A 72,089-nucleotide genomic window follows, 5' to 3' on the forward strand; every position below is an offset into this window, starting at 1 on the left:
ATTAGCCAACCTCAAAAATACAGATTCCCTGCCTATGCATTAAATTCAAGAATAAGACATGGGGAGCCTAACAGACCTGAGTTCTAAACTCACCTGTGTCATTTAATAGCTACCTTACTCGGGGGACTAATAATTTAATGCCTCTGAATGTCAGTTTTGGCCCCCATCAAAGGCACTAATCATACCCAACTCACAAGAATACTACAAGGACTAAAAGAATCGATGTACATGAAGTCCCTCCTCTGCAGACGGGGAGTACCTGTTCACTTCTCTCCTTTTTTCTTTGAATCCTGTGTCTCCAATCATCTGTACTACCTTCCCCAACATCTCCCAGAGCTGCACGCTTTCATGTTGTTTGCCTTAAGTCTTTGTCCAACTAGGTACTACATATAGGGTTCCGTTAAGCTTTCTTTTCTTATAAATCAATCACAGTGATTTGCTTTATTTCTTCCCCTATTGGAGGTAAAGCAGGATGTGAAACCACTACAGTCATGGGAGTGTGGGAGAAGAAAGACGGAGCTCATCTCACAGGCAGATGCAGGCAGCTTAACTGTCCCATCAGAGATGGGAAGGGCTTTGGGAGAGACCTCCCATGACTCCCAAGGATATTTCCTTATACTCCCAGCACCAGGAAGAATTCCAGCAGGCCAGTTTCTAGATCCACACTGGATATCGTGGTATAGGCAAAGGCAACTAATCTTTCACTCCCCTTCTGACATGCTGCCTTCAAATAAAGGAGTATTTTCCCTCCTTACACACTGCCAAATATGGTTTTAACCAGTTGCAACTACAAAAGCAAAAAACAACAAAAAAAACTATAGGATTGTTTTTTTTTTCAGTTTCCATGCCTGAATAACTTCACAGGGACCTACCTACAGGAGACCAATCAGACACTCTAAGGTGCAAACAATGGAAAACAGGTGGTTGTGACCCAAACACTGGCCCACAAGCATCAGTTCTCACACAGGCCGTGTGCCCACTGATGCCCAAAGAGACGGAGTGTGCACTGCTGCCCAGCTCCTAATGGGAGTCTCAGCCCTTTGCTCGCTGTCAACCCATGGCCCACAGTGCTGCCAGACTGAGCTTCCAAAGGTGAGCTTTGAGCTTTCCCCAAATAAACTCCTCTAGTGGCTTCCTGTTGCTTAATGTAAATTCACTACACTACTTGGAAGGTCCCTAACTACACCAAATTCTTCATTCCTTATGCCTCGATCACTCCATTCTTGTTTTGTGTGAACAACTTACTCTTCTTCATCCTTCAAAACCCCACTCAGAATCACCCCCACCAGGAAAACTTCTCTGATTCCCAGACTGGGGTAACTGCCCTTCCTCAATATTTTCAAAGCCTCTCCAAGTTGGCCTTAGGACATTATTCATATGCTACTATACTGTTATTATTTACTTATTGATCCATCCTATTAGTCTGTGAGCAATTTGAGGATAGAAAAATGATTTATCTCTGATTCCCCATAATTAACGCAGGGCCAGACTCAGATGTAAGGACTACATACTACATAGCAATTCAAACACACAGGTTTGGAGTTGGAGTGACTTGGATTTGAGTCCACCCCCTGCCATTTACCCTCTAGGTCAGTGGGGGAAGGTTACTTAACTTTCCTAAGTCTCAGTTTGCTCATCTATAAAACAGGGATGATGATATCCTCACAGCATTGCTTTGAGGACTAAATAAGATAATGTCTGCAAACTGCTTAGCAAAGTTCTTGGCATATGGGGAACATGATTGTACTCACTATTAATATTAATTTTGTGCTCGCTTCGGCAGCACATATAATACTAATTTTAGTGCTCTGGAAATGCTTCGTGGGTGAGTGGTTGACATGAACCATGACGGTAAATGGCTGTACCAAAATGGACAGATCCCAGAATTTTGCCTTAAACTCCATTGACCTAGGAATAACTCTGAGGCTTTGAGCTGTTCATTAAGACTTTATTAAAATTATTTTAACCTTTGGTGGTTGCCAGAGCCAGACATGCCGGGGAGCTGAGGTTCGCCACAATGAGCTGTGTCCTCCCACACATCCCCACCTCTGGCACAGCCATAGAGGGGCCTGGGCTGAGGGCCAAGGGAACATACTCCTCACTCAAACCTGCACGCTGACGTGTGCCTTTGGAAAACTGGAAGAAAGGCTCAGGTGTTTTAGGCTCTTTTGGTGACAGTGAGTCTTGCAGCTTAAAAATATCTACACATGCCCATCTGACTCCAAAAACCTGGTCTGAACTCAGGTGCAGGCCAGTGTGCCCTTGTGCTGCCCTCCAGAGAAGGCATTTCTGACTGTCATTACCTGTGTAGGTGGGGGTATCGTCAGAGCCACCAATGATCCTGTTCCCCGGTCAAAGAGGTTTTCTTCTGTAATTGCAAACCTGGTCGGCATCACTAAGTGTTCTATCTCGAAGGGAGAGTAGAGGTCTCCTGGCCACACAGGGATGCTCTCGGGACCTTCCTGAGGGGTGCTGAGTTATTTACTTTTCCATTAAAGGAATCTGATCTTTCCACTTTCATAGTGGTTTCCTCCTCTCTTCCCTTGTCCCTGCCTGCCTCCAAGAAATGCCCCACCCCCCAATTCCTCACCTACGGTTCTGGTTGTCTTCTCTTAATTCATTGTGGGCCACAAAGTCAGCTTTCCATGTGCATTAGGGTTGTGTTTCAGTAAGGTTCCTGGGACTTGGCAAGAGCTCTGTGTGAAAACCCAAGGCATTAATATGTGCATGGGCTTCTGACATTGTTTTGTGTACCCCAAAGTTAGCATTCTCCTAGCATTCCAGATTAGTAACTGTGGTCAAGCCTGATCTCAAGGTCCAAGTTCAAGATGGCAGCCAAGATTTACAGCCTATAGACACAGGCTACACTGTCAGAAGAGAGAAGAGAGAAGCTGGCTGTGGGCGGGAGTAGCAACAGTACAGCGACACAAATCAGGATGGTTTCCCAGCTCACTACAATCATCCCAGAGTCTGTGTCTATACTACCCTCCTTTATGTGGCTATCTGACATTCCTCCTTTCTCCCAGCTCCCACCTTTCCTCCCCACAATTCCATATGCTCTAGAGGAAACACCCCTCAACACAATGACATGGCTTATGCTGAGCCAGTCAGGGTTCTTGACTCTCTCTCTCTCTCTCTTTATATATATATATATATATATATATATTTTTTTTTTTTTCAACTGAAACCAGGAGGGAAAAAAACCCTCCCTTTCTCTTCTTGGGAAGATTTGATCCTGAAAGCTGCCAGTGGCTTCATGGAGAAACCATTCTTCTAGTTTTTCCAGTTCAACTTCTGTCCTTCTCAGTTACATCAGACAAAAACAAACAAGCACCTCTCTCCTTTTGCATAAGCTAATTCAAGTTGGTTTTCTGTCCCTGGGAACAAAGAGTGTCCTCATTAATGGTGTAGGAGGACTGAACTGGGGATTGAGTAAGGAGAGTCTGTCATTGTAAAGAGAGTTCTACATGAAGAAAGACAGAGGATGGTGGGGGACAACTAACAAGGACAATATATTTAGATGTTTCAGAAATCTAAGAACTGGACCAGATAGAGGAAGTTGTCAGATAGTCTCCAATGGCCAAGTGAAGTCATGAAAAATCCATCCCCTCTGTCTCCCATTTCCTACTTATGACTGTGTCTTCTTGTTAAAGCCACCTGCTTGAATGCTGCCCTAAGTCACCACACTCCTTCAAGCTTCAGGGGTCCCCTCTACTGGGAAGCTTTCTTGGACTTCTCCTGCCCCTTCATGTCACTCCTTGGTGCCATGTGTATGCCTTTGGGTTGAAATCTTCTCTTCTGTGCCTATCTTCCCTACTAGACTCTGAGCTCCTTCTAGACAGTGATGGTGTGCCATTCCTCCCCATGGCTTGGTAGTCCAGCAGAGGACTATGCATGGGGAGGGAACTGAGACAGGTCCCAAAAGCCACTACAAAACTGAAAATCTGATTCCAGCAGGGCTGTTTCACATGCAGCCTTCTACCCTTTATCTTGTTATATTCCAGTGCCTGGCTTAATGAAGATCTGGGTGGAGTGGAAAGTGTGGATGGAAGAAAAAGGAAAGAAAGGCAAGAGGCCTCAGATACTGTTTCATTTTCTTAGTAAGAATTTAGATTTTAACTTATTTTGGACTTTTTGTATGCTCTTCCTGGGGACAAAAAAAAAAAAAAAACACCTTAATTTATCTTTTTGACTTTGTGCTATTATTTAAAGTGTTCTTAAAGAATATTGAGTCCAACCATCTCATCTTACTGAAAAGGAAATTAAGGCCCCCCCTTCCCCCCAAAGAGAAAGTGACTTATTCCAAGTGACTTTCCCATCAAAATCTGGCCAACTTATCACCACCGAGCCACACTGTGCTCTGTCACCCTAGACTACTCGTGATTTCCTACCAAGATTCTTCCTGTTAAGACTTTGCAATGCTCTTCCCCATCCAGAATGCTTATTGTATTAGTCTCCTACAGCTGCTGTAATGTTATCATAAAATTGTATTGCTTAAAACAACAGAAATGTATTCTTCTCATAGTTTAGTCTTATATCCAGAAGTCTAAACTCAAACTATTGGCAGGGTTGGTTCCTTCTGGAGGCTTTTAGGGAGTATCCTTTCCTGCCTCTCTCGTAGCCTCTGGTCACTGCCAGCAATTCTTGGCATTCCTTGGCTTGTAGACAAATCACTCCAATCTCCCTGCACTGACTTCACATGGCCTTTCCTTCTGTTGTCTCTATCTTCCCCTTTTCTGTCTCTTACAAGGATACTTGTCATTGGTTTTAAAGCCCACCCTAATTGAGGATAATCTCATCTTGAGATGCTTACCTTAATTATATCTACAAAGACTCTTCTAAATAAGGTCAAGTTCTGAGGTGCCAGTGGACCTATCTTTTTTTGGGGGGCGTCACTATTCAGTTCACTATACATACCCCTTTCTACCCTTGCCTTCCTACCTGTTACTTGCCTTTCAGATCTCTTTAGGAATTACTCTCTTTTGAAATGCTTACCTCACTGTGAGTCCATGTTGGCTGCCCTTCCATGCTCCAACAGAGTATCAAGTTTCTTTTTGTTATAGGAGAGAAAATCCTGTATCTTGCTTATCTGTGGACTTGTCTGCTTCCTCTAATAGACTGGGTACTCCCTGAAAGTAGTGCTCTGCCTGTCTTATTCATTCTCTTGGACACTTAATCAGGACAATGTCAGGCATAAAGCAGGTGATCAGCAGCATTTTTTAAAAAAAGAAGCAACAGGTGGCTCCATTTTCAAAAGGAGATCGTCCCAGGATACTTCGGATGATAGGCACAAGAACCATGGGTGCTAATGCTTTTAGAAAGTTTTTCAAAATGATCAGACATTAACATGTAAGGTGTATTGGTGATAGACCAGGACTATTAAAGAGTTCTTAAAAAGTATTTCAGGGCGCCTGGGTGGCTCAGATGGTTAAGCGTCTGCCTTCAGCTCAGGTCATGATCCCAGGGTCCTGGGATCGGGTCCCGCATCAGGCTCCCTGCTCCTTGGGAACCTGCTTCTCCCTTGCCTCTCTCTCTCTCTCTCTCTGTCTCTCATGAATAAATAAATAAAATCTTTAAAAAAAAAGTATTTCAAATCACCACCTATAATGGATTGAATTGTGCCTCCCCTTCATGTATAAAAGCCTTAACTTACTGTGTGTCAGAATATCACTGAATTTGGAGATATGGTCTTTAAAGAGGTGATTAAGATAAAATGGGGTCATTAGGGTGGGATCTAATCCATTATGACTGGTGTCCTTGGACACAGACAGTTAGAGAGAAAAGACCCTTCTGAAGATACAGGGAGAAGATGACCATCTACGAACCAGAGAGAGGTCTCTGGAAAAAGTCAACCTGTTGACACATTGGTCTTGGACTCGTGGCCTCCAGAATGTTGAGAAAATATTTTTGTTGTTGTTGTTTTTGAGGAGGCTTAGTCTGTGGTTCTTCGTTATGGCAGCCCTAGCAGACTAACACACTACCCAAGAGGAAAACTACTCATGATGTGTTGAAAGAGAAGAGACAGAATGTGGAGTTATGGTAGTTTCCTAACCGAGCAAGTTACTCATCCTCTTTGAGTCTTATCTGGAAAATAGAAATAAGAACCTTGTTCCTTCAGATTTTCTTAGTGCCCTGAAAATTCAAGTCTATATATTCCTGTACCTGTTTGTATATCCATAATGGCAAACTAGGTGCCAACTCTGTGACCATGGCTGCTTTGGGAACTGAGGGTGTGTCACTGAATATGATCCACAGGGTTGCCACTCATGTGGTGGCCACATTATAATGCAGGGAAACAGACACGGCAAAAGAATAAATAGCAAACATCAAAGAGTGAAAAATGTGAGAAGGGAAACCAAGGAGTGGAGCGATAGGGCATGACTGGAGAGGGGTAGGGGGCTTCTTGAGCTTGGTAACTTATTTAATTTGCTACCAAAAATCTGTCATGAGCATAATGTTAATGAGCAACAGCCATTACCAGCACCTTCGAGCCAAGCTAATCTTTCTTTTCAACAAAGCAAACAGTTTAGTTTCAGCATGGTGTTGTGGTAACATTTCACAGATTACAGAACAGTCTTACAGACAGCATCTCATTAAATCCTAGATGAACTTGAGCAGCATGGGTCAGATAACAATGCCCCTTTCCATACCTGCCATAAGTGACCCAGCAAGGACAGAACTGATATCAAATCACTCAGTTAACATTTATTGAGTAAAAGCATGATTATCTTAGAAGAAAATATGGGGAAACAACTTCTGATCTAGGCAATGATTTATTGCAGATGATACCCAAAGTGTAAGAACAGCAAAAAACAAACAAGTGGGCCTACATCAAACTAAAAAGCTTCTGCATAGCCAGGAAACAATCAACATAAGAAAAAGGTAACCTTGTAAATATGGACCACATCTTCTTTATCCATTCATCTGTTGAAGGACATCTCGGCTCTTTCCACAGTTTGGCTATTGCAGATTTTGCTACTATGAACATTGGGGTGCATATGGCCCTTCTTTTCACTATGTCTGTGTCTTTGGGGTAAATACCCAGTAGCGCAATTGCTGGGTCATAGGGTAGCTCTATTTTTAATTTTTTGAGGCACCTCCACACTGCTTTCCAAAGTGGCTGTACCAACTTGCATTCCCACCAACGGTGTAAGGGGGTTCCCCTTTCTCCACAACCTCTCCAACATTTGTTGTTTCTTGCCCTGTCAATTTTTGCCATTCTAACTGGTATAAGGTTGTATCTCAATGTGGTTTTGATTTGAATTTCCCTGGTGGCTAATGATGATGAACATTTTTTCATGTGTCTGTTAGCCATTTGTATGTCTTCTTTGGAGAAGTGTCTGTTCATGTCTTCTGCACATTTTTTGACTTGATTATTTGTCTTTTGGGTGTTGAGTTTGAGGCGTTCTTTATAGATCTTGGATACCAGCCCTTTATCTGTAGTGTCATTTGCAAATATCTTCTCCCATTCTGTGGGTTGCCTCTTTGTTTTGTTGACTGTTTCCTTTGCTGTGCAGAAGCTTTTTATCTTGATGAAGTCCCAAAAGTTCATTTTTGCTTTTGTTTCACTAGCTTTTGGAGATGTATCTTGAAAGAAGTTGCTGTGGCCAATGTCAAAGAGGTTATTGCCTATGTTCTCCTCTAGGATTTTGATGGATTCCTGTCTCACATTGAGGTCTTTCATCCATTTTGAGTTTATCTTTGTGTATGGTGTTAGAGAATGGTCGAGTTTCATTCTTCTGCATGTGGCTGTCCAATTTTCCCAGCACCATTTATTGAAGAGACTGTCTTTTTTCCATTGCATATATTTTTCCTGCTTTGTTGAAGATTATTTGACCATAGAGTTGAGGGTCCATATCTGGGCTCTCTATTCTGTTCCATTGGTCTATATGTCTGTTTTTGTGTCCATATATACAATGGAATATTACTCAGCCATCAGAAAGGATGAATACCCAACTTTTACATCAACATGGATGGGACTGGAGGAGATTATGAGATTATGCTAAGTCAAATAAGTCAAGCAGAGATAGTCAATTATCATATGGTTTCACTTATTTGTGGCACATAAGGAATAGCAGGGAGGACATTAGGAGAAGGAAGGGAAAAATGAAGGGGGGGAATTCGGAGGGAGAGACGAACCATGAGAGACTATGGACTCTGAGGAAGAAACTGAGGGTTTTAGGGAGAGGGGCGGGGGGATGGGTTAGCCCAGTGATGGGTATTAAGAAGGGCACATACTGCATGGAGCACTGGGCATTATACAAAAACAATGAATCATGGATCACCACATCAAAAACTAATGATGTATTGTATGGTGATTAACATAACATAATAAAATAAAACTAAATCCAAAAAAAAAAAGAATGAAAAGAAAAAGGTAACCTATGGAATAGGAGAAAGTATTTAGAAATCATGTACCTGATAACGGGTTAAGATCCAAAATATATAACAAACTCTAATAACTCAATAGCAAAAGAAACAAATAACCCAACTTTAAAAATGGGCAAAGGAGCTGAATAGACATTTCTCTAGAGAAGACATACAGATGGCCAACAGGTGTATGAAAGGATGCTCAACATCACTCGTCATCAGGGAAATGCAAATCAAAACCACAATGAGATAGCACCTCACACATGTTAGGACAGCTATTATAGAAATAAAAACCAAAAATAACAAGTGCTGGTGGGAATATGGAGAAATCGGAACACTTGTGCACTACTGGTAATCATGTAAAATGGTGCAGCTTCTATGGAAAACAGTATAGCAATTCATCAAAATTTTTAAAATAGAACAACCATATGATCCAGCAATCCCACTTCTGGGTATGTATCCAAAAACAACTGAAATCAGGATTTCAAAGAAATATATTCTCTCTTCTATTCATTGCAGCACTATTCACAATAGACATCGAACAACTTACATGTTTATTGACAGAGGGATGAATTAGAAAAAATGTAAAATAAAATATTATTCAAAAAATATATTATTCAGGGCTAAAAAAGAAAGATATCCTGCCACATGCAACATCACAGATGAATCTGGAGGACATTATGCTGGATGAAATAAACCAGGCACAGGACAAATGCTGCATGACACCACTTATGTGAACTATGTAAAAGAGTCAAACTCAAAGACACAGAGAGTAGAATGGTGGTTCCCAGGGCTGGAGGAAGTTTTAAGAGTGTATCAGAAACAAGGACAAGAGGTTTTTGATCACTGCTTCATTCTCGTTACTGGTTATTCGCCTATTCAGGTTGTCAATTTCTTCCTGTTTCAGTCTTAGGAGTTTATAGGTTTCCAGGAAGGCATCCATTTCATCCAGGTTGCTCAGTTTATTGGCATATAGTTGTTGATAATAATTTCTAATAATTGCTAGAGTCCAGGGCCTGATGGATTCCCTGGGGAATTCTACCAAACATTCAAAGAAGAAATAGTACCTATTCTTCTGAAGCTGTTTCAAAAAACAGAAACAGAAGGAAAGCTTCCAGACTCATTCTATGAGGCCAGCATTACCTTAACCCCCAAACCAGGCAAAGACCCCATCAAAAAGGAGAATTTCATACCAATATCCCTGATGATTATGGATTCCAAAATCCTCAACAAAATCCTAGTTAATAGGATCCAACAATACATTAAAAGGATCATCCACCACGACCAAGTGGGATTTATCCCCGGGATGCAAGGGTGGTTTAACATTCGCAAATCAATCAATGTGATAGAACACATTCATAAGAGGAGAGAGAAGAACCATATGGTCCTCTCAATTGATGCAGAAAAAGCATTTGACAAAATACAGCAGCCTTTCCTGATTAAAACTCTTCAGAGTATAGGGACAGAAGGAACATTCCTCAAGTTCATAAAATCCGTCTATGAAAAACCCACAGCAAATACCATTGTCAATGGGGAAAAGCTGAGAGCTTTTCCCTTAAGATCAGGAACACATCAAGGATGCCCACTCTAGCCACTATTGTTCAACATAGTACTAGAAGTCCTAGCAACAGCAATCAGACAACAAAAAGAAATAAAAGGTATTCAAATTGGCAAAGAAGAAGTCAAACTCTCTCTTTTCACAGACGACATGATACTTTATGTGGAAAACCCAAAAGACTCCACCCTCAAATTACTAGAACTCATAGAGCAATTCAGTAATGTGGCAGGATACAAAATCAATGCACAGAAATCAGTTGCTTTCTTATACACTAACAATGCAACTGTAGAAAGAGAAATTAGAGAAACAATTCCATTTACAATAGCACCAAAAACCATAAAATACCTCGGAATAAACCTAACCAAAGAGGTAAAGATCTATAATCTAGGAACTACAGAACACTCATGAAAGAAATTGAAGAAGACACAAAAACATGGAAAAACATTCCATGCTCATGGATCAGAAGAATAAACACTGTTAAAATGTCTATGCTACCCAGAGGAAGCTATACCTTCAATGCCATCCCGATCAAAATTCCAATGACATTTTTAAAGTGCTGGAACAAGCAATCCTAAAATTTATATGTAATCAGAAAAGATCGTGAATCGCCAAGGAAATGTTGAAAAAGAAAAACAAAGCTGGGGACATCACGTTGCCCGATGTCAAACTGTATTACAAAGCAGTGATCACCAAGACAGCATGGTACTGGCACAAAAACAGACATATAGACCAATGGAACAGAATAGAGAGCCCAGATATGGACCCTCAACTCTATGGTCAAATAATCTTCAACAAAGCAGGAAAAATATATGCAATGGAAAAAAGACAGTCTCTTCAATAAATGGTGCTGGGAAAATTGGACAGCCACATGCAGAAGAATGAAACTCGACCATTCTCTAACACCATACACAAAGATAAACTCAAAATGGATGAAAGACCTCAATGTGAGACAGGAATCCATCAAAATCCTAGAGGAGAACATAGGCAATAACCTCTTTGACATTGGCCACAGCAACTTCTTTCAAGATACATCTCCAAAAGCTAGTGAAACAAAAGCAAAAATGAACTTTTGGGACTTCATCAAGATAAAAAGCTTCTGCACAGCAAAGGAAACAGTCAACAAAACAAAGAGGCAACCCACAGAATGGGAGAAGATATTTGCAAATGACACTACAGATAAAGGGCTGGTATCCAAGATCTATAAAGAACGCCTCAAACTCAACACCCAAAAGACAAATAATCAAGTCAAAAAATGTGCAGAAGACATGAACAGACACTTCTCCAAAGAAGACATACAAATGGCTAACAGACACATGAAAAAATGTTCATCATCATTAGCCACCAGGGAAATTCAAATCAAAACCACATTGAGATACAACCTTATACCAGTTAGAATGGCAAAAATTGACAGGGCAAGAAACAACAAATGTTGGAGAGGTTGTGGAGAAAGGGGAACCCCCTTACACCGTTGGTGGGAATGCAAGTTGGTACAGCCACTTTGGAAAGCAGTGTGGAGGTGCCTCAAAAAATTAAAAATAGAGCTACCCTATGACCCAGCAATTGCACTACTGGGTATTTACCCCAAAGACACAGACATAGTGAAAAGAAGGGCCATATGCACCCCAATGTTCATAGTAGCAAAATCTGCAATAGCCAAACTGTGGAAAGAGCCGAGATGTCCTTCAACAGATGAATGGATAAAGATGTGGTCCATATATACAATGGAATATTACTCAGCCATCAGAAAGGATGAACACCCAACTTTTACATCAACATGGATGGGACTGGAGGAGATTATGCTAAGTGAAATAAGTCAAGCAGAGAAAGTCAATGATCATATGGTTTCACTTAATTGTGGCACATAAGGAATAGCGTGGAGGACATTAGGAGAAGGAGGTGAAAAATGAAGGGGGGGAATCAGAGGGGGAGATGAACCATGAGAGACTATGGACTCTGAGAAACACACTGAGGGTTTCAGAGGGGAGGGGGGTGGGGGATGGGTTAGCCTGGTGATGCGTATTAAAGAGGGCACGTACTGCATGGAGCACTGGGTGTTATACGCAAACAATGAATCATGTATCACTACATCAAAAACGAATGATGTATTGTATGGTGACTAACATAACATAATAAAATAAAATTAAAAAAAAAAGAAACAAGGATGAGGATATATTTGTGCCTATATTCCCCCCAAACCCCAGCATTCAATGTGAAATTGACTTTTTTCTGAGTATCACTAATAATAAAGGTCACATTTCATTTCTGCCACCAGAAAATAATTTTGTACCTAAATTAATTTTTTCTGTACCTTCTGATGATGAAAACACACATTTAAGATACTTTTCATAGTACATAATTATTTTTTCCTGTCAAAGAATAGCTAGTTTTCCCTTTTTTCTTCCCTTAGAACCAATGTGGGTTTTATGCTAACACCATTCAAAAGAATGGGGTGGTTTGAGGTGTGGAGAGAGAAAGAATTTATGACTTTTTAAATTTTGGACAGGGTAATTGAAGGTCATTTTCCAAGACATTTCTCATGTGTTCAGAGTTTTCCAAAGAGAACTGTACTAAATATACACAACTGATTACTAATAGCTAAATATTTAGAAGCTTTTGAGGTCATCCTGCCCAAGCAGGGTAGTCTAACAAGGTATATGTCAATAAAATGTTTTGGAGGAAATTGGTGTGGGAGAGTGCAAATTCCAAAAATCGTATTTGCAACAGATTAAAAAGACAACACTCTCCTTCTGATGGAAAACCCTTCTCTAATCAATATCATGTAAAAAGATTTATTTATTTTAAAAGTTTTTTTATAAAATATAAATCTTATACATAAATAATCAAAGGCAAAGAAATAAAACTATCCACATCCCACCATCTCAAAACAAAAAAATGTGGTATATCATTCTATAAATACGTTTCCTCAACCAAAACTGTTTTTAGCATTCTCTCATGTCCATGAATCTACCTCTCTCCTCGTGTTAAAGGCTGAAAACTATTTTATAGGTAAACTACGAGCTTCTGTTTTGGGCATTCTAATTTTTATTTCACTTTTTAAATGTTTCTGTTTACTACAAGATGCTGTGACAAAAAGCCTCATACGTACATCTTGAACACTTGCCCTTCCCTCCATCCCCTCTAAAACATGCTTACAATGAAGACTGCTTTGTTAAAGTAGTCACTTGGCATAAGAATGACAGCCAATTGCACAAGAATTATTTTATTAAAGAATTCCCAAGCAGCTACTCTAGGCAAAGTACCGTTCAGGTTGCTGGCAAGAGTACACTGAAGAACGTACAGACCATTCTCATCTTTACAAAGCTAACATTCTACCAAGGGTAAGATATATGACAGACAATAAAAATACTTCAATATTTTTTTTCTCTTATCTCTGTGAATGTGTCCAGAGGCTAGGAAGAAATATATTTTATAAAAAAGTCAAATAGAAAAACAAAAAAACACTTCCTGAGTTGTTGAATGCAAAATTTGGCAGGGTGTTTTAACATTTATTCTTTCAAGAGGGAGAGAGGTGAAGGCTTTCTTCTCTCTCCCTGAAGAATAAGGTTAAATGAACAATTTACAAGTTTGCAAAAACTCATTTTATTTACCCCAGAGCTTCCTATGTAACCCATCAACTGAGTACTGTTGTAAAACATCCTGGCAGCTGAATGATCATAGCAACAACATTTGCCGTATTTTATTTTACATGCCAAAATCACTCAATTATGCATGTCCCGGGAGGTGTTAGTTAGATTTAATAAGTAAGATGGCAAACTTTATAGCTACTAGCCACATAGAAATGCCATGCAAGGGTGAAGTCTTAACAGTTATTCTATGAAGGAGAGAACATCACACAGTGCGAGAAACTACTGTTTATTGTGCACCTACTATGTGTCAGTTGCAGTGTTGAGAATTTTCACGTACTTTGTCTCCCTACTTTTCAGTTAGTGTCCCTGTAATCTAGCATTTATTTCTAATATATAGGAAGGAACAAAAAGGACGTAAATTGAAGTGGCTGAATTCTGATGAACCAGTGCATGAGTGAAGCAGAGTATGAACACGTACGTTTGGTTCTAAATCTAGCACTCTGTTTCTTCAAAGTTAGAGTGGGATTCTCTTCATAGGAGATATTCAAGCAGAGACTGAAAGACCACACAGAGAGAATTGTATTGAGGAGATTAAAGCATTTGTTGGGGGATGAGACAGTTGAACTTCAAGTTCTGGTCTAATCTCAAGATTCCTTGTTTTTCTAAGTGTCCAAAAAACAAACAAACAAACAAACAAAACCTTTAACAGCCCTCGCTACAAATGCTTACACTGTGGTCATGGACCAATGTTCCCAACTGTTACTACAGCAAGGATGCATTTACCTTGGGTATAAGAGCAACCTGTGTTCGAACTTGTAAAACCTTTGACACCCAGTTTCTGCCCTGTGTCTCTTAGCTTTGTTCATTAGAAAGCCACATTTCTTTATCAATCGTAACTATTTTTTTATGCCATCCCCTTTTTATCAGCTTAGCACCCATTAAAGTTATTTATGCTCTTCTCTTATTTCTCTTCTACACTCTGACCCTTGAAGCAAAACGCTGGTGTCTGATCCATTATCCAAAGTACCTAGCCTCGTGCTTGACATGGATGAGGGTCTCAATAACCCTTTAATAAATGAATTCCACACATAGGTACTAAGGGGATGACAGGGTTGGTGCCCCTGGAGAGTGTCCCAAGGCAAAAGAAGCAGTGGATGGAAAGGCATGGGTACCTTTGAGGGAAAAAGCATGCCTGGTACAAAGAACTAAAAGAGGTTAGAATGTTTGTAGCAGAGAGTGATTATGGAAGGCAAGGAGAGCAAAGAGATAGATGGGCCTGCAACTAATAAAAAGAATCACTTGAAATTCTCTTGAGGACAATGAGGAACTTCTCTGTGAAGGGTTTTAACTTGTAGAGTGGCAGAGTCAAATCAATGCTTAAGAAGTGTCACTCCAGCTATTATATACAGTGGAAGGGGGTGTAACCCTAAGTGCAGGGACCAGTAAGGAGGTCAGTGTAATAAAAGTGAATGGTAGGAGAATGAAGGGAAGTAAGTCGGAGGGGGAGACGAACCATGAGAGACTATGGACTCTGAAAAACAAACTGAGGGTTCTAGAGGGGAGGGGGTGGGGGGATGGGTTAGCCTGGTGATGGGTATTAAAGAGGGCACGTTCCGCGTGGAGCACTGGGTGTTATGCACAAACAATGAATCATGGAACACTACATCAAAAACTAATGATGTAATGTATGGTGAATAACATAACAATAAAAAAATCTTTAAAAAAGTGAACGGTAGGAAAGCCACAGTTTCTACAAGATGCAGCGGAAGTACCAGATATAAGGAAGCTTGAAGAGGTAGCCTTCCTAGGATTCTGGGAATGGTAGGGTGCTAAGGGTAAGGGATAATGGTATGTTAAGAATAACTTCCTGGTCTCTGGTTAAGCGGTTTGTGGATAGTCCTTGAGATAGGAAATCCACTGGGATAGGGAGTAGAGGGAGGAGGAGGAGGAGGAGCTCAGTTTCCGACATCCCGAGTTAGAAATTCCTGTGGGAATCCAAGTTAGAGCTGTCCAATACACAGAAGACTAGTTTCAGAACTCACACGAAAGAGCAGAGTGAGAAACCTAGATTTGAAAAAGATAGGAGTGTTCATTGAACTTAATTTGTATTGAGATTTTAAAACTTTCTTATGATATAACGGAATACATGAATGTTGCAAGAGGTTATCCCTGGACATAGTGGAAAGCCAGCTGCCATTGAGGATTATATTGGAGTTACCAACTACTTTCATTATTCTCAGACTTATGGAATAAGGCATTCATTCTTATTCATGTTACCAAGACTAACTAAAATGTCACATTTGAGTACTCTAAACGAGAATCATATTGATTTATTGTAGATATGGGTTATTTCCGGGGGCGGGTAATTTATATTTATTAAGTGCAGTGGGTTTGAGAGAGAAAATTGTTCAAGGCGGAAGGACCATCAGGAGGAGAAAATAATTAAACTCATAATAGAAGCCCAAGAATAAAGGAATGAATAAATAATATTTTACATATAATTAAGTTACAGCAAAAGCCAGGATCAACTTTTCTAGGAGAACTTGAACAGAAGAGAGAAAAGGTAAAGGATGGAATTTGTAGATCAGGATAGTATGCCTTCCTTTTTTTCAGAGAGATCACAACTACACCACCCCCACCTCAACTGCTCTTAAAAATCCAGACATAAAATCATGCAATCTGATTAAAAAAAGAAATGGGTTCTAAAAAGCTGAACCCACAAAACCAAAAATCTCATCAATCCAATCTGGCACATAAGGGGTAAATATAAAGGTAAACACTAATAGGATATTCGTCAAAGAAGGGGGAAAAGAGGAAATTGGGAACTTGTGTAATAACAGATCACCCCCATCCAATAACACAGAGATAAAACTGGAGGAGGGCCAAGAAAAGTTTTTGTAAAACTCCAAAGTAGCACAAAATAGATGAAGAATCCCAGGTCTTGTGACCAGTGCAGACTGCAAGTTCTGAGTCATTTAGGAAATCTCCCTTGTTGTATGGCCCCTTTGCTCCCCAGCATTAGCAGAAAGCCCCTCGTTAGAGAATGTTGGCTTCTAAAACTTGAGCCAAGCATATAACAAAGACAAAGGACATTTGGTGAGCAATGGGTGCAGGAAGCTACTTTGACAAGTGGTGTTGATCTGGGCCCCACAGGAGTGAGATTGGAAACGGTAGTTTTTGTTGGCAAAGTTTTGTCTTAAGCGCTTTGTGTCTTGGATGCTAGGGAAAGGCCGAGAGATTTCCCAATATGATAAAGTAATGTAAAAGAAACCATATACTTTGGCAGGCCCCAAGTATTTTGTATTCCCCTCGAGGCCAACAAGCTTCTGCACACACACACACACACACACACACACACACACACACACACAAAGCATGCCTAAACTATTTACATATCACTCTGAACTATTTTGGTCCCCCCTCTCTCCTCCTCCTCCGGTGTCAAGTCCATAAAAGAACACTTAAGTATGTGATTCTTTGGAATTTGGATTGTGTGGTCAATGGAAACCACTGTTTTAAATTCCCTGGAAACATGGGTCATGCATACTATATTTAAATAAATTTCAGAGTCATCAGGTGGCTGGATTTTTCCACCGTATTTTCACCTTGTGTTGAGTGATTCACATACATGCCTCTCGTTCCTCCCAACCTTCTGTAAGCAAATGCTTTACAATCCCTACACTATGACCCCCGCACTGATCCATAATGATGTCGGAAGCCCATGATGTTTCCCTTTTTGAGAGAGAGAATTTTCCATGTGGGTTGAAAATAAAGTAAAAAGAAAGGGAGCGGGGCAAGATGTAGTCAGTGTCTCAGCATGGATGACGTAGGTTGAGATGTGATTCTTAAATTATCATTGGGGTACAAGCCCAACTTGGCCAGCAATGTTGCCAGCCAGAAGTGAGGGCTGAAGCAGAGGCCAGGTGTCTGGGCTGAACCCCGCAAAGATTTCGGGGACTACACCCAGGATGTGACCATTCCTGATGTTAAACATGCTGGATTTCCCTTGGGAGTTGAAGACGTGGTTTTCTTTCCATTTCAAAGCATCAGCAGAATATATTTTGTACCTAACCGGAGGAAGCACCGCCTGAGGATTTAGCTGTTCTCTCTGCCCCTGCCAGGGTTCAGCTACTCAAAGACTGCAGCTGTGTGTGCTCCTCACAAGGTCCCAAGGGACAAGGGTTTTCAGAGCCAAACCCCAGGTCACTCCCTTGTCACCACAGAAGCAAGCATGCACTCTAGTCTCCAATTCAGAAGTTTGTAAGGTTCTGTTTGTGTTTCAGCTGCTGAATCATCACCACCTTGGACTTCATTACCTCACCTTCCTGCAATCAAATCTATAATCCTTGGTAAAGGGAACTGCATGGGACCGAGTTCTTACCTTTTAACTATGGGCAGTAAGGCAGAATGTTCTTCAAAAGCTCTATCTACCCACCTCTATATATAAAATAACTTAAATAAAGCACAGCGTTCCTTTCAGATCTGTGTTTTCTCTTTCTTAGGAAATGCTATAATAAAATAATGCTTTTAAAAATAATTTGTGTAGGTAATAAAGCACATGCAAGAAAACTTCCCTCAAAAATAATGCAAAGTGAGTCTCCTTTTACTTGAATTTCAACCATGAGAGGAAAGATAAAAAACAAAACAAAAAACAACTATTTCCCACAAGATTTTACATAGATCCAGACTTTAAGCCAGCATTAAGTATGGTTTATTGGAGAGAACTATTTCCATTACTTCTTTTTGCTGTCACTTGCTAGCCATGTGATATGTAGCAGATTACTTATAACATCTGGGACACAAGTGGCTCATCCATAAAATGGAGTTATACCCATCTCATGATTTCTTGATTCTTTTAAAATGTAAACGTATGTCATGCTGCTTTATCCTCTATGTCAGCATCACAGAGTAGCACCCAAAACTCTGAATCCCTTAAGTTGTAACTAATTCATATAATCACAGAGTTGGACATAACCTATCCAGTCCTATAGATTTGTCTTCAGCTTTCTTGAATGATGTATGCCCAATGACAGGGGGCTTACCAGCTTCCTAAGAAGTCTGGTTTATCTATCTTTCTGGCTAGTCATTTGCATACTAAATATTTATTGACTACATACTATCTGCCAGGGGCTGTTCTCGGTGCTGGGGATATATCAGTGAACAACAAAGATTGTTACCCACTTGGCATTTATATTCCAGGGAAAAGCTCAAGTGAAACACATAATGTGTTAATGTCAAAAAAGATTAAAGAGAACAAAATAAAACAGGAAAGGAGGACGGGAATTGTTGGAGGTGTGGGAGGTAAATGGCCAGAGAGGGTCAAACTGAGAAGACGCCATTGTGTTAATACCTGAGGGAAGTGAGCCATGAAGCTATTTGGAGGAAAAGCATTCAAAGTAGATGGAACAACAAACACAAAGATTCAAAGGTGAGAGGATACTTGATGTGCTGAGGAGGATAATGTGGCTAAAACAGAGAGAGGAAAAGAAGAGTATTAGGGTAGAGGGTCAAAGGGGCACTGGGGCAGCAGACCATGTAGAGATCTATTGGCCATGGTTTGGACATTGGCTTCTACTCTCTGAGTGAGAGAGGTCATTGTTAAATGAGTCTCAGTAGGGAGGGCCTTGATATGTCTTAAGCATAAGAAGACTGCTTTAGCTGCTATGTGAAGAACATTTTGAAGAGAGTAAATGTGGAGGTAGGTTAAACAGATCACACGTATTGAAATAATTCAGTTGAAAGGATATGAAGCTTGGATGAAGGAGATAACAGTGGACATGGTGAGAAGTGATCTCATTGCAGTTATATTTTAAAGGCAGAGCTAAGAGGATTGATGGATTATAAAGAGAGCAAGAGAGAAAGAGAGGGAAAGAGAGGCAGGGGAGGAGAGGTAGAGAGGTCGCAATCACAAGGTGAAAAGTATTTTGGGCCTCAGGAAAGACAATGATGCCATTTCCATGATTTATAATGTAGGAAATTATGAGTAAGGCATGTTTGTGCAGGTATGGTGAGGCAATATTATGAGTTCAGTTCTGGAAAGGTTAATTTTAATGCCAAATGAGACAACTGTGTGGAGATGTTGGGTTGACCACTGGTTATAAAAATCCAGTGTTTAGGAGCTGTATCAGCAGGCTGCAGATAAAGACCTAGAGGTATCACAGGGATGGCATTTTAAAGACCTCGTTCTCTAAAATGGGACAAGCCTAACTCCTGAGTGAGTAGTGATAAAAAAAAAAAAAAAAAGCATTCCAGATTTGAGTCCTAGGCATTCAATGATTAGAAATGGAAGAGATTAGGATGAATCTTCAAAGGAGCCTAAGGAGTGGCCAGAGCGGAAGGAAGGAAACCAGGTGCACGGAGTGTCCCAGTAGACAATAAAGGGTTTCAAAGAGGTCAGCATCAGGGTTTTCAAAGAGATCAAATGCTGTTGATAAGTCACACTAGATGACGATGGACAATTGACCACTGGAATTAGCAACACAGCAGTCATGGGTCACTTTGATAAGAGTGGTCTCGGGGGAATATGTGGGTAAAAGTTTCACTGATATGGGTTCAAGAGAGAATGGGAAGAGAGAATTTGCAAACTCTTTCACATTTTTCCATGAAGGGGAAGAGACAAATGTGGTAGTTGATGGAAGGGAAAATAGAATCAAACTGTTGCGCTTTTTTTTTTTTTTTGACAAAACTATTGGGAGAAATATCTATGATTTTGCACACTCAAAGGAAAAGTTTTGGAGAGAGGGAAAATTAATGATGGAGAAGGAAGGAGGGGAGAACTTCCTGAGGGTGTCTTTGATTGGATGAGAGAAGGTAAGGTGTACTGAGGAGGCAGAAATCTTGGTCTTGGCTATGAAATCTGAGAACATCGAGTCTAAAGTAGGTCAGAATGTACATTATTGGTATCGATATAGGGAGGTTGGTGGATGTGAGGATGGGAGCGAGAGAACATTTTCTCTGGGTTGGTTCCATTTTCTCAATGAAATATCAAGCAAGGCCGCCTGCTGAGAGTGAGGGTGGAGGAAGCGGTTTTGGATACTTCAGAAGAGAGAGGATAAATACAGAGAATGTTTTGTGTTGACTTAAAACTTGTCACTGACTGGTTCTCATAGTTATCTAGCTACTTTCCAAATATTTGAAGAGGGTTACCCTCTTCATGTCCTTCATGACATGTCCCTCATGAATCATCTGTTCACTGTGGTGAACAACTTCTCCAGCAACTATCCTATGTAACAGTTTTCCAAATTTTTATGATCTTATTCAGCCTTCTTTGGAGCTCTAGGTTGTCAATATCCCTCCTAAAATGAGATATTCAGAATTAAAGTCAAGCTTTAAATGTGTTTGGAGTCCATAAATAATTGGACACCTTATTCGACTAATGGGGTGGCATTAACTTTGGAAATGTGACTTTGACTTAGGCTTCCCATTCCACAAATCCATACTTAAATCCACAGATCCATTCCCACCTTGTGCCACTGATACCCTGTAGATCAAATTCAGAGTCCCAAACTCTTTAAAAATCCTTGTTTGTTGGTTTCAGATTAGCATTCCAGTTTGTTAGGTTTTTAAACGCATTCACTAATTGAATTCTCCATACAACACCTGAGAGAGACATGGTACCCATTTTATAGAAGAAGAAATCAAGGTGCTGAGAGATGAAGTTGTTTGTCAAGTGTCACAGACTTCACAAGGTACAGAAATGGGATTCAAACTGGGGAATTTAAACACCAATGCCTAAGCTCTGCTTTAGGCTCCACAGCCCAGAAACGTGTCTAGAAATGCAGTGGAACAGCTCCAAGAAGAATTCATGTCTCTTGATTCTGAGAACTCCCGTCAGAAGCAGGGCCTTTCTTCGATCTCCAAGCTTCCCGACCCCCCCCACCCTCTACCAGACGGCTGGACCCAGAACTCCTATACATCACTTCATGTGTCTAATCCCTAAAAGCTCATGCTCTCCCTCTCATTTCTGAAATATAACTCAGTTCCAGGTTTTGTGCTATCTGCAGATTTAAAAAGCATTTTAAACCCAATGGACAGGCATTAGAGAGGATTGGGACACCTGTTGAAAGCTTTAAAGCTATCCCATATGGGTCAATTTTATCCGTAATGAGCATGCTTCATTGTCTTTTTCTTTTTATATTTGACGGTGTTCTTTTTTTTCCTACAAGGACCATTCATATTTAATTACTATGGAAATCTTCCTCCCATCCTTGTCCTCATCACACACGTGCATTTTTAATGGAGTTTCTAGAATAAACAATATGTTTCAAAGACAATCCCTGGTTCCAAAGACTATGACACCCTTAACAAGTCCTTCCAACTTTTAAGCCTCACATGGAATTCCCAACTGTCCAGTGATTTAACTTGTCAGATTGCTGGAATCAAGTCACTCATACATACTACCCCTTGACCTCCAACTGGCAGTCATTGCCTTCCCTTTTGCAAAGAATGACACTTCTCCTGCTTGACAATCGAAAACTGTCTGCTCACCGTTTGCACACAGCTGTGGCAGCTGAAAGCAGCTGGTACGCAACATATGGAATTTAATTTCCTAATATTTACATAGATGGAAACTGTTTTTGCTCCAGACTTCAGACAATCTTTTGCGCTAGACCTGAAGGCAAAAGTTTTCAGACAATGTCATGCCCGCCTCCTACACCCCCCTGCTGCAATCTCATTCATGAGAATCAGAATGTAGCCTAATGGTGCCTTGGTGTGTTCAAAGAGTAAGAGTCCTTTACCTCTTGGCTTTGCTGTGGTGGTGGTTTATATTGGTTCTGTCTGCAACTGGGAAACTTGGGGTTTTAAAATATACATGTTTCTTTGGAATTTTTTTACATAGATTTTTAATTTCAGAACAGTTTGAGATTTATAAACATGAAGATACTACAGAGTTGCCGTATATCCCAAGTCCAGTTTCCTCTATTATTAACGTCTTCCATGCGTATGGTACATTTGTTATAATTAATGAACCAATACTGACATACCGATATTAACTGAAGTCCATGCTTTGTTTCCTTTTTTTATTGAAGTATAATTAACATAGTTTTAGGTGTACAGTATAATGATTAAACAATTCTATACATTTCTCAGTGCTTATCACAATAACTATGCTCTTCGTTCCTGTCACCTATTTCACCCTTCCTCCACCCACCTTCCCTCTGGTAAGCACCAGTTTGTTCTTTCTAATTGAGTCTGTTGTTCTGTTTGTTGCTTTTTTTGGTTTGTTTTGTTTCTTAAATTCACATGAGTGAAATCATATGTCTTTCTCTTACTTATTTTGCTTAACATTATATTCTCTAGATCCATCCCTGTTGCAAATGGCAAGACTTTATTCTTTTTCATGGTTGAGTAATATTCTAGGGAGTGTGTGTGTGTGTGTGTGTGTGTGTGTGTGTGTGTGTGTGTGTGTCTTCTATGGATGGACACTTGCATTGTTTCCATATCTTGACTATTGTAAACAATGCAGTCATGAAGATAGGGGTACATATATCTTTTTGAATTAGTATTTTCATTTTCCTTGGGAAAATACTCAGGTGTGGAATTGCTGGGCCATCTGGTAGTTGAATTTTTCATTTTTTGAAATGTTTTCCATACCATTTTCCACAGTGGCTGTACCAACTTGCATCCCCACCAACAGTGCACCGGGGTTCCTTTTCTCCACATCCTTGCCAATACTTGTTCTTTTAAAGCCCATATTATGACTAATGTGCTTTTTTGTTCCAGGATCTCATCCAGGATACTGCATTACATTTATTTTGTCTCCTTGGGCTCCTCTTGGCTTTCACAGTTTCTTACAATTTATTTATTTATTTATTCATTCATTCATTCATTCATTCATTCACTCTCTTTATTTTTGATGACCTTGACAGTGTCAAGGAGTCCTGGCCAGGTATTTTGTAGAATGTTCCTCAATTGGGATTTGTCAGATTTTTTTTTTTTTTCATAAGACTGGGGTTGTATATTTTCGGGAGAAAAATCATAGAGGTAAAGTGCCCCTTCCATCCCATCATATTAAGGGTAGATGCTATCAACATGATATCGCTATTGATATTGACCTTGAACAACAAGCTGAAGTACTGTTTGTGGGGTTTCTCCACTGTGAAGTTCTTCTTTGTTTTACCCTCTTTCCATACTGTTCTCGCTGGGAAGAAGTTACTCTGGGTGGCGCACATTTAGGAAGTGGGAATTAGGTTCCACCTCCCTAAGGGCTGAGTGATCTACATAAATTATTTGAAATTCTCCTGCGTGGAAGAATTGTCTCTTCTTCCTAATTTATTGATTTAGCAACCATTTATTTGCATCATTATGGACCATGGGTATTTGTTTTACACTTAGGGTTATAATCCAGTACCACTCTATTTTGTCACTCAAATTGTTTCAGCTCTACCATCGGGAGCTCTTTCATTTGGCTTCTGTGTCTCTTTGACATCTTGTCATCATTCTGGCATTTGCTTGTTTGCTTATTTGTTGAAAACTTCCTTACTTTCCAGCACTGACAAATCTTGTTTATTTCCTGCTCTTGTCCTATAATCAGCTGTTTTTTCACCTTGGAATTTTGAAATGACTAGCACAGTCTTAATTTTAGTAGGGAAACATGCTGGTATATCGTAGTCATGGGTAGTGGAACTTGGGCCCATGAACAGCAGCTAGCAAGAGCAATAGGCATATCGTTATGATTTGAACTGTTTAATATTAAAAATTTTGTGCATTTATTCAGAAAATATTTTTTGAACACTACTATGTTGCAAGAAGTGACATAATTAGAGGTTGGGGGTACAGAAAGTTTTAAGACCCAGTCCCTTCTCTCTGAGAGTTCACAGTCTAATAAAGGAAGCAAACAAATAAGCAGGCAATCATACTACCTTAAGTAGGTGCTGTAGTGGGTGTAGGTCATCCCAGGATTAGAGGGGAGGACAGAAGACTCAACTAATCTAGGCTAAGCGGAGTATCTTAGAGGTAAATTTGCCAAATAGCTTGAGGAATTCACATCCATAGTAACTCCTTTAGGTCTCTTGATCTAATCAAGTTTGAAGTGTTATTTTTTTCAAAGTATACATACATCTTCATGGAGCTTCTCTCTTTTAATTTAATTTGAGTGGTTGCTTTCTTTTGGGAGATATGGTCACTTAGAAGAATCTATAACTTTCTTTCATCTCGCCATTAATAAAGAGGCAGACCTCTTTGGTCCTCACCCCAGGAAGGCGGTCTACTGAGAACTGCTCTTGGAATCTGCTCCTGAGGCGCTCTGGGGCTTAGAGATACAGATGTTCTCAAACCTTCAGGTAGCTGCAGCAGATGAGTGGCTACTCAAATTAAGGACTGTAAATATGTTTTTCCCATCTCTGAGTATCTAAAAACAGCATAATTTTGATATATGTTTAGGCAGACTGTATTTAACAAAGATGGTTGCAATAATCTCTCCCATTTTGCAATTAAAATCTCTTTTGCAGTGTAACTGTGACACTACTCTGATCAAGTTAGTGGGACTATGTTCTCTCCCCTTGAACTTGAGTGGAATGTCACTGTGACAGAGGTGACAGTGGTAACCTCAGAGGCTAGGACATAGAAGGCAAGTTCCCTTGCTTCTACCTAGCCCTCCTTTGAGACATTTACTCTTGACATCCAGCTGCCACATTGTAAGGATGCCCAAATTAGCCCATGAGGAGAGAGAGCATGGAGAGGCCATGGGTAGGGGTTGTGCCTGGCAGCCCATTTGAGGTCCTGGCTGACAAATGCAAGACAGCATCAAATGCAAGATATATGAGTGAAGATGTCTCCAGATTTGTTCAGACTCTGGACATCACAGAGCAGAGTTAGGTTATCCTCCCTTTGCTCTGTCCCACAGAATTCAGGAGTATAATAAAATTTTTGTTTTATGCCACTATTTTTGTGTGTGGAGGTGTGGGGGAGGAGGTTGTTATTATACAGTAATAGGGAAAAAAAAAAATAGAAATAGCCACCCTCTCAGCACTCCAAGCAAGTGGCCCTGGATATGGAGAACTAATCCTGGTCTGCAAAAAAGCCTAGAATTCTCTCTTATAGGCCCTTGGGCTACCTTGTTCTTTCCAGTGTGTGAACGTATGTTACTTGTTCAATGTCTGCTCCCTCTCCTAGGTTACATGCAAGAGGAGGAGATGGTGTTTCCTCATTCATTTCTATACCTTCAGTGCCAGAAACTTAGTAGACACTCATTAAATATTTGTTGGAGGAATAAATGAATGCAAGGAGGTATGGTTAGATGAAGGTGATTTTCTTTGGGCATTCCTGGAGATACAGAAAAACAAAGCCTTACTTTATAGTTAAGTAAAGTAGAAAATGTATGTATTTCTTTCTATCAAATTGTGAATAAATAATATTCTGACATTATTTCCTTACCTGAGACTTTGCAGGTCGTTCTATCTATTATCATGTAACAATTCCTCCTAAAACTGAGTGGTTTAAAACAACAAATATTTGATCATGATTTTGAGTTTGGTTTGGCTGAGTGATTCTTTTGTTTCACTTGGTATTGGCTGGGGTTGGTCCAAAACGGCCTCACTCACATGGCTGGCAGTTGGTGCTGGCTGCTGGCTAGAAGCTCATCTGGGGCTATCAGCCAAGGCTCATGGTTCTCCTCCATGTGAGTTATGAGATGGGACCAATTAGGTTTCTTCATAGCAATTACACAGCATCAATTTTATTGGTCAAATCAAAGAGCCAGTTCAGATGTAAATGGAATGAAATGAATACTACCTCTTAATGAGGGAATGGCAAGGTTATACTACAAGATAGAATATGGGGTAGGAGATATTCTTGTGACCAGAGGTAATTTGATTGGTTGACTGATTATGTATTAATTTACTTGCAACCTGCCTACTTGGATTACTGCTTTAATTCCCAGAAATTTTCATTCTCTGGTTATGCATAAAAACAGCATACATCCTACCAACTCCTTTGAGTACCGTGTTAAAATTCAAGTCAGAAAAAAAGTTTGAGTTCCGGATCTATCACGTAACTGCTATCTCTCTCTGGCTTATTACTTAACCTCCTGAAGCAAATGATCTATTTTATAAAATAATAATAATATCTTATTAGATAATATCAGATATCCCAAGTGTCTTATTCCCAATAAGACAATTATTACAAAAATGTTTTGAATTCTGATACAATGTACAATAATAACAGATACTGTTTGTTCTATGCCTCCTATATGCTTGGCTCTGTGACATAGGCAATGCATACATTAGCTCTTTTAATCCTCACACGTGAAGCTTCAGAATTAGTAGTCCCACTTTAGCCAGTTCAAGGTCAGACAGCTAGCAACTGGTGATCTTGGGCATTCAAACTGAGAACAGACTCCAAAGCTCATGATTCCAAGGAAAAACAACCCCTTATCCTGCAGCAACTCACGATCTTAGGTAGTATGCATATTTGCATATAATATATCTGATAAGAGACTTCTATCTAGAATATATAAAGATCTCTTAAAACTCAAGATTAAATAGAGTTGCCTGGGTGGCTCAGTCGTTGAGCATCTGCCTTCAGCTCAGGTCATGATCCCAGGGTCTTGGGATCGAGCCCCGCATCGGCCTCCCTGCTTGGCGGGAAGCCTGCTTCTCCCTCTGCCACTCCCCCTGCTTGTGTTCCCTCTCTCGCTGCCTCTCTCTGTCAAGTGGATAAATAAAATGTTTAAAAAAAAAAGAAAAACTCAAGAGTAAATAGACAACCCAAATTTTTTTTAAATTTTTTATTGTTATGTTAATCACCATATATTACATCATTTGTTTTGGTGTAGTGTTCCATGATTCATTGTTTGTTCATAACACCCAGTGCTCCATGCAGAATGTGCCCTCTTTAATACCCATCACCAGGCTAACCCATCCCCCTACCCTCCTCCCCTCTAGAAACCTCAGTTTGTTTTTCAGGGTCCATCATCTCTCCTGGTTCGTCTCCCCCTCTGACTTACTCCCCTTCATTCTTCCTCTCCTGCTATCTTCTTCTTTTTCTTTTTTCTTCAAATATGTTGCGTTATTTGTTTCAGAAGTACAGATCTGTGATTCAACAGTCTTACACAATTCACAGCGCTCACTGGAGCACATACCCTCCCCAATGTCTATCACCCAGCCACCCCATCCCTCCCACCCCCGACCACTCCAGCAACCCTCAGTTTGTTCCTGAGATTAAGAATTCCTCATATCAGTGAGGTCATATGATAAATGTCTTTCTCTGATTGACTTATTTCACTAAGCATAATACCCTCCAGTTCCATCCATGTCTTTGCAAATGGCAAGATCTCATTCCTTTTGATGGCTGCATAATATTCCATTGTGTATATATACCACATCTTCTTTATCCATTCATCTTAGACAACCCAAATTTAAAAAAATGGGCAAGGAATCTGAACACATATTTCTCCAAAGAAGATGTACACATAGCAACTAAGCAACATGAAAAGATCCCTGACATCATTAGCCATTAGAGAACGACAAATCACATTTAGTTACCACTTCATGGGTACTAGAATTGCTAAAATAAAAGAGAGAGACAGCAATAAGTGTTGGTAAAGATGTGGAGAAATTGGAGCCTGCACACATTGCTGGTAGAAATACAAAATGGTGCAACTTCTATGAAAAACAGTCTAGCAGCATCTCAGGAAGTAAAACACGGAGTTACCGTAAGACCCAGAAACTCCACTCCTAGCTATATATGCAAGAGAAACGAGCACATTTGACCCTAAAAAACTTTGTACACAAATGATCATAGCAGCATTATTCATAGCAGCCAGAAAGTAGAAGCCACCCAAATGCCCATCAACCGACAAATGGATAAATAAAATAGGACAGACCTAAACAATGGAACATTATTCAGCCATAAAAAACAGAATGCAGGTACCAATACCTGCTACAACATAAACCATTAAAACAGTACGGTAAATGAAAGAAACCAGTCACAAAAGACCACGTATTATATGATTCTGTTTTAGTGAAACCTCCAGAAGAGGCCAATCTGTAGAGACAGAAACTAAATTAGTGGTTGTGGGGAAATAGACACTAACTGCTAATGGGAGCAGAGTTTCTTTTTAGGATGATAAAAATGTTCTAAAGCAGATTTTGGTGATGGTTCCCCATCTCTGAAAATATATAAAAGCCAGTGAATTTTCATCTTAAATAGGTGGATTGTATGGTATGTGAATTGTATATCAACAATCCTGTTAAAAATAATACTAGCAGAATGTATGTCAATGACTCTTTGCCAGGTACTCTTCGAAGCTCTATCTTATCTAATTAGACAGTAATTTATTTAATCTTCATTACAACCCTGTTAGGTAGCCATATTATTATTTTCTCTTAAAAGATAAAGGATGGCAGGTTAGATAATTTGCCCAAGATTATCCAAGACATGGTAGGGCTGAGATTCCAGTTTTGACAGACTGCTGCCTAATCCCTAAGCTTAATTATTGTGCTATATCACCTCTTATCAATTATAAAATACATGTAATACCTCGGTGTTTCTCCCTCCCCCCCTTCTGCTTTGATGGTACACTTTCTCCTGCCAAAGAATTTGTTTTTATTTATGTGCGTGTCCATGTCATTCTGAAAACCTGTCGTAAGTACGTATGTGCATTCCTTCCTCCTAATAAAAAAGAAAAGAAAGGAAAAGCAAAGCAAAGCAATGAAAAAAAAAAAAGGAAATAAAAGAAAAGTTCAGCAGCTATAAACTAGTATCTCCTTTGGGGCAGGTTAGACTATATTCTTTTTTAATTTCTCTTTGGAGATCCCAAACAACCTTCTAGCATGGGGAGTGAGTGGAGGTGATACAGTCAGGTCGTTTAAAAGGAAACGTGGTTCATGCCTTCCAATCCAGAATCTGAAACATGGCTCCATCTTTGCTAACTGCCTGATCTCGGACTAGTTATTTTACCTCTCTGAACCTCAGTTCTCTCAGGTTTAAATTGGGAATGCAGCTTGGGGAGACACTATGGTGGCTCTGCCATGGGAATTAATAGGTGCAAAGGGCTCGGGGTGCTGCCCATGCTCCGTAAACAGAAGCCACTGTCCTTATTCACCCTGGTGGCCCACCAGCATGTCAACTTCCCCGGGCACAGTAAGCCGAGCAGGCGAAAGTCCTCCTCAAGCCCAGAGAGCACTCTTTTCTTCCAGCCCGGGAAGTTCTCTCCTCTCCAAATGACCAACTTAAACCAGATTGAAAACCTGGGGCAAAAACATGCAATGCGCGCGGAGAGCGAGTGCATGACGGCAGTTGGCTGGGCTTCCCAGTTCCTCCAGAGAAATCAGAGCGGCTAAGATGTTTAAATCCCCAGCCAGAACCCCTGATTTAATTTGATTTTATAGTTCCAGGGAATTGCCTTGTTGTGGTTTCCCTATATCACATACAGAGCTCGCCTCTACCCCCTGTGGAGAGGGGAGCCAGTCAGAATAAACGTGTGCTGGCCGCAGACTCCTCTCCATTCGCAGCCGCTTCTGCGCGGAGGCCCCGGGAGACACGACATGGGCTCAACAGCCAGGCTGCGCGCTGTCCCGGAAGGAGCCTGAACTTGGGTTTGCCCGCTGACTCCGTGGCCTCATGTACCTGTCAAGTGTCATGCGTAAGCTTCCATACGTATACGTGTAAACTGGAACTACGATCCACGCTCTCAGGGCTGGCAGGCGGCTGTGCGAACTGATGGACATTTAGTGAGCCCTCAATCAGTGCTATTCGAGGTCCACCAGGAAGCAGGCAGCAGATAAATAGCATGCAGAGTGCGCCCGCATCCTTACCACTCCGCACACAGAAGTACGTGAGCAGAAGACAGCGGTTTCTTTCTTGGTCTGAGAAGACATCCTGTAACATTTCTTGAGAAGCCCGGTTCATTCCACACTTAGCTTTAGAATCCTGGAATATCAGTGAGTGGAGGACGAGTAGAGATGCGATAGCCCTACCCACTCATTTCGCAGCTAGAGAGACCGAGGCTCAGAGAGGGAAACTGACCTGGCTGAAGAACACACAGCAAGTGAGTTGCAGAGCCTGGATTTGATATTGGTGTTCTTTTTCCTATGGCAGACTGCTTTTGGGAAATCATGTGGGACAAATTCAAAGAGAGGCATGATTGCCGGGGCTTGTAAAGGACAAGAAGTATCCAGGGAAAGAACGCCTTCATTTGGCCAGAGGAAGTGTGAAGGTGGGGCAAGGCAGCCCGCCAAGGGCCTCCTGGGCCTTACTAGGGTTTAAGCTTTAGCCTGAAGGCAGTGGGAAGCCACGCTTACTGGAATATCAATGACTTGAGAACAGAATTCTATTTCATATGATTTTTGTGAACCACTTCCTGCCATGTAACATCTGGCACATAGTAGGGGTTAGAAGGGATTGCTTGATGATCCCAGATTTCCAAGTCTGGGAGCAGCATGGCTGGGAGAAACTTCCAAAAGCCTTTGGAGTTTGCTCCAGTGGAAGAAATCTTGAAATGTACCAGCAATCATTCACTTTTCTAAGAAATCTTGAACATGGGAAAGTAAGTGGAGGAAAAGCCTTCAGATGGCTTCCATCGGAAATGACATGACCCTGTTCACCACTGAGCTGGTAATAAGTAACCTTTCCCAATAGCTAGTGTATGCTGCATGACCCTGCATAATGCTGGTTCCAGTGAGTGAAGCAAGTAGAGGCTACATAAACAAAAATGAATAGTCAAAGAGATTCTCTATCTGGCACCAGCCACGGCTTCAACTTTGACCCTGAATGTTCCTGTGTTCCACTGCTTTTGGCCATCGATACAGGGATATCTAGTGACACGCTGACCTTTGGTCATCCTCACTGTCTTTTTAACTTTTCAATGGGCCCTTTAAAAGAAGGAATCAAGGTTATCAGGACTGGGTTTGGGAGTGAATTTGTAGCCCTTGGACGTCTAAGGGAGTAATGGGCATTCCAAAGAGTGGATACATCATTTCTCCAAATGGGGGATCTGTTACTGGAGAGTGGAAATGAGCTGAACTAAGAACTATCTAGCTAAAGATAGAAAAAGACCTTGAGCCTCATGAATGATGCTTTCATCATGGAAGGGGGAAGAGCTCAACACCCAGGTATGGGGCACTGAGCTAGGTGTTTGATCATGATAACATCTACGACATGAGAATTATCATCACCACCATTTGGGGGCAGGAACCCAAGGTTCAGAGAGACAAGGCTGCATGGAGATAAGAAACATGCCTCTTTCCTTCACTGCTATATGCCTGGTACAGAGTAAGTATGCTAAATGACTTTCCCACAGTCATAAAGCTGGCAAGTTAGAACACAGACAATTGAATGACGGTCTGTGGGGATGTACAGGATGATGTGTGTGTGTAGAAAGCCCCAGCTTGGGTGACATCACCCTTTTATTAATGAACTTCCAATACCTTTCTATTCTACAAGGACTGATGCTACCAGGTCCTTGTTGATCTCATCCACTTCACCCTGTCCTCTTTCCTTTTCATCTCCCGGCCCCCAGTTCCACTGGTCTTTGTTTCTATCCCTCCAACCTGCTGGGTTTGTTCCTCTTGCTTCTGCTGGTCGCCAGGCCTGAAATAATCTTCTACTATCTTAGCACTGCTCGCTCTTCTCATTTTTCTGGCCCCATCTCAAATGACATTTCTTCAAAGAGGCCTGCTTTGACAACCTGCTTCATCCTTGCTCTCCAGATACTCGCTGTTACGTTACTCTATTTTTGCACTCTTTGTTCCTACCTGACATGAACTCCTTCACTTTTGTATTCGCCCATTGTTCATCAGACCCCTATTGGAATGCCAGTTCCACGAGAGCAGGAACTTTGCCTCTATCCACTGTGGTATTTCCAGCATCTAGAACAATCACTGGCCTACAGCAGATGTCTGATAAATACCTATTCAATGAACAACTTAGAGAATAAATGAACACATGGCCAACCGTCGCCTTGTCAGTAAAGTCCCCAAACCTCAGGCCCCAGCTTTTTTTTTTTTTTAACTGTTTTCTGCATTAGGTCTTAACTAGGATCTTCTATCTCCACCCTTCTCCCCAGTCCCAGCCTTTCCTGTAATGGACAGCAGCTCGCTCAGCAAACATTCCCCTTTCTATCTCTGGCTAGGATCCTGGTTTCAACATGCCTCCCTTACTCTCTGTTCCAGCAATTCCAGACTCCTTATACTTTCTCCAGTACACGGAGAATGCACCATACTGAGCCTTTGCCCTTGCTGTCCTCCAACCTGCACCATCCTGTCCTCACGGTAGCCACTCCACCCTTCCCACTGTGCAAACCCCGTAGAACCTGCTGTGCTCAGCACAAATATACATGTCTCTGGGAAGACCTTCCTCATGTTCCTGAATGGTGTATCTCCCAGCGCTCCTTGAGGGCCTGCTCCCACATTTATATTGTAGAATTTATCCCACAATGGAATTATCCTTTCCTGTCAGGTAACCAAGGACAGAACGGAAGTAAATTTAACTTCTATTGCAATGCCAGCTGGAGTACAAAGGTGAGCACGAGAAGGCTGTTCTGCAACCAGGTGTGAACGAATGGCGGGAGTAAATGAATGTGAAAGAATGAATGAATTGATTCTTAAGAAAACGTATCTGTGAATGTCTGACTCAGGATTTTATTTTATTTGGTTCGCTTTCTAGCAGAATACTCACTGTCTTTATAAAGTTTTTAAAAAATAAATAGGGGCATTCAAAAAAAAAAAAAAAAAAAAAAAAAAAGACTGACAGGGACAATAGGAAGAGACCCATGCAGCAAAGATTTGGAGTCAGGTCGAGTCTCAAGTGAAGGTTAACAGGCAGGAGCACAGAACTGCAAAACAGACCCAGGACCAAAACTCAAGTATAGATGCAGGAACAGGGAGGGACCCAAGATCCCAGTGACATTTCCTCAGATGAGTCCCAATATAAAATTGTTGAACTTTTGAGGTAGTATGGTGGTATATGGAAGGGGCAAAGTGAAGACAGGCCTGCCTGATGCTCATGCTGACAGCCTGTCACTATTTCTATGATACTGGCCGACTCATATGACCTTTCGATTTCCTCTCTGTGAAGTCTATTTCCCATTGCCCAATGCAGGATCATTATAGGATCTAATTCAGTGCTGACATGCAGTAATTGCTCAATAAAGCACCATTGCCTTCACCACACAATGAACAAGATTGTCTCCAGACCTGGAGTAGGGCTGTCCCCACGTGTAGGTTAAGAGGCTATTACATTTTCCAACCATGAATTAGCAAGAATTCTGGTCTGGTCAGATGAACCACTGGTTTTATATACAATAAATATTGGGTTACGTATAATGTGTGTGTCCCAACTCTAGTTCTGTGACTTTTAATAGTTCCCTTGTCACAGTAGTATGCCTGATGTGGTGAGGTTACAGAGAGATCCGCAATTTCTCAAAAATCAAACAAAAAAACACCAATATCCCCATAAAACGCGTCATACCCTTTTGACTGTGCATTTCTGTTTCTAGGCATTTATCCAAAGGAAATAACCAGAGAACGCATGTACAATGATGTTCATCTCAGCATTGTTTATTACAGTGAAAAATTAGAAACATCTGAAACGCTTCACAATAGAGATTTGGCTAAGTTAATTACGTTTCAGACATTCAATGGAATACCACGCACACATCAAAAAAAAATGTGTTCCCTAGAAGTATTTAATGACTTGGAAACAAGTTCAAGGCATATTGTTTAACGAAGAAAGCAGATAACAAAACAGTATGTTTGGTACATTTCCAGTTTGGTAAAATAGGAATTGTGAAGGAAACAATAGTAAGATTAAATAATACCAGGGGTAGTAGTAGTGGTGGTTCAGAACACAGGCTGTGGATTTAGACCCCCTGAGTTCGAATCCCAGCTCTGCCAATTGCCTGCTATGTGATTTTGGAAATCATTTTACCTCTCTTTGTCTCAGTTTCCTCATCAGTAAAATGGGGACAACATTTGTACCTACCTGAGGATTAAAATGAGCTTAGATGTGCAGTTTTAGAACAGTACCTGATACGCAGCAGATGTTACAGAAGTGTCGGCTATTTGTTTTATTTTTTTAAAAAAGTGATGTAATTCGTGCTATTTTTAAGAAAAAGTTAAAACAAACAAAAAGATGAATCATATCTATGCAAATACCATTCAGCTAATAATTGCTTAAATTGGGATTGAACCTAAGCTTGTCTGGCTCCAGAATTTGAGCATCTAACCATTAAGTAATTCAGGAAAAGCAACTTAAGCCATGACTTTCACATATTTGCAAGATGAGGGATACCTTTTCCTTTGTTTTTTGTGACTTTCTGGATTTTCCAAAATTTTAACAAGGAATACACACTGCTCTTATAACTAGAAAAATGTTATTATTTATACACTACATTTCAAGTTATTTCAAATGAAGCAAAACTTCCCACACTCACCTGCTTTCTTTATCAGTCAATTAGCCAATCACTTTATTTCTGCACCATGACTCGGGCAGCTTCATCGAGATGCTTGGAACAGTATAGGGTGCCAAATTCAGGGTCACAGAAAACAGGTCATAGGCACCCTCCAGAGTTGACACAGTATTCCAGAATCAGCGTGAGCTCTAGAATCAGAACCGAATTCAAATCTTGAAGCTATTAGCTACAGGCCCTTGGAAGAATTTCTCAACTGCCCAGAGTCTCTGTTTCCTCCACTATGAAACAGGATAACATTTCCCCATGATGCCTGACTCCATGAGAGCTGTATATAAAGAAGTCATCATTGCTACAGGTACACCCTAAGTACTTAACTACTGGTGGTCATGAGGTTGATTACTGAATTTTTAACTGTCTCTTAGAGCCACTGAATCACCCTATACTGACCCAAGGATGGAGGAGTGCTAATTCCTAAATGCCAACCCTAAACGGGGCAATAAATGCAAGATCACTAACTTCTAGTTGTGTGGGGGACTAGCATCAGACAGCCCACTATGACCTATTACCAGGTTAGAGGAAAATGTTGCCATTCCTGCTGAGAGTGTATGCCCCCGCCCCCACCTTTAAAGAACAAATAAAGCAGAAAATGAAGCTTTTTATAAGATGTTAAAAATACATCAAGAATGAAATCCTGCCTGCCTGTTGCTGATTTGAAAATGGGTTTGAAAGCATTCCTTACATCCAGATTGGATTACTCTCACTTTTACTCTGCAATACGGCCAGCATTTTTTTTTTTTATGATTATTATTACTAAGACTTGTTCTGGGTCCAGAACATGGCAATCGGAATTATCTCTGGCAATTCTGCAGCTCAGTCCTCTCACCAGCCCCTATATCTCAACAAGCGTTCTGAATTTCAGCCGGAATTGATTGGAAAATTGGCCTTATAATTCACAAGGGTTCAGATTTGAGATCAGTTAACACCAGACTTCTGGAAACATTGGCTGCCCCCTTGGGCCAATGAGTGGTGAGGTTTTTCTCCTTGAAAACAGAGCTGAAAGTCATGCCTTTCTTCCTCACTCCTAGTTATGCAGACTGCATCCTGAGAAGTGCTCTGAGAGGAAGGGTCTCATGCTGTCTTTGTGCAGGCTCTACATAGAACAAGACACTTGTTCCTATGGAAGGGGATCTCAGAACCTGCATTCTCAATTTACATATGATAAAGTTGAGTCTCAGAGAGGAGGTGGGCTTTGCAGGGGTTACACCAGGAGTTATGGAAGACTACAATTTGTATCTCCTAAATCTTAGCCTATAGTTGTTTTTCCTCTGCTTCCATGCCTCATTAATGAAAGTCTGTGACACCCTTGCAAGTCGTGGGTCATCTATAGATTGACTAACCAAAACCTCTCTTAAATGTGGCCTGGATCTCGGCAGCATACAACCTATCCATTTAATCAATGGAACAACAATATACCTTCACCTTCTTTCAAATTGTGACTTCCTCGTGAACTCTTTTGGTCCCTCGCTGAGCCATTTTGCCATGTAGAGCAAAAATACAAATGCCTTTTAGAAGTTGCAAGCCTGCTTTGGAATGTGTGTTCCCTGTTCCAGTTGGACTGACTTCTGAACGTGAAACTATTAAAAATCAGAATACTGCTTTCCTGGAAGTGGGAGAAACATATGAGAAGATGCAGGCAGGCAGTTTCCTGTAATGCAGGCTCTGACCCATCCTCCTGTTAGCCTTTCAAACCCTGCATCCATTTCCGACATGATGGCTGATGATCTGAGAAGGGCACCTATTTGGAATTGAGGATTGAGACTTTAAGAACTAGGTAGCAGGGGCTTCATCCAAATTGGACTTCTCACACACGTTGAGAGACCATTTAATTACATGATCAATAAGATCACAAAGAAAGCCTCGAAGGTCACCAACATCACTGTGGGATGTAGTAAGATATGATAGAAGGAAAACCTGAAGAGTGCTGTGTCAAGAGTCCAATCGATCACCACTAACTTTTGTCTGTGTCAGATTTAAGAACATTTGACATCTGTGCCAGAAAAGTGCAAAGGCAGTTATGCAAACCATCCAGCTGCTTCCCAGAACCCAAAAGTTCAGTGAGGATCATCTGTAAAGAATACACAGAAGACAGCCAGTGAAGGGACTCAACAACGCTACTCATAAAGGTCCGCAAACAAACAGATTTCCACGTTGGCAAGCCAAGTCCCAAATGTTGCATACAGCTGGGTAAATTTGACCTTCCAAGTGTTTGCTCTTCTTTGTCACCCATTTTAAAAAGAAGAAACCCCACCCAGGATTACATAGAGGAAATATTAGAATGCCAGGATGGTTAAGGGGTCGGCAGCTGAGTTAGCCTGCCTCGGTAGAAATCCCATTCCTGCAACCTCCTAACTACATGACTTTGGACAAGTGGCATATCTGCTCCAAGCCTTTATCCCCCATCTGTAAAATGGGGGAAATGCCTGTGCCTACCTCATAGGGTGTGGGGAGGATTAAATGTTCTAATCTATCTATAGTACTCAGCACAGTGCCTGGCACACAGCAAGGGCTCCATAAATGTAAGGTTATTTTGAAATAGTTTCTTGCTTCTCACTAATAAATTATTCTGCAAATACAACACCACATTCAGCATATGGCAGTGAAGAAAGTATCCAGGAGGGGAGTAGGAGAAAAGCAAAGATTGCTCAGCATAATTATTATAACTGCTACCCCTTATCAAGAGCTTATGAGGTACCTGGCACTGTGTCAAATACTTCATGAATATTTTCTTGTTCAATTACCATTAAATATTATAAGGTAAATACTACCCCCCTTTTCATACGAGCAACCAAAGCACAACAAAGTGAAGTAATTTACCCAGAATAAGATATTTAAAAAAAATAGACTCAAATGCGGGGCCTTCTGACTCTACCACTTTGGCTCTTTTGAAGTCTCTGATCATCTTTGAGTCAGTCCCCTGAGATGATCTGGTACAATCTTGGCAGGACACACAACGAACCGCCCGCAGATGGTGGGAGAAATCCATCACACTGCAGCAGCATGGTCGTGTACTGCTCTATGGGGTTCCACCACACGCATCCCATCGTTCCATGCACATTCACGGTAACGGGGGAGATGGAAGTTTCTGCATGTCTATCCGCTTTCAGAAAGGCAGAACAGAGCAAACACATGGGCCAAGCTAAGACAAATGGTCTCCTGTTCCCTGAAGCTCCCTTTCCATTGATGAAGCACATTTACAGGGCTAGGACTCAAAATATATTCAGTTCGGACGAGCACAGCAAGCATTTATAAAAAGTGGCACATCGTAGGTAAGGTGTGGGGGGGTCAGCACAGAAAAATGAATCATATTGAGGTCACGCACAAGGAAAGCTCATGAAAAAAGAGGCAACTATAAAATTGTATATGAAGGCATAGTGATGGAGAGCTGGGCTTTGGAAATGGAGAGACCTGAATTTGAATCCTGGTTTTAAGCTTACTCGGTAAATGGATTCAAACAAATCACATTACTTTTACATCTGTAGAACATGGTGACTATATAATCTCTATTGTGCGTGACTACTAGGAGGATGACACAGGATAAAGTGGATAAACAATTTAGTATTTTCACGTAACTTGCAATGCCTGGGGCTAGTCCTTGCCCTAACCACCTCCTGGCTTGCTTCCCTGAGCAGTTACTGCATCACACTGTGCCTTTGTTTTCCCATCTGTAAATTGAGATAATAGTTGTACCTGCTTCACTGGGTGGTAAGAAGGATTAAGTTAATGAATATTTATGAAGCACTTAGAATATTGTCTGGCGCAGAGTAAAGATTCAGCGTTAACTACTATTATTATTGCTGTAACTCGTTTTGATAGAGGTAAGCACTAGATGCTATAAGAAAACGATGAGGCACTTAACTAAAGCTGCAGTGGGCAGGCAGGAAAAGTTTCCCAGAAAACAGTACAAGTAGAATACTCCAGGTAGTGGGGCAGGGAGCAGGGGGCAGCAAAGGCAGGGGCAGGATTTAGAAACTACATTCTTGGATTTCCTTTACAGTCAGTCTTCAGTGGAGACCGTGCCTCTCATATCTCTTGCCTTTGCCCATTATAGTCCTTGGGTCCTGCAATTGGTTTAAAGGCAAATTCCAAGCCAGCAATGGAGTGGGAGGGGGTAAGAGGAGAATGCAGTCCCCCATTTTGAAAAAGGGCTGTAACCATTTAGCCGATTATTTAACATTGTGGAATGCAGTAAGGTCAGAGACTGGCTCACCTTTCAATGTAGCTACAGCTCCAACGAGCAATCTCTGAAATTGCTTGAAGTCATTTACACCAGTGAATGCATATGCATCAGGGCTTGGTTAAAGATTTAGAGGATAAGCTGGTTAATAGAATTAATTTGATATATCCGGTATAATTCAGTGGAACACATGAGTGCCCTTCAGAACCCAAAGCTTAGGGGACAGGAACAAATCCTTGTACCAGCCATTAAAGAAGGATTAGTTGGCCCCCGGAAAGAGTAAGCCCATGACTTTCATTCTTCTCTAGCTGAATGCAAAATGGATGTCTTGATAGATGGCTACGCTATAAACTACTTATCAGAAACTTGGACCATTGAGTTTATTTTTTTATTTTGGGCCACTTCAGATTCATTCCACAGTCCTATCTGATCCCTTTGCCTCATTCCTGAAGCCAGAAGGGAATGCATGGAAGCCCAGGGTGCCATATGCTCACCCAGGCCACTATCCTTTGTGAGACGGAGATGCAGTGGCTACAAGGAGACCACCCCCACCCTCTTCTGGGTAGGTTCGCTGTGTACCCCAGAGGGAACAGTGGCTAGCCACCTTGGATTAAAAGAAGGGCTGGTTGGGTACTGAGGCTGCTGGTGGGAGTTGAGAAGCAAGCCAGGTGAAAGAATCTAATATTTACTGCAGTTCACCAAGACGTCAACATCCCCATATTTTGCAGATGAGACATGACTTTGTAGGACCCAATGTCTAGTTTTTTGAAGGTGATTCAAAACAGGAGTAGATCATATTTTGCTAGGAGAAATAAAAGCTTCCTCCTCCATTCCTGTTCATCTTGTGATGCCAAATTAGGGAGAACTTCTGGCCCAGAAATAGGGAAAAAAATTGGAGCTGTTTTAAGATGATGAGAGAGGTTTTTTTTCCTGCCACTCGCAGTACAGATGATTTTTTAAGGTGTCAAATTAGAATAGTGGTAAGCTTTTGCAATCTGGGGAAAAAGAACTTGGGATTAAAAGCTGATTACTCCTTTAGGATATGTGTGTCCATGGCCAACATGGCCATTAAAATATTCTGTCACCAAGAAAGACACCAGAAGAGAATTTAACAAAAGGAAGGAAGAAGAAAGGGAGAAAGTACCCATTTTCTATTTACGTAAGAGCATTACATAGCAAGGCGGTTTTGATTTTCAGAGATCAGGCAAAGTGTCCAGCACAGCACCTGTAGATAGGAACAATGTGAAAACAAATGGAAAATAAGGGGGTATGCATGCAGTCTATTCTGACCAAATGGTCTAGGTAGTCTAACTTACATTCATTCATATTCTTAAACAAATTCCTCTGCCTCCTGGAAGACAGTGATTGTTTTCCTAGTTCTCTCTTCACTCACATTGAGTCAGCATAAATAGAAACCCTGAGCCATAGAGAAAGGAAAGCCTGGGCTCACAGACCTATTCTGACTGGTCTTGGACAAGTCCCTTCACTTCAATGTGCCTCAGTGTCCTGAACTGTAAAATGGGAGGATAGTGAGGTCTAACCTGGCAGAATGGTGGTAAGGATTCAGTGAGAATGTTCTGACCACAACTGGCAAGGAAAATCTGCACCTCGTATTTTCGCTATTTGTCAACCCCTCTCCCCTTTGTTCTTCAGCAAAGTTCCTGTCTCACATCCAGTAGGTGATCAGTCAGCACAGGCTCTGCATTGGGCAAAGGTCCATAATGCTGACTTGGTGGACAGAAGTTTCTACAGCAGATGCCGCTGCTCTAGGTTGCGATGTAAATGGACACCAAGGAAGCCGAGGGGCAGCCATGCAGCAGAGCGAGACCACCCCGCCCTGGTCACAACAGCCCTTTTCCATGCCATGACAGATAAAATCCATGTTGCATCCAAGTAGGTCAAGGAAGAAAGAAGGACAGAAAGAGAGAAGTACCGGGGGCAACAGAGGGATTAAAAGAGAGGGAAATAAATGTGTTTTTGAAATGCTCTCCTAATTCTTTGGGAAGAAAAGACAGCAGTGTTGAGCTAATGCCCCCAAAATAGATCTGAGCAAACATTTGCCAATGATCTGGAAAAGAAAAATCTTTCCTGACACTTCTTTTTAAGTAACAGTGGGCCTTGGGACTCCGGGAAGGGAGGGGCAGTACTGAGGCCAGGCAAGGTCTTGCCCACGCTGAGTACGGTTCTCTGGGGCACCACTGCCAAAGTTCAGACCTGGCTCGTGACAAGCAAACCTCTGAATGCTGTGGTTTGGATTTTGCTCATGGCTGAATTTCCTATGTGAGGTCTTCTTATACCCAAGAAACCAGGCCTTGCTTAATCGAAATCAGACAGAAAGGCCACCCACGTTTGCGAGGATGTGGGCCATCTTGCCCTTCTTTACAACGTTCGCAGCCCTATCTCAAGAGGAAGGGAAGAAAGAGGGGGCTGTGCAAGTTAAATGTGATCGGTCTCTCTCCTTTCTTTCTGTGGAGACCATCATTTACAAACTGAGTATTTCTGGGCACAGAAACGGGTATTAATAAGAAAAATGTTGTTTGGACCACTGGATTTAGAAAATGGGTGTAAGAAAGTTAAAAAGGTCTTTGCTCCTGCAGGGCATTTCGATAGGCTAAATATTTACTACATAGGCTCTCAGCCATCGGGTTAGCTGTTCTGTTAGCATCATTAACACCATTACCACTCTCTCCCTCTGAAATACTTTCTCCAGGTAATGTCCAGGTTACCACCCTCCCTCAGTGTCTCTTTATTTTGTGAGCCTGTCTTTCTCAGCATCCTTTACACTCTCCTTCCTCTTCGTCCTCCACACATGGGGAGACTGGACCTCAGTGGGTCCCTCCTCGATGGGTGGCCACATTGACTTTATGGGCCTCCAATACCATGCATTTTCTTTTCTCTGACTGTGACCTCACCAGCTATCTGCAGATTCCTACTTTTAATTCCATAAATGGCATCTCCATTTGAATATCTAGTAGACATCATGCACGTCATATGCTCATAACCGAACTTCTGATTCCCACTGCCTCCCTCCGTGCCTCCTCCCCATGGTTTCTGTGTAGTCGTCCCTGCTCAATGCATGGTACCACTGTTATGGCTCAGGCTCAGAGTGGAGGAGTCATTCTTGATTCCTCTAATTCCCTAACAACCTGTATCCAGTTCAACCCCACATCTTAACTGCATTACTCTGAAAAATATGCCCCGAACTTACTGTGACCACTATCACGCTAGTCCAAGGCCCTGTCATCTTTCACAAAGACAACTGCAAACACCTTCTAACCAGTCTCCCTGGGACACCCCCACTCACCACAGTCGATTACCAACACTGCATGATTTGAAAAACAGGAATCAGATCGTGTTACCCCCCCTCTTCAAAAACCTCTGATGATTTCTCATTTTACTAAAAATAAAACTATGAACTTTTCCCCCATATCCTACAAAGCCCCATAGAATCTGATCCCTCCTTACTTCTCTGGCCTCATCAATTACCACTATCCGCCTCACTCACTTCTTTACAGGCACACCAGTTTTGTGCTACTCTGAACAGGCCAAGAATTAGCCTCAGGGCCCTTGCACTTGCTGCACCACTGGCCAGTATTGCCCTGCCCTAGGTCCTCAACTGGCTTTTTGACACCAGTTGACCAAGCCGATAAGTGTCTTTCCCTCTCTGAACCTTCATTTTTCTCCTCCATGAGATGATTTTGAAGAAAATTTGCTGTATTATTATTATATAAGGGAAGGGCTACATGGACGTGGGTGAAGAGGATAAGGATTTGTAGACTTCAGAGTGTCCGGACATGGAACAACATTTGGTCCCATATAATACAGCTGATTCATATTATCAGCAACCAAATAAAACTTAAACACATTAGAAATTTAGCATTATAATTCACCATGGCCTTTATCATTTTATTTTTATTATTTTAAAAGATTTATTTATTTTAGAGAGAGAGAGTGCAGTAGGGAGGGGCAGAGGGAGAGGAAGAGAGAATCTCAAGCAGACTCTGCACCGAGTGCAGAGGTAGGGCTTGACCTCGCAACCCTGAGATCAGGACCCTGAGATCACAACCTGAGCTGAAACCAAGAGTCGGACACTCAAATGGCTGCACCACCCAAGTGCCCTGGCCTTTGTCATTTCGGTGTAGAATATCATAGTCATTTCAAAGTAAAGACACAATTTATCGTAAATCTGGCTGTATTTCCATGTTTGCCGTGAAAACGTTCCATTCCTTTGTTAGAGGTAAATGAAATTGAACAAAGGAATCATTTATTTGAACAATGATAATATTTCAGAGCCTCTCCTAAGTAGTTATTGTGTAGATATTTTCCTCATGACAACCCTCTGAGGGGAGTATCACTATCCCAATTCCCACTTTACAGATGGAGAAACTGAGGCCAGGTGTGTGAAGCTGACTTCCCCATGCACCCAGAGCTAACAAGTGACACAGTCGATTTTTGAAGCTGCTTTTTCTACCAATTCACCTTGTTTGCTCATGAAACATTATGTTCAGCCTAGCTATGAACTTCTAAGTATATTGGCAAAGAGGATTCCATAAATAGTAAGGGCTTTTGAGTTTGTGCAGTACAGTTGACGGTCCTGGGGCTTAATATAAAAAAGGAAAGTTTTACTTTGCATTGTTTTCTGGTCCCTAAGTCTCTGAGTGTTTTTGTAACAAAGAATATATGCCATTATGGAAGGATTCAAAAGTTAAACCAGAAGTAATGAGAGCATTTCTCAAGGAATCAAATTTTTATTGATAGCTGTCATACATTAGGATGGTTTGCTTCATAAGACAGTGGTTTCCCCATCCCTGGTGGTACATAAGCAGAGACTGGACACCCCCTAGTAAGAGATATTATGGATGAGAGGGCCTTCCTGAATCAAAAGATCTGGGTTAGACATTTCTACACAAGCTGGACTGCATGTTGTTTAGAGTTCTTTCAACTCTGAGACATAGTTATTCAATCAATATCAAATGTTGAAACTCAGCTTGGTTTCCTCCAAAGGCAGAGTCTGAGATAAGGTCTGGGTATTAGGCAGTTTACTTAGGAGGTGATCCACGAAGAAGGAAAGACAGTGGAGAAAGAAAGGGACTGAGGACAAGCAAATCAATGGTGGATTATTGAGCTCATGATTACTGTGGTCTTTCTGAGATCCTTCAAGGAACCATGTGAAGTGAGCCTCCATCCATAACCCCCCAGAGGGCTAGCCACTTATTCATCAGCTTCCACCCAACTGGTGAAGGCTGTGCCTATGTAGGAGCTGAGGAGACTTCTGTAGTTCCAGAGAAGGTCATAAGGAAGAAATGTAGAGCAATTGGTGATATACCTTTGACGTGAGTTGACATAGAAATGCATAGAGCTGCTCATTACATCCATACTAAGGTAAGAATTAGGCTAAATATAATCTGGGGCACCAGAAACATTTGTTAGACCTAGTCTTTGGTTTGTTTTGATTTATAGGATGTGCTCTGGAGGAATCAGCAGGAACCCCATGACAAATGCCTTTTTTCATTCTATTCTTCCTAGGAGTACAGGATTAGCCATGGTTCTCATGTTAAGCAGAATGATGGCCTACAAAGATGTTCACCTCTTAATACCTGGAACCTGTGTATATACTAAGTTACATGGCAAATAGGAATTAATTCTGTAGAAGGAATTAAGGTTGCTAATCAGCTGGCCTTGAGAGAAGAAGATTATCCTGAATGAGTTGGATAGGCCTAATATAATCACAAGCATTCTTACAACTTGAAGATGGAGGCAGAAAAAGAGAATCAGAGAGATGCAGTGTGACAAGGACATTGCTGTCCTTGAAGACAGAAGAAGGGGGCCATGAGGGGCGCCTGAGTGGCTCAGTCAGTTAAGCATTCGACTCTTGGTTTCAGCTCAGGTCATGATCTCAAGGTCGTAAGATCGAGCCCCACGTTGCTCAGAGCTCAGCACAGCATCGGCTTGGGATTCTCTCTTTCCCTCTCCTTCTGCCCTTCCCCCTGCTCTCTCTCTCTCTCTCTCAAATAAAATAAATAACCAAAATCGAAGAAGAAGGAGGAGGAGGAGGGGGAGAAGAAGAAGAATAAGGGGACCATGAGCCAAGGAATGGAAAAGACAGGAAGTGGATTCTTCCTTGGAGCCTCCTGAAGGAAAGCAGTCCTACAACACATTGATTTTAGCCTAATGAGACTTATTTCAAACTTCTGACCTCAAGAACCATGAAATAATAACTTTGTGTTGTATAAGTCCCTAAGTTTGTGGTAATTTGTTATAGCAGCAGTAGGAAACTAATACAGTACCCTATTCCACAGCACTGCAGGGTGATTTATGGAGCCTAATCCAAAGAGGATCAGGACATTAAGTCAGCTATTGGCCGAAATATGGTGCTCCATGACAAACAACTCCCAGGTCTCTGGGGCTTAAAACAATGAAAATATATCCCACAGTCACAGGTAGAGAGGTTGATGCAATTCAGTTGCAGTATATACATTAATCTGTACATCATCGTATGACTGGGCTTAATTGTGTTTGACTGGGCTATGCTAGACTAATCTGGGGTCTATGTTTAAGGACAGGCTCAGGTCAACTCCAAAATTTTTATTCTGGAACCCAGACTGAAGAAGTAATGACTTTTCGAGGCATGCTGATCTCCTGACAGAAGGAAGAAGATTTTAAAAACTGGCACAAATTGGCCATGCCTCTCAAGTCTCAGATTGAAGTTGACACACTATTACTTTTGCCTACCTTCCACTGTCTCGAGTAAGTCATAAAACTTACCCCCCCCGCCCCGCCCCAGTCACTGGATTCAGGAAGGACACTGCTGACAAAGCATTGCAAAGGCAGGGAGGGAAGGAAGAACTCTAGACAAATAATGCAATCTACTTAAGTCACTGAGAGGTGTCAGTGTCTGTGAAATGGGCCCACCAGTCTCTTGCACAGACAGGTCCCATCGTGTACTGGCCAAAATGGTTGGGTTTCCAAATCTAGAGAGATCCATTAGGCTGCAAACATGTCTAAACAGACGCTTAGAATCCCTACGTTTTAGAATCACACAAGGAAGTATAATCTGATTATCATTTTGAATAGGGAAAAGTGGGGCCTCAAGAAAGGAATGCCATTTTCCCAAGACCAGACAGTGGTAGAGCTGATAATGAAACAAAGGCCTCCAAAATCTCAGTCCAGGGCTCAACCCACAGCTTTCTTAATCCTGGAATCCAGCTTTGTTACTGTTCCAAGTCGTTTGGGGGTCATATACTAATGGCACTACTGAATTTAGAAAGGTGAAGTTGATTATTCCAGCATCAGACACACACACAGTCTCCATGTTTCTCCTCTAGAGTTCAGGTTTGAACATGGCTTTATTTTGGCTGGGGCTAGAGAAACCCACTTTGCCTCTGCCCAACGTTCTGCTTGGGTGTTGTGGAGTAGTGATTCAGCGGGAAAGCACCTTCCAAACCCACATGGGTTTCTTCATATTTTTTTTTTCCTGCGCACAGTAATTTTTGAATGTAGGAGATGCCCAAATCAAGAGGGCTAGAGACACATAGGTTCTCTTTTGACCATGGGTGAAGAAGGGCATCTTTATGAGCTTTCTCAGACTTTCTTTTCAGGAAGCTTCAGTCCTCCAGATAAAGAAGGTTAGGTCTGTTTCCTATGCCTGAAAAATTCTTTTGTTACTCTTTTATCCCTCCTAACCATGCGGGAAACCCCAGGTCAGTTGCCAGTTGGTCTAGGAATCCTCTACTTACCCTGGGCAGAGTTAATAGCTCACTTGTCCCTGCTCACATAGCACTTTATTCAGCCCTCATTCTATCATTTATCACATTGTACTATGCTTTTCCTTAACAAAGCTATCTGTCTCAAGATTATGTTTTCTTCCATTGCTGGCACTCTAATCTCATTTAGCACTATGTCCTGAGCATTTAGTAACAATGTCTATCATTCAGAAGATTTCAATAAATACTTGTTTAATTATGGAAATGATTCTATTGCTTATTTTAATAATTTTAGCCAACAGTTCACAATAACATCACGTAGTGAAATACTGTTAATAGTAATTTATTAAATATCCTCGAATAAACATATAAATGAAAAAGAAGTGACAATTCCTAAGCATCTTTTAGGGCCCATCTCTATTCTATTAATGTCATCTCAACACACAGAAGCAGGTACATAGATTCACATGCATGCATGTTTACATGATGAACTAAATAATAACTCAGAGATTGGGGGACATAATAATCAATCTTTTTTTTTTTTTTTTTTTTTTTACTAAGGCAGACAGAAACAAAGAATCCTTATTTGGAAGATGTCTTTTGAGCTGTGGTTTCCAAATGATTCTTGTATGCCCAACAGTCAATCAGTGAGCTTCATTTTATTAATCTAAAAATAAACAGGGAGTACTACACTGCCAGAGGTGATCTCAGCTCACCTCTGGGAGGTAAAGTCTCCAGTGGAGGCACTTTTGTTGTTCAGCTGCAGAATGGAGGTAGGCCCTCTGCAGCAATTTCCAATTAGCTAAAGGAGTTGGGGGATGATTTTGGCAAACTTGAACTAGGTTTGGAATGAGTTTGTCTCATTCCTTACTGTGCACATCTTGCCATTTCTGAAGCTCTGAGTCAGGCTGATGTCAGCCAAGCAAGTAGCTGAACCAGCATGTCCAAGGAGATTGGAGGTGTCCTTGGCAAGGGTCTTAGATGCTACCTACTAGGGGCAGCTGTCCTAGAAGTGATGTCACTTTCTTCCTATTCAGATCATAACTCTATAACAGGCTTTTTCAAAGATGTCCAAGTGAAGTTATGAGTGCCCTGAGTGCTTTCTTTGGGAATGGCAATGTACATATCTATGCATCTATATCTAATGAATTACTAGAGACCAAAAAGAGCTATGAATTTTACTTCTTGTTCTATCATGAATCATTGTGCAACCTGGGGCAAATTCCTCCTCTTTGCTGGACCTCTGTTCTTCCATCTGCATTATGACCATGTTGGAAAGGTAATTTCTAAGACCCCTTCCAGCAATCTTGTTCTTTTAATCAGTGGACACCAATGGCAACATTTATTTTACTGCGTTTAAGGAACTGATGTACCCTTCTGAGGACATTTTGCTAGCAACTCAATGGTCTTGTTTTGTCTTTTATTACCACTGCCTCAAACAAGTCTGAAATTCATCAAAGTTTGACACTCTTGCCAATCTGTGGTGGGATTTAGAAAGGAAGCTGTGTTGCCTTCTGCTGGTTGACTATGGCCAGGTTTAAGCAGCTTGCAATTGGGAACCAGAAAATGGGTGTGGTGGAGTTTTGAAGACAGCGAAGCTCTATAATTGAATTCTAGATCCTAGATTAGAATCAAGGTTTTGGAGACTTAGACCTTGAATTTTTTTATAACTAAGAAAAGTCATAGCACCACTGACCTCTTTGAAATACGCTTTCTTTAGCTTGACCACTTAATAACTGATGACCTTAGGAAATACTCCCAATTTCTCAGCCTATAAAGTACAGATTTTGGATTCTCTTTAAATGATAACTAACATTCATGTCAATGTTGCAGACCAAAAAGATATTTATGCTAATTTATTTTCTATTTGGAACCATTACAAGATCTTCCTCAGCCTCATCTCCTGCTACTTGCCCTCAAGTATCACTATTAGTCTGAACATTAAAATAAACAGAAAAGCATAGAACAAAGGCAGAGGAACTAATTCATTGAATGTTGTCAACCAGACCTAGTGCACTATGCTTCAAATATTTTATGTCTTCCAACTTTATACCAGCAGTGTCACTTAAGGAATTGTATTGATGAGGAAATCTAGAGCTCAAATCACATTTAGGAAAGCTATATCAAATAGGTTTACCATCTGGAAAAAAATTACTCCAAGGCTCCTGATCAAAGTAATATTTTAGTCTCTCAAATTTGTTTTAAAATTCTATTTGTGTGTTTGTTTTTTAAATAAAAATCTTAAATATTTTTGTCTAACTTTGAATTCAGGAATCGATGGCATTCAGTACTTAGATCTTAACACCTTTTTAATGAAATTTTCCTAACTTGTAAGAATATTGAATGAATCAACTCTAATGTACAAAATCAGAAAAGTATTATTCATTTCAGCAAATGACTTAGACATCAATTAAGAAATTGAACTTGGGAAAGGAAGTGTCATGGGGATTTCTATATCTCCTCTACTTATGTTTTTACCTTCCTCCTGCAACATCTTTCAAGTTGATCTCCATTGAGGACAAATTGTTGAGGTAAATGGTAAGCAGGTTGGTCTTTATTAGCCTAGAGACCTGTATGTGGATTGTACTCAAACTCCTATTAGCTATATGGCCCAGGCCTTGCATGGTCACAGCACTGAACTTCATTAAGGTTAGAATGCAAATAGCCAGGCCAGCTAACCAGGTTGCCCTTAGGATTCAAAGAGAAAATTCACTATATATTTCTCAATACCAAGTTAGGTTTTTCCTCTCTAAATTGTGCCTCAGAAAATGGAATTGCTTTTCATCTGAGAGCTGATGATCTTCTTTCAATTACTATATTTTTTTTAAGATTTTATTTATTTATTTGAGAGAGAGAGAACACAAGCAGAGGGAGTGGCAGGCAGAGGGAGAAGCAGACTCCCCACTGAGCAAGGAGCCTGATGCAGGACTCAACCCCAGGACTCTGGGATTATGACCTGAGCCGAAGGCAGATGCCCAACAGACTAAGCCACCCAGGCATCCCTCAATTACTATATCTTGAATAACAAATTTTATGTGGAGAAGACCCATTATTTCTGTAACTCTCTTGATCAGTTCTAGGGCTAGATGCTTACACAAATCATCTAACAGAAGCAGCTACCAAAAACAAAGGCAATTCAGTGTAACAAATATTCATTTAGTAAATGCCCCATCCTGGGAGTGAGGTAGGGGTGATAGGGATAGGAGGGTGGGAAAATGAGGCAGGAGGAAACAATAGCAAGATGGGCAAATAAAGAAGCCCTGGAAACAGCTCTTTAAAAAGTAATACACTAAGTAGTTCCACTGTGAAAATCTTGAGTAATCATCTACAGGAAGAAAAAATAACCTTTCATAATTATACATGAATAAGTGCTTTTGGCTTAGAGAAAAAAAGTGAACAGAATTATATATGGTTAAAAAAACTACTATATTTAAGTGGGTGCAGGGGAGTGGGAGATAACAGGCTGCAGTTGTGGAATGAATAAGTCACAGAATAAAAGGTACAGCACAGGAGATATAGTCGTATTGTGGTGGTGTTGTGTGGTGACACATGGTGGCTACACTAGTGATGAGCACAGCATGATCTATAAACTTGTTGAATCACTATGTTGTGCACCTGAAACTAATGTAACATTGTGTGTCAACTACACTCCAGTTAAAAAAAAATTAATTGGGGCGCATGGTTGTCTCAGTCGGAAAAGCATGTGACTCTTGATCTTGGGGTCACGAGTTTGAGCCCCATGTTGGGTGTAAAGATTACTTATATAAATAAAACTTCAAAAAAATAAAAATAAAATTTTTTTAAAATAATTAAAAACTTCTATATCTGAAATTTAGATGGAAGAAATTTAAAAACATGATCTACTAATGACAAGGCAATATTGAAAAGTGTATGTAAAAAGTTTGAATAAAATTATTTCATGAAATGAAAGGAGTGTGGCGAAAGGGTACTTCTAAATTAAAACATCATTTCATATAGTATATAATTTTAAATGTATTTAAATGAACAAAGTATATAAGCAGCTATCTATTTAATCTTTATCAGTAAAATTAATATTTTTAAGTTGGTCAAATTTAATATTCTCATTGAGAAGATGGAGAATTGCTGTCTATCTGGGCTTTCTTTATTTCTGGACACATAAGACATAAAGTGCCTGGCAAACAGTAGTCTCCCAGCAAAAGGCAATTATTTTGGAAGAAGTAGTAGTAATAGTAGTGGTCTGAAAATTAACCCTACATGAAAAAAAAAAACAAAAAACTCTGACTCCCAACACTAGTTTTTTGATGACAAATAAAATACTGCTTAGTGGTCCTTCTGTCTCATGCCTCAATCTCACCCACTGACTCATTCATGCAATGACCCAACATGTAATAACTGCTTAAATGTGCAACAGTCTCGGCTGGGTGCTGGATATTCACAGATGAAGACTACAAGAGCCCTCCCCTTAAGGATCTCATGTTTTAGTGAATTTATATCAATGTGTGTATCATGGTTTCTCAGTTGGGGCACTATTAACTTTTTTAGTTGGATCACTCTTTGCTGTGGGGAACCTAGAAATTCTTTGCTGTGGGGAACCTAGAAACTAACTGTAGGGCAAGTGTAGGACGCTGAGTGCCATCCCTGGCCTCGAAGTGCTAGATGCCAGTAGAAACCTCCCCCAAGTGTGACAACCAAAAATAGTCTCCTGATATTGCCCAATGTTCCAAAGGTGGGATGGCAAAATCATCACTGATCTATATCAATATACATATCAAGATATCGCTTCCCTAAAAAGAGTAAGCTTTTAGAGATTTAGAGACAGCCTTTACATCTCTCCAATGCCTACAAGCGGTACATGCATAATGGACATTTTACCACTGTGTTGTGCTAAAAAAAAAAAAAAAAAAAAAAATTTAAATGCTGGTCAGTTTTTTAGAACAAAAAATATTGAACTGTAAGATCTAAATGTGCAACTTCATTTTGGGGTTGATGTTTTTGCTCTGAACACCTTCTTTTCTGAAGCCAAGCATTCAGTTACAGTAAGCAGTCATGCATTAGAAACTAGAGCACAGGAAAAAGACACAGAGAAAAAGGAAAGAACCTTGACATTCTGTGGCCCTTAAATAGATCTCCAAATCAGAAGCATTCTGAACACTCTGAAGCTTTCCTAATTCTAACACATACCTATTGCTATGAATCTATAATGCTTTGAATTACTCCAAGTTTTAAAATAAATGCAGATATGTTAACTTAACCTAGAGTTGCCAAGTAGGTGTCTCGAGGGACTTATCTTAGTAAATAAAGGGAAGTGATTTGTAATGAGCTTATCAGTAGTTGGTATGTAAAGTGCATGAGAATAGCTTGTTCTCTTAGGGTGTTTAAACATTCCTTCCAATGATATCAAAGATGTTTATTCGCCAATCAGATCCTTTCTCTCAAAAGAGTCCAGTGGTTAAGTAAACTTCATTCATTCACACACATTTATGGTTCACATAATTGATGTATAATTTTCCAAACATTTAAACAATTAAGAAATGCATGAAGTCCTTTTTAGGATGCTTCAGAAGAATAAAAACAAGTTAAAAAGGAAGGCTATCGTTTGATTTTTTAAATACTTGATTTCTTTTTTTTAATTAATTTATTCTTTTTGAGAGAGAGTGAGAGAGAGAGAGAGCATGAGTGAGCACATGAATTGGGGGGAGAGGCAGGAGGGAGGGAAAGAGTCTTAAGCAGGCTCCACACCCAGCATGGAACCCGACGTGGGATTTGATTCCACAACCCTGAGATCATGACCTGAGCAGAAATCAAGACTGGAATGCTCAACCAACTGAGCCACCCAGGTGCCCTTTAAATACTCGATTTCTTACAGTTATAACCATTTCCATAGGAAGAACTTCACAGAAGCTGAGGTGGGGGTGGGTGAGGGAAGGCTGCAGAGGTGGAGACACATTCACCAGATGTTTGACTGCAGTTAAACTTTTCTCCACCAACCATTTGGCAAGATCCTCAAAAGACAGATATCTTGCTTTCCCTTACAACTCACACCCTATGTTCTAATATTTCTTAAGTGTTAATATGCCATCACAACTCAGTTTTTACTGTCAAGAAAACATCACTGAGCTCCATTTTTAAAACCTCAGCCAGGGAGGGAAAAGTTTCCCTGCACTCCCTCACAGTGCCCCCACTTTGTTCTGTGAAATGTTCCTCCACAACTCTCTCTCCATTGTCCACAGGCTCACAGCCCTGCCCTATACCCATAGAGCATGTCTTCTGCATTGCTGATTTATTCCCAGGCCACAGGGAAACTACTTCTAAATAGTGAGAAGAAGAGGCCAGGGGTGAACTAGAAAAGAAGATTATGGAGTTGGGCAGGGCTAGCTTCAAATACAAGCCCTGGCATGTTCTAGCTATAGGACCTCAAGCAAGGCACTTAACTTCTCTGAACCTCAGCTTTCTCAGTACTTTGGGGAAACTTAAATGAGGTATGTATTGTAACCTCTTAGCTCAGTGCCTAATGCTTATAAGAGGCTCAGTAAATGACAGATCATCGGACACCTGGTTGGCTCAGTTGGTTAAGTGTCTGCCTTAGGCTCAGGTCACCATCCTAGGGTCCTGGGATCAAGTCCCACATCAGGCTCCTTGCTCAGCAGGGAGCCTGCTTCTCCCTTTGCTCCTTCCCACCCACACCCCCCAGCTCATACTCACTCTCTCTCACACAAAAATAAAGTCTTTTAAAAAGTAAATCAGATCATCATCATATCATCATCATCATATTTGTTAATGGAGTGTGATCTGTGATGTCCCAAAGTTCCTCAGAATTGAACTCAGGTCTTTGACTTTCTGGGATCATGAAACCTATTACTCATTTAACAAATGTTACTGATCATATGTTATTTCTGAATCTCTGGGAACAGGCAATGCACATAAAGTGAACATTGCTCCTCCACATCTTATAATCAATTAAGCAATTAGTTATATAAACTAATACACAGTTATAAATGGGTAATGTTCTATTAAAAGGTAAGGGGATGCCAAGTTATTATGAGAAAAGCCATTATGCATATTTGTGTCTGTGCACAAGCACTGATTTTGACTGAGGGAATGGGTGAAGAGAAGACTTTAGTGATGCAATAATTTACATTGAAACCTAAAGCATGAATTAGAATTAACCAGGTATGGTGAGGAGATGGGCATTCCAGATAGAAGGAACAGTAAATATGAAGGCTCAGAGATGGAAAGGATCTTGCATATTCAAGAAAATTCAAAGGCAGTGTAGCTAAAAAAAGTGAACAAGAAAGTCATGTGTCTTTAAGGAGAGATGAGAGAGGTGGGTGAACATCAGATCACACAGGGCTATGCAGGCCATTCGTGGAAAAATCTTGGTCCTTATCCAAGGAGCAATGGGCTATCAATCATTTAAGCGTTTAGGCAAGGAAGTAACAAAAACCAATTAACAGTTTCAAACACCAAACAGGTTATGGAAAATGTATTGGAGGGGAGGAAGTATGCCTATAGGGAAACCATCACAAGGTTACTGTAGTGGGCCAGGGAGAGAAGTGGCAGTGGTTTGGATGAAGATGATAACAGAGACAAGTGGACCTTGCCAGTAGACCTTTGTAAGTACTCAGCTGAGATGACTCAGGTTCAAACATAAGCACCCACTGTTTGCCAATCTATCATTTGGACTGGGAAAGCATCAGAGATGGCATGAAAAGGTGGTGATATGTGCTTCACAATTAATTAAATCATCCCACTCATTACTGTAACCTCATTCATTCATTCCCTTGTCAAACATTTACAGCAATGAGGATCTATAAGAACCCTTAGATGAGGAGCAAGATGGCGGAGGAGTAGGAGACTTGATTTCGTCTGGTCTCAGGAATTCAGCTGAATAGGGATCAAACCATTCAGTACTGCTACGAACTAAACAGGAGATCGAAGAGGAGAGTAGCAACAACTCTCTGAACAGAGAAGCGACCACTTACTGGAAGGTAGGACGTGCGGAGAAGTGAATCCGAGGCGATATTTGGGAGGATAGACGGCGGGGGAGGGGGGCTCTGTCGGCCACTTCTGGCAAGTGCTAGAGCCGCGGAGCACAAAATCGGAACATTTAGAAGCCGGCTCCGCGGAGGGACGTTGCTCCAGTGGCTAAGCGGGGGGTGAAACCCTCGCGGGACAGTGTGGTCTCAGGACCCTCGGGGTCACAGAAAGACCGGGGGTGCCTGAGTGCAGCAGAGCTCCCAGGTATCGGAGTGGGGAAGCCGGCTGCAGAGACGGAGCCGAGGCGCGGGCTCTCAGCTCAGGGTTGCCATAAACTGTGATCCGTGGCCCAGTCGGGCCACTGCTCCTCCAGCAGGGACCCAATAAGCGGCAGGTCCAGGGAGACTCCCCTCCCTCCCCCGGGAGGAGCGGCGCAGGAGCGCACCGCAGGGATCTGCTGGGTTTGGAGACTCCACACGGGGTCGGGTGCCAGAGATAGAAACGCTCGGTCACAGGCCAGGTGAGCACGGAGTGCGGCCGGAGACCGGGGACACGGGAGTGACTGCTTTTCTCTGGGGGCGCACTGAGGAGCGGGAACCCGAGTTCTGAGCTCCTCCAGGTGGAGATTGAGAGGCCACCATTTTCACTCTGGTCCTCCAAAGCTGTACAGAGAGCTTGCAGGGAACTAAAGCTCCTGAGAACAAACCCAAGCAGTTTGCTTAGCCCAGACCGACAAGGGTGGGGCAATTCCGCCTCCGGCAAAGACATTTGGGAACCACGGCAACAGGCCCCTCCCCCAGAAGATCAGCACGAACAGCCAGCAAGCCAAGACCAAGTTTACCGATCAAGGAGAACAGGAGAACTCCAGCGCTAGGGTAATACTGCACATAGAATTCATGGCTTTTTTTTTTACCATGATTCATTAGTTTTTCAAAGTTAATTTTTTTAAACTTTTTTTCTTAATTTTTCTTTTTCCCTTTTTCAACCAACATCTTATCAATCCCTTTTTTTAAAAAAAACATTTTTTATTTTTCATTTTTAGAGTCATATTTTATCCTTTCATAGTAGTTACCCTTATTTTTGGCATATATATATATATATATATAAATTGTTCTCTCTTTAAAATTTTGAGAGAGTTTCTTCTAACAGATCAAAATATACCCTAAATCACTAGTGTATGGCTTTGATCTAGTCTCCTGCCTGATCACATTCTCTCCGTTTTTTTTTTTAAATCTTCTTCTTTCTTTTTTCACACAACTTCTTATTGTATCACTTCCTTTAATAAAATCTTTTATAATTTTCATCTTTACAGTCATCTTTCATCCCTTCATTGTATCAACCCTTATTTTGTACATATATGAGACTTTCTTCCTTTAAAATTTTAGGAGGCACTTTTTTCTAACAGACCAAAATACGCCCAAAATCTAGTGTGTGGCACTGATCTATGCACTAGCCTGATCATATATGATCATATTCGGTTTTTTTTTTGTATTCTTTTGTTTTTGTTTTTATCTTTTTGTTTTTGTTTGTTTGTTTGTTTTTTTGTTCTTTTCTCTTTCTTTTTTCTTTCTTTCCTTTTCTTTTCCCCTGGTTTCAGGTCTTTTCTGATTTGTATACAGTATATTTGCTGGGGACGTTGTTAACCTGTTAGCATTTTGTTCTCTCATTCATCTATTCTCCTCTGGACAAAATGACAAGACAAAAAAAAAAAAACAACACCTCAGCAAAAAGAACAAGAGATAGTACCGTCAGCCAGGGACCGACTCAATACGGACATTAGTGCGATGTCAGACCTAGAGTTCAGAATCATGACTTTAAAGATACTAGCTGGGCTTGAAAAAAGCGTGGAAGTTATTAGAGAAACCCTTTCTGGAGAAATAAAAGAACTCAAATCTAACCAACTCAAAATCAAAAAGGCTATTAATGAGGTGCAATCAAAAATGGGGGCACTAACTGCTAGGATGAATGAGGCAGAAGAGAGAATCAGCGATATAGAAGACCAAATGATGGAAAATAAAGAGGCTGAGAAAAAGAGAGAGAAACAACTACAGGATCACGAGGACAGAATTCGAGAGATAAGTGATACGATAAGACGAAACAACATTAGAATAATTGGGATCCCAGAAGAAGAAGAAAGAGAGAGAGGGGCAGAAGGTATATTGGAGCAAAAAATAGCAGAGAACTCCCCTAATGTGAGGAAGGAAACAGGCATCAAAATCCAGGAGGCACAGAGAACCCCTCTCAAAATAAATAAAAATAGGTCAAAACCCCGACATCTAATAGTAAAACTTAGGAGTCTCAGAGACAAAGAGAAAATCCTGAAAGCAGCTCAGGAGAAGACATATGTAACCTACAATGGTAGAAATATTAGATTGGCAACAGACCTATCCACAGAGACCTGGCAGGCCAGAAAGGACTGGCATGATATCTTCAGAACACTAAACGAGAAAAATATGCAGCCAAGAATACTATACCCAGCTAGGCTCTCATTGAAAATAGAAGGAGAGATAAAAAGCTTCCAGGACAAACAAAAACTAAAGGAATTTGCAAACACGAAACCAGCCCTACAAGAACTATTGAAAGGGGTCCTCTAAGCAAAGAGAGAGCCTAAAAGCAGCATAGATCAGAAAGGAACAGAGACAATATACAGTAACAGGCAATACAATGGCACTAAATTCATACCTTTGAATAGTTACCCTGAATGTAAATGGGCTAAATGCCCCAATCAAAAGACACAGGCTATCCGATTGGATTAAAAAACAAGACCCATCGATATGCTGCCTGCAAGAGACTCATTTTAGACCCAAAGACACCCCCAGATCGAAAGTGAGGGGGTGGAAAACCATTTACCATGCTAATGGACACCAAAAGTAAGCTGGGGTGGCAATCCTTATATCAGACAAATTAGATTTTAAAACAAAGACTGTAATAAGAGATGAGGAAGGACACTATATCCTACTTAAAGGGTCTATCCAACAAGAAGATATAACAATTGTAATATCTATGCCCCCAACATGGGAGCAGCCAATTATATAAGGCAATTAATAACAAAAGCAAAGAAACACATTGACAACAATACAATAATAGCGGGGGACTTTAACACCCCCCTCACTGAAATGGACAGATCATCTAAGCAAAAGATCAACAAGGAAATAAAGACTTTAAATGACACACTGGAACAAATGGACTTCACAGATATATTCAGAACATTCCATCCCAAAGCAACGGAATACACATTCTTCCCTAGTGCCCATGGAACATTCTCCAGAAGTGATCACATCCTAGGTCACAAATCAGGTCTCAACCGGTACCAAAAGATTGGGATCATTCCCTGTATATTTTCAGACCACAATGCTTTGAAACTAGAACTGAATCACAAGAGGAAAGTTGGAAAGAACTCAAATACATGGAGGCTAAAGAGCATCCTGCTAAAGAATGAATGGGTCAACCAGGAAATTAAAGAAGAATTAAAAAAATTCATGGAAACCAATGAAAATGAAAACACAACTGTTCAAAATCTTTGGGATGCAGCAAAGGCAGTCCTAAGAGGAAAGTATACAGCAATACAAGCCTTTCTCAAGAAACAAGAAAGGTCTCCAATACACAACCTAACCCTACACCTAAAGGAGCTGGAGAAAGAACAGCAAATAAAGCCTAAACCCAGCAGGAGAAGAGAAATAATAAAGATCAGAGCAGAAATCAATGAACTAGAAACCAAAAGAACAGTAGAACAGATCAATGAAACTAGGAGCTGGTTCTTTGAAAGAATTAACAAGATTGATAAACCCCTGGCCAGACTTATCAAAAAGAAAAGAGAAATGACCCAAATCAACAAAATCATGAATGAAAGAGGAGGGATCACAACCAACACAAAAGAAATACAAACAATTATAAGAACATATTATGAGCAACTCTATGCCAGCAAATTAAATAACCTGAAAGAAATGGGTGCATTCCTAGAGATGTATCAACTACCAAAACTGAACCAGGAAGAAATAGAAAACCTGAACAGACCTATAACCACTAAGGAAATTGAAGCAGTCATCAAAAATCTCCCAACAAACAAAAGCCCAGGGCCAGATGGCTTCCCAGGGGAATTCTATCAGACATTTAAAGAAGAATTAATACCTATTCTCCTGAAACTGTTCCAAAAAATAGAAACGGAAGTTGCAGAAAAAGCATTTGACAAAGTACAGCATCCTTTCTTGATCAAAACTCTTCAGAGTATAGGGATAGAGGGTACATACCTCAATATCATAAAAGCCATCTATGAAAAACCTACAGCGAATATCATTCTCAATGGGGAAAAGCTGAGAGCTTTTCCCCTAAGGTCATGAATGTGGCAGGGATGTCCACTATCACCCCTGCTTTTCAACATAGTAGTAGAAGTCCTAGCCACAGCAGTCAGACAACAAAAAGAAATCAAAGGCATCCAAATCGGCAAAGAGGAAGTCAAACTCTCACTCTTTGCAGATGATATGATACTGTATGTGGAAAACCCAAAAGACTCCACCCCAAAACTGCTAGAACTCATACAGGAATTCAGTAAAGTAGCAGGATATAAAATCAATGCACAGAAATCAGTGGCATTCCTATACACCAACAACAAGACAGAAGAGAGACAAATCAAGGAGTCGATCCCATTTACTATTGCACCCAAAACCATAAGATACCTAGGAATAAATTTAACCAAAGAGGCAAGGTATCTGTACTCAGAAAACTATAAAATACTCATGAAAGAAATTGAAGGAGACACAAAGAAATGGAAAAACGTTCCATGCTCATGGATTGGAAGAACAAACATTGTGAAGATGTCAATGCTACCTAGAGAAATCTACACATTCAATGCAATCCCCATCAAAATACCATCCGCTTTTTTCAAAGAAATGGAACAAATAATCCTAAAATTTGTATGGAACCAGAAGAGACCTTGAAGAGCCAGAGGAATATTGAAAAAGAAAAGCAAAGCTGGCGGCATCACAATTCCGGACTTCCAGCTCTATTACAAAGCTGTCATCATCAAGACAGTATGCTACTGGCACAAAAACAGACACATAGATCAATGGAACAGAATCGAGAGCCGAGAAATGGACCCTCAACTCTATGGTCAACTCACCTTTGACAAAGCAGGAAAGAATGTCCAATGGAATAAAGACAGTCTCTTCAACAAATGGTGTTGGGAAAATGGGACAGCCACATGCAGAAGAATGAAACTGGACCATTTCCTTACACCACACACAAAAATAGACTCCAAATGGTTGAAAGACCTAAACGTGAGACAGGAGTCCATCAAAATCCTAAAGGAGAACACAGGCAGCAACCTCTTCGACCTCAGCCGCAGCAACTTCTTCCTAGAAACGTCGCCAAAGGCGGGGGAAGCAAGGGCAAAAATGAACTATTGGGATTTCATCAAGATAAAAAGCTTTTTCACAGCCAAAGAAACAGTGCACAAAACCAAAAGACAACCGACAGAATGGGAGAAAATATTTGCAAATGACATATCCGATAAAGGGCTAGTATCCAAAATCTATAAAGAACTTATCAAACTCAACACCCAAAGAACAAATAATCCAATCAAGAAATGGGCAGAAGACATGAACAGACATTTTTCCAAAGAAGACATCCAAATGGCCAACAGACACATGAAAAAGTGCTCAACATTGCTGGGCATCAGGGAAATCCAAATCAAAACCTCCATGAGATACCACCTCACACCAGTTACAATGGCTAAAATTAACAAGTCAGGAAACGACAGATGTTGGCGGGGATGCGGAGAAAGGGGAACCCTCCTACACTGTTGGTGGGAATGCAAGCTGGTGCAGCCACTCTGGAAAACAGTATGGAGGTGCCTCAAACAGTTGAAAATAGAGCTACCATACAATCCAGCAATTGCACTACGGGGTATTTACCACAAAGATACAAATGTAGGGATCCGAAGGGGTACGTGCACCCCAATGTTTATAGCAGCAATGTCCACAATAGTCAAACTGTGGAAAGAGCCAAGATGTCCATCGACAGATGAATGGATAAAGATGTGGTATATATACACAATGGAATATTATGCAGCCATCAAAAGGAATGAGATCTTGCCATTTGCAATGACGTGGATGGAACTGGAGGGTGTTATGCTGAGTGAAATAAGTCAATCAGAGAAAGACATGTGTCATATGACCTCACTGATATGAGGAATTCTTAATCTCAGGAAACAAACTGAGTGTTGCTGGAGTGGTGGGGGTGGGAGGGATGGGGTGGCTGGGTGATAGACATTGGGGAGGGCATGTGCTATGGTGAGCGCTGTGAATTGTGCAAGACTGTTGAATCACAGATCTGTACTTCTGAAACAAATAATGCAACATATATTAAGAAAAAAGAAAAAGAAGAAGATAGCAGGAGGGGAAGAATGAAGGGGAGTAAGTCGGAGGGGGAGATGAACCATGAGAGACGATGGACTCTGAAAAACAAACTGAGGGTTCTAGAGGGGAGGAGGGTGGGGGGATGGGTTAGCCTGGTGATGGGTATTAAAGAGGGCACATTCTGCGTGGAGCACTGGGTGTTATGCACAAACAATGAATCATGAGACACTACATCAAGAACCAATGATGTATGGTGATTAACATAACAATATAATATATGATTATCTCCAAAAAAGAAAAACCCTTAGATGATATATAAGACTTTGGAAATAGCTTTGTCACCATAACTGAGCTCTATCCCATTCATACTCTACAAATGAAATAGAAAACATGTTAAAACAAGCACCCTCAAGTAATTCAGAGCATATGTGGAAGAGCCAAGATCAATATGAACATGGGAAGGGAAGGCAGACTCTAGATCAAATGGAGAGAGAGGTCAGTATTATCAGATCCTGGAAGGAATGAGAAAGAGAGGTCCTCTATGGATGGGAAACACCTCTGGGGTCATGTCTTATGGTACAGGTTGAATGCGTGACTGACTTCCAGGAAAAAAATAAAAAGTCGAGTGTTCTCCTTTTTCCCCTCTTTCAAGTTAGAAGGGCATGCTTAGCAGATACATAACAGAAAAGGGCCCTCTAGCCACTGTGCCTGTTCCAATGGGCTGGGGACATCTAGGCTCCCAGATCCAGAGTTCACTGTGGTTCTGCTCTGCTCTCTGAATAATCTAATTACCCATGGAATTGAAAACGGAATGCCTGCCAGATTTTTAAAAATTTCTTCTTTTAGATTCTGCTGCTACCAGCTCCTTTTTCTTATCCTGAAATTGTGTCCCATCTCTTTCAGCCACGTTGTTGCAAATTTATTATCTAGGATGATGATGACATCATCTGGAGAGGGACCAGAGCTGTGGTCATCCAGCTCTTCTTTCCACATTACATAGGCAGCTTCTTCTCTCCCCTTTCAGGACATTAATTTTTTAAAAGAGACCTTGCTTTAAATATCCACAGTGGTGCTTTCAGATGTGACACAGAGAAGGTTTCCCCTTTCAGAGCCTGCAACACGTGCCTGCTTCTGATTGAAGGCTGCTTGCCCAAGTGGGCATTTGAGATCCCTCAGCGTGTCTCCTAAGAAGTCCTTCGTCAAAGTCATGCTAAAGGCACTTGTTAACTTTGTTTCCAGTTTTGAAAGAGCAGAAGGGCTGCGTTGTAGATAACAGGCTACAAATCAGAAGATTAGAACAGCTTCTTAACAAAACACCCTTCATTGCAGGGTGTTAACAATTCCTTTATGGCTCAGCATCATTCTGTGTGAAATAGGAATGGTCCTACCTCCCATGTCCTACTTCTGGATTGTAGGAAGAATTGGAAGAAGTAGCAAGTTTTGTAAAAGCACTTTGAAGCTCATTCTACAAGTATATGTTGAGCATTGACCATATGTTAAATACTGTACTCAGCACCAGGCAAATTAAAAAAAAAAAAAAAGTGCTGAATAAAATAGACCTATGTGCTATAATGGGACTTTAATATGGTTGGGGAGATAGATGATAAACAATATAAATAAACTCATACAAATAAGTATATCATTACGAACTGAAAAATGGACTGAAAGGAAGGGTGGGGTGTCAAGGCATGGGGCAGTATGCTGAGGAAAAAGAAGACAATATGGGGTGGTCCAGAAAGGCCACTCTGAGCAGTTGACATTTAGACAAAGGCTTAAAGGCTGAGGAAGACCCAGCCATACAGAAGGTGTATATGTGGTGTGTGTGTGTGCACATAAGTGCATGTTCATAGGCACCAGAGGGAGAGACTAATATTTCAGGCAGAAGAACCAATCTTTGTGAAGGACACTAAGTGGAAAAGAGTTTGGTGTGCTTAAAGAACCAAATGGAGACTGATAAGGCTGGAGGCCAATAAGAAGGGACTGGAAAGTGTTACCCACATATAAGAAATAGTAGCTGTACATTTTGCAAGCCACTGAGTGAAAATGGTTAAACTAAATGCATCCAAATAATAGATTAAATTTTCCAATCAAACTACAGAACACTAAGGGCATGTTGGCAGGTACTGCAAAAATGAATGAGCCCTCATACCTTGTCCTCAGATAGCTCACAATATACTAAAGGATATTAGGATACAGGAACCAAAAATTCACTATAAATACAAAAAGAAAATAAACAAATGCTTAAAAAACAGAGGATATATATAAGCCAATTAATGACAAAAGCAAAGAAACACATAGACAACAATACAATAATAGTGGGGGACTTTAACACCCCCCTCACTGAAATGGACAGATCATCTAAGCAAAAGATCAACAAGGAAATAAAGACTTTAAATGACACACTGGAACAAATGGACTTCACAGATATATTCAGAACATTCCATCCCAAAGCAACAGAATACACATTCTTCTCTAGTGCCCATGGAACAGTCTCCAGAAGTGATCACATCCTAGGTCACAAATCAGGTCTCAACCGGTACCAAAAGACTGGGATCATTCCCTGCATATTTTCAGACCACAATGCTTTGAAACTAGAACTCAATCACAAGAGGAAAGTCAGAAAGAACTCAAATACATGGAGGCTAAAGAGCATCCTACTGAAGAATGAATGGGTCAACCAGGAAATTAAAGAAGAATTAAAAAAATTCATGGAAACCAATGAAAATGAAAACACAACTGTTCAAAATCTTTGGGATGCAGCAAAGGCAGTCCTAAGAGGAAAGTATACAGCAATACAAGCCTTTCTCAAGAAACAAGAAAGGTCTCCAATACACAACCTAACCCTACACCTAAAGGAGCTGGAGAAAGAACAGCAAATAAAGCCTAAACCCAGCAGGAGAAGAGAAATAATAAAGATCAGAGCAGAAATCAATGAACTAGAAACCAAAAGAACAGTAGAACAGATCAATGAAACTAGGAGCTGGTTCTTTGAAAGAATTAATAAGATTGATAAACCCCTGGCCAGACTTATCAAAAAGAAAAATGACCAAATCAACGAAATCGTGAATGAAAGAAGAGAAATCACAACCAACACCAAAGAAATACAAACAATTATAAGAACATATTATGAGCTTGAATCACAGATGTGTACCTCTGAAACAAATAATGCAACATATGTTAAGAAAAAAGAGAAAGAAGAAGATAGCAGGAGGAGAAGAATGAAGGGGAGTAAGTTGGAGGGGGAGACAAACTATGAGAGACGATGGACTCTGAAAAACAAACTGAGGGGAGGAGGGTGGGAGGATGGGTTAGCCTGGTGATGGGTATTAAAGAGGGCACATTCTGCGTGGAGCACTGGGTGTTATGCACAAACAATGAATCATGGAACACTACATCAAAAACTAATGATGTAATGTATGGTGATTAACATAACAATAAAAAATAAAAAAAAAGAACATATTATGAGCAACTCTATGCCAGCAAATTAGATAATCTGGAAGAAATGGATGCATTCCTAGAGAAGTATCAACTACCAAAACTGAACCAGGAAGAAATAGAAAACCTGAACAGACCTATTACCACTAAGGAAATTGAAGCAGTCATCAAAAATCTCCTAACAAACAAAAGCCCAGGGCCAGATGGCTTCCCGGGGGAATTCTACCAAACATTTAAAGAAGAATTAATACCTATTCTTCCAAAACTGTTCCAAAAAATAGAAATGGAAGGAAAACTTTCAAACTCGTTTTATGAGGCCACCATTACCTTGATCCTCAAACCAGACAAAGATCCATTCAAAAAGGAGAACTACAGACCAATATCCTTGATGAACATGGATGCAAAAATTCTCACCAAAATACTAGCCAATAGGATCCAACGTACATTAAAAGGATTATTCACCACGACCAAGTGGGATTTATCCCTGGGCTGCAAGGTTGGTTCAACATCTGCAAATCAATCAATGTGATACAATACACTAATCAAAGAAAGAATAAGAAACATATGATCCTCTCAATAGATGCAGAGAAAGCATTTGACAAAGTACAGCGTCCTTTCTTGATCAAAACTCTTCAGAGTATAGGGATAGAGGGTACATACCTCCATATCATAAAAGCCATCTATGAAAAACCCACAGTGAATATCATTCTCAATGGGGAAAAACTGAGAGCTTTCCCCCTAAGGTCAGGAACATGGCAGGGATGTCCACTATCACCTCTGCTATTCAACATTGTATTACAAGCCCTAGCCACAGCAATCAGACAATAAAAAGAAATCAAAGGCATCCAAATCGGCAAAGAAGAAAGTCAAACTCTCACTATTTGCAGATGATATGATACTGTATGTGGATAACCCAAAAGACTCCACCCCAAAACCGCTAGAACTCATACAGGAATTCAGTAAAGTGGCAGGATATAAAATCAATGCACAGAAATCAGTGGCATTCCTATACACCAACAACAAGACAGAAGAGAGAGAAATTAAGGAGTCGATCCCATTTACAACTACACCCAAAACCATAAGACACCTAGGAATAAATCTAACCAAAGAGGCAAAGAATGTGTACTCAGAAAACTATAAAATACTCATGAAAGAAATTGAGGAAGACACAAAGAAATGGAAAAACGTTCCATGCTCATGGATTGGAAGAACAAATATTGTGAAGATGTCAATGCTACCTAGAGAAATCTACACATGTAATGTAATCCCTATCAAAATACCATCCACTTTTTTCAAAGAAATGGAACAAATAATCCTAAAATGTGAATGGAACCAGAAAAGACCTTGAATAGCCAGAGGAATATTGAAAAAGAAAAGCAAAGCTGGTGCCATCACAATTCAGGATTTCAAGCTCTATTACAAAGCTGTCATCATCAAGACAGTATGCTACTGGCACAAAAACAGACACATAGATCAATGGAACAGAATAGAGACCCCAGAAATGGACCCTCAACTCTATGGTCAACTAATCTTCGACAAAGCAGGAAAGAATGTCCAATGGAAAAGAGACAGTCTCTTCAACAAATGGTGTTGGGAAAATGGGACAGCCACATGCAGAAGAATGAAACTGGACCATTTCCTTACACCACACACAAAAATAGACTCAAAATGGTTGAAAGACCTAAATGTAAGACTGGAGTCCATCAAAATCCTAAAGGAGAACACAGGCAGAAACCTCTTTGACCTCAGCCACAGTAACTTCTTCCTAGACACATAGCAAAGGAAAGGGAAGCAAGGGCAAATATGAACTATTAGGACTTCATCAAGATACAAAACTTTTGCACAGCAAAAGAAACAGTCAACAAAACCAAAAGACAACCAACAGAGTGGGAGAAGATATTTACAAGTGACATATCAGATAAAGGGCTAGTATCCAAAATCTGTAAAGAACTTATCAAACTCAACACCCAAAGAACAAATGATCCAATCAAGAAATGGGCAGAAGACATGAACAGACATCCAAATGGCTAACAGGCAAATGAAAAAGTACTCAACATCGCTCAGCATCAGGGAAATCCAAATCAAAACCTCCATGAGATACCACCTCACACCAGTTACAATGGCTAAAATTAACAAGTCAGGAAACGACAGATGTTGGCAGGGATGCGGAGAAAGGGGAACCCTCCTACACTGTTGGTGGGAATGCAAGCTGGTGCAGCCACTCAGAAAAACAGTATGGAGGTTCCTCAAAAAGTTGAAAATAGAGCTACCATACGACCCAGCGATTGCAGTACTGGGTATTTACCCCAGAGATACAAATGTAGGAATCTGAAGGGGTACATGCACCCCAATGTTTATAGCAGCAAAGTCCACAATAGCCAAACTATGGAAAGAGCCAAGATGTCCATTGACAGATGAATGGATAAAGAAGATGTGGTGTATATATACAATAGAATATTATGCAGCCATCAAAAGGGATGAAGTCTTGCCATTTGCAAAGACGTGGATGGAACTGCAGGGTATTATGCTGAGCAAAATAAGTCAGTCAGAGAAAGACACGTATCATATCATCTCACTGATATGAGGAATTCCTAACCTCAGGAAACAAACTGAGCGTTCCTGGAGTGGTGGGGGGTGGGAGGGATGGGGTGGCTGGGTGATAGACATTGTGGAGGGTATGTGGTATGGTGAGCGCTGTGACTTGTGTAAGACTGTTGAATCACAGACCTGTACCTCTGAAACAAATAATACATTATATGTTAAAAAAAAAAAAAAAAAGAAGGTAGCAGGAAGGGAAAAATGAAGGGAGGAAATCAGAGGGGGAGACGAACCATGAGAGACTATGGACTCCAAGAAACAAACTGAGGGTTCTACACTACATCAAAAACTAATGATGTAATGTATGGTGATTAACATAACACAAGAAGAATTGCAAAAAAAAAAAAAGCAGAGGATATAAACTGTTATGGAGGACAAAAAAGAGGGGGAGATCACACATTTTGGAGTGGGTTTGCATGTGAAGGAAAGCTTCCTGGAGAAGGTAGCATTTAAGCTTATACTTGAAGATGGGTTATAGTTCCACCTGTGATTCCACCATTTGTAACCATGTCACTGTTTTTTAACCATGTCTGTTTTTTAACTTTCTATTAAGGTATCTAGCATAATCGGCTGAAATTAAGGCTAATTATATGGTGTGAGGTCAGGATCACTTTCCAACTCCTGTTTTTGCCCTTTTCTGTGATAAACCAAGGAGTAAGGGGGAAGGAGGAAGGAACCTCTCAGTCTGTTTCTATGCTATTTGCTCATGTGAACCCTTTTACCTGGAATGTTATGTCTCACCCCACTCTAGTTCCTACTCATTCTTCAAATTGATAAAGGTACCTCATTCATTCATTCATTCATTCATTTCTCCACTTATTAAAAACAAACCAACATTTTCAATATTTGCAAATCAATCAACATGATACATCACATCAATAAGAGAAAGGATAAAAACCACATGAACATTTCAATAGATGCAGAAAAATCATTTGTCAAAGTACAACATCAATTAGTGATAAAAACCCACAACAAAGTAGGTCTAGAGGGAATATACCTAAACATAAAAAAGGTCAAATATGAAAAATGCACAGCAACATCATACTCAATGATGAAAAACTGAGAGGTTTTCCCATAAGGTCAGGAACAAGACAAGGATATCCACTCTTAACCACTTTTATTCAACATGGTAATGGAAGTCCTAGCCACAGCAATTAAACAACATAAAGAAATAAAAGGCATCCAAATTGATAAGATATAAGTAAAACTCTCACTATTTGTAGATGATATGATACTAGACATGGAAAACCCTAAAGACTCCATCAAAAAACTACCAGAGCTGATAAATGAATTCTGTAAAGTCACAGGATACAAAATCAACGTACAGAAATCTGTTGCATTCCTATATGCTAATAATGAAGCAGCAGAAAGTAAAATTAAGAAAACAATCCCATTTACAGTTGCACCAAAAACAATAAAATATCTAGGAATGAACTTAACCAAAGAGGTGAAAGTCCTGTACTCTGAAAACTATTAAACAATAATGAAAGAAATTCAAGATGATGCAAAGAAATGGAAAGACATTCCATGCTTGGGCGTTGGAAGAACAAATATTGTTAAAATATCTATACTACCCAAAGCAATCTCCAGATTTAAAGCAAACCCTATCAAAATGCCACCAACACAAAAACAAAAAACAAAACAAAACAAAAATATCAACAGCATTTTCCACAATACTAGAACAAACAATCCTAGAATTTGTATAGAACTACAAAAGACCTTGAATAGGGGGCACCTGGGTGGCTCAGTTGATTGACCATCTGACTCTTGGTTTCGGCTCAGGTCATGATCTTGCGATTGTGGGACTGATTGCTGTGTTGGGCTCTGTGCTCAGTGCGGAGTTTGCTTCAGGTTCTTTCTCCCTCTCCCTCTGCCCCTCCCCACCAATGCATGCTCTGTCACCCTAAAATGATTAAATACAATCTTAAATAATAGACCTTTAATAGCTAAAGCAATCTTAAAAAACAAAACAAAACCAAACAAAAAAACTGGAGGTATCATAATTCCAGATTTCAAGTTATATTACAAAGTGTTAGTAATTAAAACAGTATGGTACTGGCATAAAAATAGACACATAGGGGAACAAAAGAGAAAACCCAGAAATAAACTCACAATTATATGGTCAATTAATCTTTGACAAAGGAGAAAAGAATATACAATGGGAAAAAGAGAATGGATAGTCCCATGAAAAAGAATGAAACTGGACCACTTTCTTTCACCATACATAAAAATAAACTCAACATGGATTAAAGGCCAAAATGTGAGACCTGAAACCATAAAATACTTGAAGAGAACACAGGCAGTAATCTCTCTGACAGTAGCTATAACAATGTTTTTCTAAATATGTCCCCTGAGGCAAGAGAAATAGAAGCAAAAATAAACTATTGGGACTATATCAAAATAAAAAAACTTCTGCACAGCTAAGGAAATAATCAACAAATCTAAAAGGCACCTGACAGAATGGGAGACAATATTTACAAATGATATATCTGATAAGGGGTTAGTATCCAAAATACATAAGAATACAACTCACACCCCCGAAAACAAATAATCCAATTAAAAAATAGGCAGAAGACATGAACAGACATTTCTCCAAAACAGATATACAGATGGCTAACAGGCACATGAAAAGATATTCAATATCCCTCATCATTAGGGAAATGCAAATCAAAACTACAATGAGATATCACCTCACACCTGGCAGAGTGACTAAAATAAAATAAAAAACACAAGAAACAATAAGTATTGGTGAGGATGTGGAAAAAAAGCAACCCTCTTGCACTGTTGGTGGAAATGCAAATTGATGCAATATTTGTGAAAAACAGTATGGAGTTTCCTCAAAAATTTAAAAAAAGAACTATCCTACAATCTAGGAATCACACTATTGGGTATTTACTGCCAAAATACAAAACACTAATTCAGGTGCACCCCAATGTTTATTGCATTATTTATAATAGCCAAACTATGGAAGCAGCCCAAGTGTCCACCAATAGATGAATGGATAAAGAAGAGTTATACACACACACACACACACACACACACACACACACACACACACACACACAGTGGAATATTATTTAGCCATAAAAAATGAAATTTTGCCATTTGCAACAACATGTATAGAGCTAGAGAGGATAATGCTAGGCAAAATAAGTCAGAGAAAGACAAATACCATATGATCTCACTCATATGTGGGATTTAAGAAACAAAACAAGTAAAGAAAAAAAAGAAAAGAAAAGAGAGAGAGTCAAACCAAGAAACAGATTCTTAACTATAGAGAAAAATGGATGGTTACCAGAGGGGAGGTGGGTGGGAGCATGGGGGAAATAGGGAATGGGGATTAAGGAGTACACTTGTCATGATTAAAAATAAAATGATTAAAAAAAAATTTAAAAGGTGATTAAAAAAATACCAAAATCATGCCCAACAGAGTCTGACATATCATATAGACACTCAGTAAATACTTCCAAAATGAATGAAAGAATTGAGCTAAAGGAAGGGTTAGGCAGAGGCAAAATCACAGAGGCATGAAACATGCTACAAGAATGGAAAATTACCATACTTGGCTGAAAGAAAGAACATAAAGGAGAGGCCCAAGGAAGAGAAGCCTCAAGTAATAGATGGGGACCAGACCATGATGGGTGTTGAGTTTCAAGCTGAGTCTTCAAGACTATGGGACATCCACTAAATGGTTTAAATAGCTTAAAATAACACCACTACCACCCAGTGAAACAACAAACAAAAACACACTAGAAGGAGCTACATGATCTGTATTTCAGCCCTCCTCCACAGCACACTTGGCACATGTGCGGGAAGTCACTCCTCCCTTCTGAACCTATTTTTCACATATGTAAAATGCACATAAAAGATAGTCTGATTATGGCTTTGGATACACACATTTTATAGTCCCTGATATTTATGCTAATTTTAATTATTTTTCCCTTACCTATTTAAGGCCGATTAAGTGAGAACATTTTCAACCAGGATTTTAAGTCGACCATCCTTTGTTTGAATATGGCTGCCAGAAAGAAAACACCTCAAGTAAGGTGACCGTAGAATTCGATTTGTCTGGGACAAACTACCCTATTGTCCTATGGTTCAAGTTTACCATTTGTCCAAGGTTTCCATTTTTAGTGAAGTATTCTTATTAAGAGTTGTATTTAAATTAGCTGGGATGGTATGGAACACCTCCATGTTGTGTTCCGGATTCTACTGCGGTCTCATCTAAGGGAGTGTGAGACACACTGCACCTTTAGTACACTTTAACTTAGAGTTAAGTATAAATGACAATCATCCATAGCCTTTTTTTCATTTCAGACACTTTCTACACTTAAAAATAACCAACACTTCCCTTTTAGACCCTACCTGTGTACTGTGACAGGACTGGCTAGGAAAAGCCGAATACTTCCCTTGTCCACAGGTGCTGGGAAAAGAATCCACTAGTGCTGCCTCTGTTGGCCACTTGGTGTAACTACCCTATTCCAGGGCCCCTGCCCACAGGCTTGGAGATGGAGGAAATGGTCAGGCAGATCCAGGAGAAATAAAGAGGTGAGTTATGCATGAAATAGGTGTGGGAAATAAAGACCAAGCTGTCCATTCACTGAGAGCGGTCCAAAACGCACTTGCTAGGGGGATGGATATTATTTATTGGATGGTGTAAATTGACAGCTACATATTGCTTTACCTGTCTGGTAATGCTTTTTAAATTTGCAATAAATCCTGTCATTATTAATCAAATCAAAAAATGAAAGTGCATATTAATAAAACAAAATAAGGCGCTGAGTTTCTGAATCTACTTCAAAAGATATTTAAAGGTTATTTTAAGACAACTGCTAGACGGGGACTGAAGGGGTTAGTGGCAGAAAGTCTGCTTAAATGTCATTTTGGAGTATCTAGATCTGTAGCAACAATCTCCTGAAAAGCCCCTATTGTTTTTTATT

This window comes from Zalophus californianus, chromosome 13, assembly GCF_009762305.2.
Source record: "Zalophus californianus isolate mZalCal1 chromosome 13, mZalCal1.pri.v2, whole genome shotgun sequence".
In the NCBI taxonomy this organism is placed as follows: domain Eukaryota; kingdom Metazoa; phylum Chordata; class Mammalia; order Carnivora; family Otariidae; genus Zalophus; species Zalophus californianus.